The sequence below is a fragment of the Silene latifolia genome, chromosome Y (genome assembly GCF_048544455.1).
Source record: "Silene latifolia isolate original U9 population chromosome Y, ASM4854445v1, whole genome shotgun sequence".
NCBI lineage: Eukaryota > Viridiplantae > Streptophyta > Magnoliopsida > Caryophyllales > Caryophyllaceae > Silene > Silene latifolia.
The window spans coordinates 440,772,679-440,844,767 of NC_133538.1; the positions used below are offsets into that span (position 1 = coordinate 440,772,679).

The following is a 72,089-nucleotide window of genomic DNA, read 5'->3' on the forward strand; positions in this document are numbered from 1 at the left end:
GTCGACTTGAAGTACCGAGAGGTTGGCAAGGCCAACCGTTCCTTCTTTGAGGAGTATGTTAATGGAGTTAGCCCGGATGTGATGAGACCACCGAAGAGGAGGAGTTCGGGTCCCAAGAGTATGGTGAGCCGTGCATTGGCTTGTTTTGGGTCGAACATGGGGTCTTGTGCTAGACCGGAGGCCGTCGCCGTCTTAGATCCGTTGAGGATCCGTTCCGAGGAGGAAGTCCATGCTAGGCGGGCCAACAAGAAGAACAAGGGGAAGATGTACCCCGAGGGAAAAGGCAAAGGTAGAATGGAAGAGTGAAGACCTCCATTACCCGCTTTATTATTATGTTGTATTATTGTTGTGAGTTTTTATTATGTTGTACTAGCTAGTTATTGTGTGTTTTGTGCTAGTTTTATTATGTGAGGTGTTTTAGTCGACACCTTAGCTTTGATAAGTTGTAGACTCGTCGAGCTCTATTTGTTGTTGAAAATGTAATCTCTCCCATTATTAATTAAATAAGAGGATTCCCCGTGTTGAAAATTGTGAACGCTCGTTTCTTCCATCCATTTTGTAAAAGCAATTCAATTTGAATCGTCCTAAACATTTGCACTTGGGAAAGTGGTATTTTGTGAGGAAGGGAGAAAGGCTTATTTTTGTATTTTGTGGGAAAGGGGAGTGGTTTCCCTTTCTTTTTTGATGGGGATGTAGTTTTGTATGTGGGTGATGTGTTTTTTTTTTTATTATGGGGATGGTTTTTTTTATTGTGGGAATGGTTGTATCCTTCTTGTGTAAGAAAGGACTGCCTACGTATTCCCCTGAAGAGGTGAAATCAAACCATGATCGTAGTTCGAAATGTTTTGTAAATTTGATTGGGTTTTGTGGTTGTATCCCTCATGCATAAGAGGGACTGCCTACGTATCCACCTGAAGAGGTGAAATCAAACCATGCTCGTAGTTCAGGGTTTTTTTTGTTTTAGTGCAAATGGATGTTGCCTTTGACAGATCAAAGGACCTTTTAAATGGGCAAGGTGCCGCAGCTTAGACTCAATAAAACATGCAATTTAAAATCAGAACATGTTGAGGAACTTGACTTGAAAAGGGGTTGATGTGTTTGCTAGTTGTAAAACTAGGCTAGGTCGTTGGTTCCTACGGTTCAAGGGTAGTATTTCTTGAGTTGGTCTAGGTTGGCCGGGTTTGTAAAATCCTCCCCATCTAGGTCACTCAGTCTCACTGCGCCCCCCGAAAGTATTTTCTTGACCAGGTATGGCCCGGCCCAGTTGGGTTTGAATTTCCCCCTCGGATCGACGGGTAGCGGTGCTCGAACTGATTTGAGGACCAAGTCGCCCTCCTGGATATTCCTGGGTTTAACCTTCTTGTTGAATGCATGTTGTATACGTTGTTGGTATAGCTGGACGTTGTGCAAGGCGTTGAGTCGTCGTTCGTCTAGAAGAGTGAGTTGCTCGTACCTTTGACGGGTCCATTCCGCCTCAGGGACTTGACTCTCCAATAGGATGCGTAGAGAAGGGACCTCTAACTCGACAAGTGTGCGCCACCAATTCTCTTGTCCTATTACTATCTCCCACTCAATGCAAGGTGTCTTTCGGGTCGTACTTGCAAGTGATCATATCGAGAGTGGTTTCCTCGATCTGGAGAATAACTGATTTGACAGGAATTATCTACCATAGATACCTTCCGAGCGTGGCCACGCATTTCCAGTTCGTTACTCCTACAGTGACCCTGAGATATTGTTTTAACCCTGACAAGGGGGTGGACAATTCCTATCGCACTTATTCCCTTCGACTAGCCACAGCCATCATAACCCAAAATATGCCCATTTGACCCCATTTACGAAGGTCGTAGTAACATAAATCAAAGCTAATCTGAAACTGTGCCATCTTAGGTGAACAGTCTTTAGTCAAAATAATCGACTCATTAGAATACTAGATTAGCTCTCGCCACGACCAGGCTATATAAATTTGCCAGAACTCTATAAGCGGTCACCGCCCGACAAAGTGTTCCTAACAGTCTGCCTATGTGATCAACTAGTCATCTCACATGACTGTATGGCGACATCATTTAATTGAGGTGTTCCAGGTGGAGTTAACTGTAGAGCGATTCCACGGTCTTTAAGGTGTTGATCAAACTCATTTGAAAGATATTCGCCACCCCGATCTGAACGGAGTGCTTTAATCTTGCTACCCAGTTGGTTCTGTACCCTATTCTGGTATTCCTTGAATTTGTCAAAGGACTCACTTTTATGCTTCATTAAGTAGACATATCCGTATCTACTCAAATCGTCCGTGAAAGTGATAAAATATCTATAGCCATCTCTAGCGGTAATTGACATAGGTCCACATACGTCCGTTTGTATGAGTCCTAATAGGTCACTAGCGCGCATTCCAACACCTTTGAAGGAAATTCGAGTCATCTTGCCAATGAGACATGATACACACGTGCCATATGCAGAAAATCCGAATGAGGGAATAGTCCCATTATCGGCGAGTTTCTTTACGCGTTTCTCATTTATGTGTCCCATGTCGACAATGCCATAGATAGGTTTGATCTTTGTCACCAACCTTTAATTTCTTATTATTCATGTGTAATACTTCCGTGGTTTGATCTAAGACATAAATTCCATTCATGGAAACTGCTTTGCCATAAATCATTTCATTAAAAGAGAAAATACAACTATTATCCTTTATTGAAAATGTAAAACCGTCTTTAGCAAGTACGGAAACAGAAATAATATTCTTAGATAAATCTGGGTACATAGTAATTTATTTAAAGATAACTCAAAACCACTAGGGAGTTGGATTACATATGTTCCCTTCGAGGCAGCAGCAACTCGTGCTCCATTCCCGACTCGCAGGTCCACATCACCTTTTTCGAGAGGTGTGATGTTCTTTAGGCCCTGCAAATGATTACACAGATGAGAACCACAACCAGTAACTAGTACCCAAGTTCCGAAGCTTGCATGGTTAATCTCAATCATATGAATATAAGATGACATACCAACAGGAACGACGCGGCCTGCCTTGATGTCCTCACGGTAGACGGGACAGTTCCTCCTCCAATGTCCAGTCTTGTGCCAAAGGTGGCACTCTATGTCACCGCCCTTGCTCTTTGTCTTGCCCTGTGAGCCACTAGTCTCACCAGGCGCACTCTTACCGTTTCCTGGCTTCTTAAACTTTAGCTTACCTACAGCTAGGTCGCCATGAGCCTTGCCCTTACCTTTACCTTTGTTGTAAATTGTGAGAACATCCTGCTTCATGCTCCCACTCAATTTCATATCCTTCTCGGTCTGTATGAGAAAGGAGTGTAGCTCATGAGGACTCTTTTTCAAGTCATTCATGTATTAGTTCGCCCTAATAAGGGCAAAACCATCGTGAAGAGAATGAAGCATTCGGTCAATGACAATGCTCTCACTGATTTTACAATTCAGTGCCTCCAGCTTCTCGACATTCTCAATCATGTGAAGAATGTGTGGGCTAACCGGTTGCCCTTCTGGAGTTTCGCATCAAAGAAGCGACAGGTATGTTCATATGTGATGATTCTCGGTGCCTTTGAGAACTCATTAGTGAGCGTGGTGAAAATCTTGTTTGCACCTTGGGCAATGAAGCGTCTCTGCAAATTGGTTTCCATTGCAAAGTTGAGTACGTTCTTTATCGCACCCGCTTCCATAACGAAATCACTATAAGCGAGTGATTCATTGACTCATGCATTTGGGCCTGGGTTGACCGGTATTGGCTCAGTTAAATACCTGAGCTTACCGTCAGCAATGGCAAGATTCCGTAGTGCCGCCTCCCAGGTCCGCAAAATTGGACCCATCATTCTTCAGTCGAGTGGACTGATTCATTTGGTCCATAAACATTTTTAGCCAGGACGAACGATCTAGTGTGGCACTAGGCATTGGGATTGCGTTATTTCCAGCCATTTGTTGTAACAGTATTATTGATAATAAACGTGTTCTACACTTTGAAAGAAGAATAAAATAATAAGCAGGTGCATCGTTTTGATTTTAAGTCTAATGAACTAATGTCATAACGCGAAGACTCAAAACATTTATACAATTGACCTCCCTCAAGAATTATATAAATGACCCCAAGACTCAATTCTCTGCAAATTGATAAGCTAACCTTTTAGCTAATTCTACCGTTAGAATTCTTGGTCGATAAATTTCTGTAAATTCTATCTTTAGTCCATCATAATCACGAGAAACTCTTCGGACTATGATGTTGAGGTAAACTAAGTCAACACAACTACTTACCCAACGTAGAAAGGGTCATATTAGGCCTACCGTCGAAGAAGGGACTCATAGATGTTTGCCCTTATAAAGACTAATATCAATTTCCGTTTTAGAGGAAGATCCCATCAACTATTTTTAATTCATTTTAAGTGAACTATAATCTAGCATGCGAGATGATTTAAACTAAAGTGATGGCTTATAGACTGTGACATCTGCATGTCCATGAAAACTAACATACAACTATATGAGTTAATTTTCATGCATTTTAGTAGTAGGTGGTTTGGTTTTAGGCGGAATATGATGCAATTACTAGCAAGTGAATGAAAAGCAATAAAATGAAAAACGTAAAAAAAAACAGTAAAAGTCGTAGTGTGGCCTATCCTATCAAAATGAACAATAAATACAAGTTTGGAATCCATCCTTGGACCCGAGAAGCTTGTCTTGATGTTCCATCTTGATCCATGTAGCGGGAGTGAGCTTGAATCTTCATCTTTAGTCTTCATTGAAATTACAATAAATAAAATTACATAATTGACCTATTAATTACATTCTAATTTCAAAACCCAAAACTAAAATAAAGGAGATTCGAGATCTCATAATTAAATAAAAATCATGTTTCCTTCATTACGAAAACATAATTGACTAAGGCCACACTAAGTATTACAAATTACAACCGATTGCAAAATTAAATACGTAAATAAAATTCATTCATTCGATTCATTCAACATAATTAAAAGCATCAACTAAAATAAATTAAACATACATAATACAATACATTAATTATGTTGATTAATTTATCCAAACCACCTATTTAAATTAAATTAAGTGACAATTCCGCAATTTAATCACATTAATTTCATTTCAATCCATATTAAACTTGTAATATGAATTCTATCCGTCAAAATTTTAAACCGCTTTAAAATAACTCGGTATCTTTAAATTGTGAACCGATTCACAATAACTAATTGGCCAAAAATAAAAAAAAAAATAAAAACCAATTAAAATTGGTTCGGCTGAAAAAAATAAACAAATTTTTTTTTTTTAACAGCTACTACACGGCTGATCATAAAAAAAAAACAGCCCCTTCCCCTTTTTTTATTCGGCAATTAAGAAAGAAAAAAAAAACTTCCATAATTTTTTTTCCGGAAAAAAAACTTTCCTTCTTTTCTTTTTTTTCTGATTCGGTAATAGAGAAAAAAAATAACCTAAAAACGTTTTTTTTTTTCACGGCATACCTAAAAAAAATGAGCCGTCAAAATTATTTTTCTTTTGCGGCAAAAAACCCTAATACAAAAATTGATGAAGAACAAAGTTTATAGTTGCTAATAGAACATGGTTTAGCAAATGAATTAACAATCATGATTAATCTTATATGCTAAAATTATATAGCAAAAACAAGTTCTTGTATCAATGACATGATGATACTATATTTATTTTAACTTAATCTGCATTAAATCAAAATCTACCAATTCTCATATGATAATTTTAACCGATTAAAACAATGATATGATCTAAAGAAATTGGATATAAATCATCAAACAAAAGGAAAAACGAAAGAAGAAAAAAAACAGGTCGAAAGATAAAAAACTCGGCCAAATTTTGTTTTTTTTTTTGTTTTTTTTTTTTTTAGCCGAAAAAAAAAACGAAACCCTAATTTTTTTTGAAAATAAGGTTATTGTTTACATAAAATTTTTATGAAAATCATCAAAATCAAAAACGTGGCCTAGTGCTCTGATACCACTTGTGGGAAATAAGTCTGTATACTTCCCTTAAACTAGAAGGATTATAACGATTTAATAAAGATGATCAATGGTCATAAAATAAAATACATAAACAAGAGTAAAGGATTCAGAAATAACCTTTGGTCCTAGCAAATATGGCCTAAGAACAATATCAAAATTGATATTCGCCTATTAGTTGCACCCAAGACGATCTGAGATATGCCCTTTGATTATGCTAGAAATCAATCTAAAATTTTCTGTAAAATTTAATTGTCTTTGTGTTCTTGTGATGAGAAAGATGAGGCAAGGTCAAGAAAAAGCATTAGGTTAGAAATAATTCTCTACCTTTCTCTTATATAGACCGAATAACCAAATTAATTAGGAAAGATATTACTCTCCTAATTTTCGGCCAATGTTGACCGAAATAAGGAATAAAATTTCCTTATTTTTGGTCTTTCCAAAAAAATATAAAGTGTGTTAAATTGTCATCTAGTGAGGATCGAACCCATGACCTCTTGGCTTGTGTACCCTCACTATTACCACTATGACACATTCAATTTGTTGATATTAAATACAACTGATTATATTTAATTACGAATTAACAGATTAATTCGTCCAAACTAACCTTATATATATTTAATTAAATATAACTTATTATATTTAATTTACGAATTGACAGTTAATTCGTCTCAACTTAATATTATTTAATTTTCATTAAATAATTATCTCATCAACACATTGACTAACTTTTTAGTCATTTTGGGCATCAATGTAATTATATTTCTATAACCACATTTCTCAAATACGTCCTATAGGTGTGACCTTTAGGGACCAGTTAATCACCGCCATCAGTATGATAATAACGTCAAACTTTCTAGCAAGCCAACCGTTATTAGGTAAACGTTAATCAACTGATTAAATATACGAAGTATACCCTTGTGAACCTGTAAGAGATTTACAAATGTTATCACACTAATTTGTGGAGGACACCAGCTCCAACAGATCCATCATCTACGAGGACCATGGGTACATTTTTCTTGAGGCATTATACGGTGATGTACAGGGCCAGCTTATGATTGGCTCCGAATGGAGGGATATCCTCGTCAGAGAAGACGACTGGGTTGTTCAGATCAGGGGCGTCCCTCGTCATATGTGCCACTATTTCTTTTGGGGAAGAGGTGGAGGGCACGGTTAAATTTCCCAAGGCCTGTAGCAAAGCATGTCGATGCTCAAAAGATGTTGCGATTAGTTGCCAGATTGAGATTTCGGCTTTTGCCTTCTGAAGTTGTTTGAGGATCAAATTTTCAGGAGCCTTTGATTGAGTGTCTACTTCCGGGACGACTTGGTCATTCGTTGTTGGAACGACCGTTGGATTGTTCGGGTTCTGATAGGGGCGTCCGGACCGGGTGAGGTGTCCGATCTCTTTCGCCCGTTTCTCTTTCCCCGAGACGATATAGACGTCTTCAACATCATATCTCCAGATGCCATTAATTTCAGAGTCTCGAGGGTACCTTGGAGGGGTATTCCTCGGTGGGCAGTTCTTATGAGGGATATTTTTTGTGGGGGTGATTTTTGTGAGGGTGATTTTTATGAGGGTAGTTATTGTGAGGGTGATTTTCGTGAGGTGCATGCCAGAATGGTCGCGGGAGCAATCCATCCTGGTGTGGGTAGTTTTGCGCGCTCGGGGGACTCTCCCTTGGGCGCGGTGTTGGAGGATTGAAGATAAGTCGACGGTAGGCATCGTCAAGTCGGGTGATCCTTTCGGAAAGACTGGCTATGGCTTCCTCGACCTGCTGGAACATGGTGAGCATAGTGGCGGCACTGAACACAAATACCCCGTCCGAGGGATCTTTTTCCAACGCATTCACCTCATCATCGACTGGCAGGATGAGGTGAGAGCAGTTCAGGGTCGGCTCATCGTCAGAGATGGCGTGGATTCCCAGACGGTTCGTTTTGTTGTTTGGCTTAGTTGGCGGGGGTAGAGGCAAATCTCCTTTTTCAATCATGTCTTGGATGATGTGTTTGAGTTTAAAGCAGGTTTCGGTATCATGCCCTTTCCCTTGATGGTACTGGCAGTAGGTGTTGGGGTTTCAGAAACGGAATTTCTTAGCATCGGTCGGATCCGGGGTGGGTCCGATCGGTTGTAGTTTCCCCTGGTCCATGAGCCTCTTCAGAGCACTTGCATAAGTTGACCCTATATTAGTGAACACTCTCTGGGGGCGCTCAGCTCTCTTAGTGGATGGTTCGACGAGTTTGACCTCATCGATCTTGTTCGTTTGGCCGTAAGGGCGAGATCCGGTTGACGTGGATCCTTGGTAGCCTCTGCCAGCGGTCCTGGCCAAGACACCCTTCCGGAGGTCATCTTCAATACATGTCCCCGGAATTTACAGGTCTTGGAAGGTCTTGATATTTTGGTACCTTAGCAAGTTGGCATAAACTGGGCGGAGATTGTTGACGAACTTTTCTACCAAAGTTGATTCACTCGGCTTACTGACTAATTGAGTACTCACCCTCCTCCAACGGGTTAAGAACTCGGTGAACCCCTCCTTGTCGTTCTGGGTTAGAACTTCGAGAGTATGGGTATTGGCCTGGATTTCGACATTGTCGGCATATGGTTTGGCAAATTCAAATGCGACCTCATCCTAAGTAGTAAGGTTTTTCGGATCAAGGGAGTAGTACCATTGTCGAGGGATTGGTTCCAAGGAGGATGGGAAGATCCGGGTAAAAAGCTCCTGTTTGACCCCTTTAATGGCCATGTAGTCTTTGAAAGTATGGATATGATTGAGGGGGTCCTCCACTCCTTTGAACTTAGGTACATCAGTTAGGGTAAAGTTGTCAGGTAATTGATCCCCAACAGGTTCGAACCTTCGGTTGTTCTCAAGATGGATATTGTTACCCCGGGCTAGGTGCTGTCCTCTTCTCAGTTTCAGTCAGAGGTGGGGTATTATTTTCCCCAGTTTCCTTGTTCTCCAGGGCATCGATACGGGTCTCGACGCGATCCAGGGTGACCTTATGAGCGGTGAGCAGGCTGGCTAGCTGATCAGTCGTAACATCTCTGTTGTTATCATTGTTATTGTGGTTGACAGACGAAGTTGAAGACGGGGCCATGGCTCTGAGGCATAAAAACGGCTCACATTAAAACTCAATCCGACACGGTTCAAAGACTGAACACAGACAACACAAAGGACGAGACAGAGATCAGACTCGACAAGACGAGGGTGACCGTGTGTGGTTCCTCGGTGCTGACTCGATTTATCACGTGACGGTGTTGACCGAACCTTTGACACGAGTCCAACATGACGGCGCGAAGCCATTGGACGGGTCTCGTGGTGAGACGAATCATAAGTAAAGACCCATAAGTACGTTTGCTTCGACTCGATAGACACGAGGCGGAATCGGAATAGTGGACTGAAGTTTTCGAAAATAGAAATTTTCAAAAAGATTCATTTGTCTCTTTAATGGACGGCTTCGGAAGATAGAGATCTCCGCAAGTCGATTAATTGAAAGAGTTGTCTTAAGTTTATTTTCAAAAGACGGTTTTGAGTTTGAATCGGCTCAGAAAACAGTGTATTGTCTCCCAAGACGGTTTTTGAAATTCAAAATTGTATGTTTTGAAAATCGGGTTTGAAATGTTTGAAAGGTCTCGGGGATGGTATATGGTCCTCGGGATCTCGAAAGTGTCTCGAGAAAAGGGTGTGCGCTTTTCTTGGGTTTTGAAAGAGCCATTGTCGGCGCGAAACAGGTTAAAATCCGTGTCTAGACGCGGCGATTATTACGGCGTAAAAAGGTGATTTGAAATGGTTGTAGAAAACCAAGTTTTAAAATTGTCATTACGACGGCCTAGAAAGGCGTGTTGAAATGGTTATAAAAAACCGAGTTTGAAAATCGTCATTACGACGGCCTAGAAAGGCGTGTCAAAAATGGTTATAAAAACCGAGTTTGAAAATCGTCATTACGACGGCCTAGAAAGGCGTGTCAAAAATGGTTATAAAAACGGAGTTTGAAAATCGTCATTATGATGGCCTAGAAAGGCGTGCAACGGTCGGCGAAAGACCGAGGTTTGAAACGGCCATTATAACGGCGCAAAAATGTGATTTTGAAAGTTTGAAAATGACACGGAAGGACTTATGATCAAGTAGCACATAAGCACTCACAGTTCATTATATTATGCATTATGCTAACACGAGTTTTGGCTTAAAAGGGTGGGTTACACACCAAGCAATCAAACCCCGATTTGCGAGAGGGATACCAATCCAAACAAAATATCTAAGGAGGGTGCCTTAGCCTCGTGCTCGAAGGTGATGAAAGCTCTTTGACGAAACAGAAATATGTAACGTCAGTGGTATGCTTGACAAAATCGGGATTGGAAACGCGGGGATGAGAAAATTCACGCCGACGAGACGAGCCAATTGGTCGAAAAGGGTTAGGTTATGGGCCCGGACAAGGAACCCGACCGTGACCGTAATATCAATTAATGTATTCCAACCAAGACCTCGTTCGAGTCTCACCATCTAGGGATCACAAACACGTAAGTGTCCTAGTTTTCCCCAGCGGAGTCGCCAATCTGTGGACGTGGCCCCACCTACGTATGCCCAGCTCGATCTGTGGATAATGGCAGCGGTCTTTTGAAAGCCACACTCGGCGGCGTAAAAATGCTTTCGACCGGATCGTTTTAGATCGGTCGGTTTCGTCTCGGTAAGGGTCTCGAAACGATTAGAGATGTTCGGAGTCGCCACCAAGCATTTGTGGGATGCTTGGAACCCGTTCGAATCCACTTTATACCTCGGTCAAACGAAGCACAAAGTAGGGTTTGACATAGGTACTAAAGATAAGGAATCGTCCCTCTTTAGTATCTTATCTCTAGAATGACTCTCGTACGCCCTGGATAAGGCCGTCCACTATCCAAAGTTTCTGAGTAAGAGGTGAAGGTAGGTATTGGGAAGCCCTTTAATCAGACACCCAATCCCGCCCGCGGTGGCGGCCTCTACTGATCGATCTTGGTTGGTTGAATGTAAAAGTTGATAAAACGGTTTAAATGCATGAATGCGCATCCAATAATTTAAACCTAACATGTGAGAGCTTTCTAAGTCGGTTGATTTAATCCAAGTATCAAGTATAAGATGTCGAGTTGGATTAATGGTTGATTTGCATGCAAGATGGAAATTAAACATCCATTTACCGTATTAGGTTTATGGTGCATAACGTGATCCATTTAATAAGGCATTTTGCAAATATGATTTTGAATGAGTAAATAGTCATCTGATCCGTCCTATATCAGGGCTAACCGGAGCCGGGATCGTCCTAGACTAATGCTGGAAGGGAACACGCCCTGTACCAGACGGCTACATGAGGCGCGAGCCAGCCGGCGGTGTAAGGGGCCTCTCCCTAGTTTTGAAAATGAAGAATGAAGGGCCTGTTTAGGCGCGAGTCAACCAACGGTTGTATGCCGTGTTCTGATTATTCGAAAAACGTTATAAAACGTGTAAAAAAAATGGGTATTTGAACCCGAATTGATTTGAAAGGGTCGTTTAGACCGTATTTGTTGATTTGAAGAACTAGACTCGAATAATCATCATGATTTAGATAATATTCGGCATTAGGTTCGATTTGACACACTTGACATGAATAATTTTGCAAATAATTATGAACTAATTGTTTTAAGTTTATTTGGATGTAATTAGTCGATACTCATCATCGTACCCGGGTTAAAATCCGGCATGGTATGTAGAACCAAGGATGACTTTTGTTGGTGACTAATATATTTATTTTGGAAATGTAAAGAAATGAAATAAAAGGTTTTAAAATACCTTTTAAATGTCATTAACCAAATATTATCACCTAAACACAGATTTAACCGTCATGGTATGAGGAACCAAGGGTGAAAAATGTTTTATGGTTAAAAACAATAAAATGAAATAAAAAGGGTTTGAAAATATTTGAAATGGTAAAAACCGATTACAAATATGAAAATGAATTAAAGGGGAAAGACGAGAACAAACACGGTTGATCTCTGACCTGGACACCCCATTTAGGCGCGGGCAAACCGGCGAACCAAGGGGCTTCTGTCTCAGGCCAAAAATCAGTTTTGGCTCGTTTATCCCATGTTTTGGTTCATTTTATGCACGTTTTAGCATGTTATAGTCATGAAACAAATGAAAACATAATAAAAGAGGATTTTTACACCCTCATACTTACATGTTTGGTTATGGCGAGTGGCCGACGTAAGTGTAACAACTCGTTTGGTCGGAAAAAACTCGGTTTAAAACCGTTTTGGTAAGTAAAAAGAGTGTTTTAAGATTAGTGACGGTGTAGTGGTCGAAGTGGTCGGTCAAGTGATTTAATGCACGATGACGGTACCAAACAATGTGTAAGGCTTGTATTTACGATCGGTAGGTCGTAAACACGCGTCGGATTGTGACTTAAGAAGTCGAGTCGGGAATTTTAAGGGAGAAAAGACGGGGCGGACACTCGCGTAAGTCTCAAATGGGGGGCATTTGAGGGGTATTTATAGGAGAATTAGTGGTTGTGTGAGTTTTGAGCGACGTGGCCACTTGGGCTGCTCAAAGAGGCGCGAGCCACGTCGCGGTTCTTCGAGTTGTCTTGTCACTTTCACAACAAACGCAATCATGATTTGTTCTATCCTAGGTTTTGTAGTCATATGTTTGGTACTTGACCAAACATAAATCCGGGAAAACTTAAGGTAGAAGGTTTGAAATGCTTTGTTTTTGGTGGTTGACTCGGTTTGACTCGTTGTTGGAGTCGGGATTTGAATTTTTGAGTCGGTTTTTGGTCTGGTGTCGGTTTTGACTCTAGTTAGTGTCATTGCGACCCCGTCGTCGTGCATTAAACACTCCAGGTATTTTTGAAATGTTTTGAAATGTTTTATTTTCAAAATCGTTTTAAGTTTTCCGACGTAAAGTTGTACACAAACAGTCGATCAAACGCCGCGATTCCAAAACATTTAATAGTCCGATAACCATCGGGTGTTTGTTGGAGTCTCAGCAGATACTGGGTATCTACAACTACTATCCATCCTATTAATCAAGTAAATCCTAAAATTAGAGAACAATACAACCCCAAGACGATTTTCCCTAAATTTCGAAAAAAATCGAAACCCTAATTGCACAAATAAGGCTTAAAAATGCAATTAAACCATTAAAGATTAGGGGGAGGAACTTACTTGATGAGATACCTAAGAAAAACAAGCAATTAGACCTACAAATTAAGCACAAATTAATCGAAAACACGAAAATTGAAGGGCGAAGTAGGGGCTTTGGTCGAGATTATTGCAAAGAATAAATTGTGGGTAATTAATTTGGTAAAATGGGAAGAAAAATGGGGATTTGGGGGACTTGGGGGATTTTTTGGGTGTTTATCGCAAAAACAAGGAAGAAGGAAGAGGAAGAAATGAAATAGAATAAAGGAAATAAAAACTCCCTTGCGTATTATCAATATTTTCACTCGATCGAGTGATTTGAAACCACTCGATCGAGTCATTTCTTCACCTTTATGCTCGATCGAGAGCTTGAGATTTACTCGATCGAAAGGTTAGTTCTCCTCCTTGGATTCTACTCGATCGAAAGCAGCAGAGATTCCGATCGAGGACTTTTGCTCCGCAGTTCTTCTCGATCCAGTACAGGATAACTCGATCGAGGAACCTTTATTTTGGGCATTTCGATCTAGTACTCTAGTTTACTTGATCGAATGCTTTGGCTGGGCATTCTGCTCGATCGAGTACAAAAAGTGCTTGAGCGAGGTCTTTTTCGTTTGGCACGCATCCCAGTGCATTATATCTTCCCCAAACCTGCATAAAAGCACAGCAAAATACTTTCTTAAACTAACGAATTCAAAAGTACGCAGTCAATATTCGGTCTTACGCTAACAACTAACTACGTTATTGTCTAAAGTCTAAACGCAATGGAAAATGTCTAACAGAAATTCAAATTACAAAGGTTTTACAACGAGACATTTCCCGTTTATCTTCCGAAGCACTTTAACAGCCCATAGGAGGGCTTCTGACTGGAGGAGGTCCCTTCAGCGTCGCGGACCGTCCTCTTGGATCGCCATGAGCTTGAACTTGTACTGGTTGAAGAAGAATAGTTCGCGTCCACGTACGCCTTCAATTTCTTCTTCCCTTTGTCATTCTTTTTGGCATCGTCTTTCGCATCATTCCCATCATTGAGCTTGGTTTTCACTGTACCTCTATCGACGGGATCTCCAATATCCACTCTGTCTATACCTGCAACAATGGAAACAACAGAATGGTCCTCCATATTGCTCTTAGTCTGAGGCGGAGGTGTTAATATAGCAGCACAAAACTCAATATTATCAACTGGAGAATCTGTGTCGGGGTCTATAGACCTGAAAAGTAAAAGTCTTCCCCCCAACATCTATCACTGCACGAGCAGTAAATAAAAATGGTCGTCCTAATATAATAGGAGTGTAAGAATCCTCGGGGATGTCTAAGACCACAAAGTCAACGGGAATAAAGAATTTCCCGATCTTTACAGGTATGTCCTCTAAGACACCTAGGGGCCGTGATATTGTACTGTCGGCCATCTGCACAGTCATATTGGTACAGTGAAATTTTGTCAAACCAAGTTTCTTAGCGAGAGACAATGGTAAGACACTCATGTTTGCTCCTAAATCACATAGCGCATTATCAATCAAGTGGGTCCCTATATGGCATGGAATAGAAAAGCTACCTGGGTCAGGCTGTTTGGGTTGTGTCTTATTCTGAATTAGGGCAGTGCCCACTTCAGTCAAAGCTACCATTTCATGATCATTTATATGCCTCTTACGCGTTAATATTTCTTTCATAAATTTCATGTAAGAGGGTACCTGAGTTAGCAATTCGGCGAATGGAACGTTGACGTGAAGGCTCTTTAAAATATCAGCAAATTTTCCGAACTGTTGTTCAGCCTTTCTGTTCTGCAATCGCCTTGGGAAAGGGACCGTAATGGGAATTTCCAAGCCTTTATTTCTTTCTGCCAAAGTTTGAACACTATTTCCCTTCGATCGACCACTTTTTCCCTTCGATCGAGCACTTTCATCAACAAGTTCACTCGATCGAGGACTATCATCCACTCAATCGAAATCTTCAATTTCAACAGTACTCGATCGAACATCAGAACCATTCGATCGAGCACTTCCCACAGCAATTGTCCTCGATCGACCTCCAAAAATAAGTCGATCGAGTACTTTCTTCGGATTCAGCATATTTTCATCTAAGGACGACTGTTCACTCTCAGCAACATTGATTTCCGGGTCTGATTTATCATCATTAGTCGACATTTTAGGTCCCTCGTAGGAAAGACTGCTTCTCAAATTAATTAAATTAACCGTCCCATGATGTTTCTTATTTGGTTGGGACGGTAAATGACCCGGCTGCCTCGAAGCTTGATTAGTGGCTTGTTCAGCTATTTGAGACTCAAGTGACTTAATTGATGCATATTTTTGTTGGTCACTATTTTGCAATTGAATAGTCAACGATTGAATCATTAACTTCAACTCGGCCATTTCACTTTCACCACTAGAAAAGGCACCTTGTTGCGGTGGTGGAAAAGATGGAGGCTTTTTAAAGCCTTGTTGAGTTTTATGAGGTGGAACATAGGGTTGTTGCTGCTGCGGTGGAGGTGTAGGATTTAGTACGTTCTGACTTGTCCATCTCAAGTTAGGATGGACTCCACTCTAATTATTGTAATAGGATCCCCTTTGCATATATTGTTGAAAGGCAAGAACCTGCTCCTTCTCAGTTAGACAGTCAATAGCAGTGTGACCACCATTGCTTCCACATCTTTCACATGAAACGGTTTCTTGTCTAGTCAACAGGTGAACCGTCTATTGGTCTCCCGCATTCTGCAACTCCAACTTGTCAAACCTAGCATTCATGGCTTCCAGCTGAGCCACAACTGCACTATCAACAGAAGAAACTTTTCTAATTCCTCCTCTTGGGTTCCCATATTCAGCACAATGGATAGCCATCTCCTCTATAATGCCCCATCCCTTGTCATCATCAATATTCTTTTGGAATCGCCCATTTGATGAAGCATCCAAAATAGCTCGGTGATCTTCATACAACCCATTATAAAACTGGTTGCATAAGAACTACTGATCGAAACCGTGATGAGGAAGAGACCGCATCAATTTCTTAAACCGGCTCCACGCTTCATAAAAGTTCTCGTCTGGCGTTTGCTTGAAACTTGTGATCTTTCCTCTCAGCTGATTAGTTCATTGTGGAGGAAAGTACCTTTTATAGAAGGCTAGGGCCAGGGTCTCCTAGTTAGTGATCCCAGCGGCAGTTCTGTCAAGATCAGTGAGCCATTCTCGGGCTCCATCGGTCAGAGAAAAAGGAAATAGGACCTCCTTAATCTTGTCCTATGTCACTCCCTTAGTAGTGGGAATGGTAGAACAATAGTTAGTGAAAGCCTCCATATGTTTTAGCGGATCCTCTCCAGCTACTCCACGATACAAATTTCTTTCAACCAAGTTGATATAAGACGGTCTGATATCAAATGTGCTCCCATCTTCTGTCGCAAGGTTGAACCTTTTGGGAATAGAAGCAGCTGTAGGCTCAGAGTGACTCGCGATATTAGGCATCTTCACAGAACTAGCAGCAGAAATAGAATTGTCTTCTTTGAAAGACTGGTCTTCTGCAAATAAGAAGTGTTCAAGATCGGGCTCAAAAGTACTCAAGACTTCCTTTTGATTCTTTCTCAGCAGTCTTTGTCTATAGCGAAAGGTCCGCTCTGGTCAGCTGGCACTAACTCTGGCCTGTTAAACCTAGGTATAAAAAAAGACTAGAGAAAATAAATAAGAACTGTCTCAAGGAATTAAAAATTCCCTGAGACGAAGACAAACGAAAATAAGACAAATAAATAGGCTAATTGTCTCCCCGGCAACGGCGCCAAAATTTGATACTGTCGTTTTAGTACCAAAAATATTTTTTTTTTTTTGGTGAAATGTGAAAATTATATTAATAATTAAGAAAGTGTCATACATTCACCAATAGAGGCCTACCATAGCACCCCTACAACACAGCTACAAAAATAGAAAGTTACATCCAAGGGAACCATCTCATACAATGATACTTAGAAGACCACTGCCAATTTTGAGCTCTACTCTGCACAATATCCTGCACCTTCTTGACAACAGCTGAAAGGAACGGAAGGAATCCATCCACCCTGCACACATTGCGTACCAGCCACAACTGATAAATCAAGGCCAATATGGTAGCATTGACAATCCTTTTCTTCATTAAGGATCTACATCTCCATGAAGAGCACCATTCAAGAATCCCACTGTCAGGCATATCAACACCCAACCAGTCAGTGATCAATGCCCAACAATGCTTGCTGAAACTGCAATGGTAAAACAAATGAGACTGGTCCTCAGGTTGCACCATACACATGTCACAGGTGCTGTCCTGAATAACCCCAAAACGCACTAGTCTATCCTTAGTCATGAGTCTGCCTTGGATAGCCAGCCAACCAATAAACGAATGCTTGGGCACATTAAATCGATTCCAAATAATAGGATGCCAAGGAACCATAGCCTTGACACCTTGCAGGCAAGAGTAGCCCTCAGAAATAGTATACCTCCCTGCATTAGTCCTCCACTGACCATTACAGTAAGCATGTTTAAATTGATCCTTTACCTGACAAAGCTTTCTCCATGTCCAGCTAGAACTAGATGTAGGTACATAATCCAACCAGTTCTTGTCTTTAATGTACATATGATTTACCCATCGAATCCATAGATGGTCTGCCTTCAATGCGAGCCACCATACATATTTGCCCAGCATTGCTACATTCCAGAGTTTACAATTTATAATACCAAGACCTCCAGCTTTCTTAGCAGTGCAAACTTTAGACCAAGCAACAGGGGACGTTTTCAAAAAATCCTCAGACCCACTCCACAAATAATTCCTACAAATAAGCTCAATCCTATCCATCACAGTTAAAGGAATAATAAAGATACGAGACCAAAAACTGTGCAACTGGGAAAGAACAGACTGAACCAGAACAAGCCGCCCAGCATAGCTGAGTTTTCTAGCTCCCCATCCACGTATTCTCATAACCACCCTCTCCACAAGCCTGGAACAATCCCCAATAGCCATTCTGTTATAAGAAATGGGAATCCCAAGATACCTGAAGGGAAAAGTACCTTCTCTGAATCCTGACACTCTCATCACATACAACCTATCCTCATTGCTAATCCCATTAAAGTAAATATCTGATTTCTCTCTATTCATAACCAGCACAGAAGCCCGAGAAAAGGTAGCAAAAGCTCTCAGAATAGTGCAAATAGATTGTTTATCCCCTCTGCAAAACATTAGGAGATCATCTGCAAAGCACATATGAGTCAACCTAAGTGCTCTACACATGGGATGGTAATTAAACTCCAAGGTGCTGGTCACATGATTCAAAACCCTACTAAAATATTCCATGCTAAGAGTAAAGAGAAGAGGAGACATGGGATCTTCTTGTCTAATCCCCCTTTTTCCTTGAAAGTACCCAAAGTTGGAACCATTGAGAGACAAAGTGAACCAAGGAGTAGAGATGCACTCCATAATCCACTGAATCATCTTCTGAGGGAACTCCAAAGCAACTAACATCTGTCTAATGAACTCCCATTCCACAGAGTCATAAGCCTTCTTGAGATCCACCTTTATGAATCACCTAGGTGAGCAAGCTTTCCTCTTGTATAGCCTTACCAGATCATGACAAATCAGAATGTTATCAACAATGTCCCTCCCCTTTAAAAACGCACTCTGATTCTCACTAACTATATCAGGTAGTACAGCTGCTAATCTGGCACAGATTACTTTAGAAATTATCTTATAGACCACATTGCAACATGCAATTGGTCTGAAATCAGCCACTGTCAATGGTCTGTCCTTCTTAGGAATTAAAGTCAGGGTGGTAGAGTTGACTTGTTTAAGCATTCTTCCAGCAGAAAAAAATTCTTTCACAGCACAACATAAATCATCTCCAGTAATATCAAATGAATCTTTAAAGAATTGAGAAGTGTACCCGTCTGGTCCAGGTGCTTTATCAGCAGGTATGGAGAACAATGCCTCTTTGATCTCTTTATCAGTCACATCCCCAATTAACCTCAGTTTATGCTCAGTAGTTACCAATTTGCCAGCCTGAATTATGCCCCTATGCACCTTAGTCACTTTACTCTGGGTACCCAACAGATTCTTATAATATTGTATAAAAGCCTCCTCAATACCTGCAGGATTAGTATGGTTATTCCCATCCATGTCACGAATGCCAAGTATCTTATTCTGCATCCTACGAGCCTTGATGACACTGTGAAAGTAGTGAGAATTGTCATCTCCATCACTTAACCATTGAGTTTTAGCCTTTTGTGCCAGAAAACTTCTCATAGCTAGCTCACGTTCTTTATAGAGAATGTCAGCATCCTTAACAGCCTGCTGCAGTCCTCTATTAGTAGGGTCATCCTGTAACTGCCTCTGCATGCTGTGGAGATACTTCAAAGCAACCTTAGTAGTAGTCTCAATGTTGGCATATCCAGCTCTGTTAAGCTCTTTCAGAGGCTGTTTCAAAAGTTTAAGCTTCTTAACGAACTGAAACATTTTATACCCATACAAAGGAACCCTCCAACCTAGCCTCGAAAACAGTATCAAGGAAATCAGGATCCCTTCCCCACATGTTGAAGTATTTAAAACAGCTTCTTTGTGGTCTTACTTCGAGGAGAGCTGCACAAAGTGCACGGCAAAGTGATCAAAAACTCCCTCAGGGTGATAGGTTGTAATAGCATTAGGATACTCAATTAGCCAGTTATCATTGACAAGAGTTCTATCAATTCTACTGAACTTCAAGTCCCCAATCTCATGTTTATTTGTCCATGTGAAGAAAGCTCCATGAGCAGGTATATCACACAACCCACAGAAATCAACACACTCCTGAAAATCCCTTATCTCAGCCTCAGTGACCTCTGACCCAATTCTCTCGTTCATAGCCAACACATTATTAAAATCACCCATCACAACCCAAGGACCTCTAATGGAATTCTTCATACATTTAAGAGACTGCCATAAAGTAACACGATCAGCCAATCTATTATACCCATACACCATAGACAACCACCACACATTCCCAGTAGATAGAAATGTAACTTTGGTATGCACTACCTGAGCCTCACTTCTCAAAACCTCCAGATCATAATTACTTGAATCCCATATGATCCAAATCCTGCCCCTTCATGGCTGTCATTATTATGAACCAAAGCCCAATGAGAACCAATCCCTTGATGTACTTTATTGATTGCAGAAAATTTAACTCTAGTTTCTAATAACCCACAAACTCCTAAATTATTGGAATGCAAAAACCACCTAATATCTTTATGTTTATTTACACTATTCATACCACGTACGTTCCAAAATCCTATACTACCCATTTTCAATGACAAGGCCTTGCTCCCCTGGTTCCTCCTCAATCACTTGATACTGCACCGAATGCTCAAGCACCTCCAAAAATGTTCTCCTGCCATTACCCATGCTCATACCCCTCTACCTAGTAAATTTAGTTAAAACTCTTGCTGGCGAAAAAGGAGTAAATGACACAGGTATTGGAGTAACAAACCCCCTGGACAGGCCAATAGTGTCCCTAGGTTGAATCCTTAGAGAGCTAGCAGGTGGTGGTATTACCACGGGCTCAGGCACAACAACAGGGTGTTGTTGAACCCTCCCCTTAGGGACCCATTTTTGTCTGACCTGCTGTTGTCCCTTCTGCTGCTTTGTCCTGCAATCTCGTGCCAAATGACCCACACCCTTACACTCCGTACATATGACAGGCTTCCACTCATAGTGCACTATCTGCCTATGCACAACATCCAATTCATCCGTGAATTCTATCACATCAGGCAACTCTGCACCCATTTTGACCTCAACCATCACCCTCGCATGCCCTATGAAGGTTTTCAGTTGTGTATTGCTATCACACCTCACAGGGACCCTAACCAGACCTGCAATCTTGTTCAATGCATTTCCCCAGAATTTGAGAGGTAACCCATAGAACCTGATCCAGATTGGCACCATATCAACAGCCTCTCGAATCAACTTAGCAGTCAGCGTCCATTCTTTGACAACCACAGGTTTGTTATAAAAAAAGACAGGCCCAGACTGTAAGACACGTAGCTTCATAGCCTCAGTTTTGAAGCGAACTAGAAATATACCATTGGAATGAAAAGAAATCTGATCATATTCAGTATATCCCCAAACCCGCTTAACAAAACCATCAATGATCTTAAACGGGGGATTCGCTCCAAGCACGTAACAGTAGACAGCAGTCGACCAAAACGCTAACTCAGATTTAGTATCATCAGAAGTCAAACGAAGAGGACTTACCCTTTCTGTATCGGACCCAGATCGCGAATTAACCTCCGTCCAATTACTCCCATCATCAGAATCTTCTTCAGCGATTGAATCCATACCATTACTAAAATTAAAAGGCCTGATTTCCCCATCCTCGTCAAGAACGCAATCCTCAACCTGAATATCAACTTGAGAATCGTCAATTTCCTGATCGAGATGTTGAAACCTAGACCCAGATTTATTATTATGTGAATTACTATTACTAATCTGTGTTTTTTGAGGAGTTTTTTTATTATTATTATGATTTACTACTTTAATTATTCTACTAGATTTAGATTGATTTCGTTTTTGACGAGCCATTGCTAATCAAAGATGAAGTTAACCTAAATCGTTTCTCTCTCTAGATTTTACCATCAGGTAGTTTTTGTACCAAAAATAAATACCTAAGACTACTAACAGAAGTTAGCGGAAGTAGGGTCGATCTCCACAGGGAGGCTATTATATCTATCTGCTAATCTAAGTCTGCCCGGTAACAAATGGGGGTTTTAAACTTGATTTCTAAACTAAAAGTGATTAAGGCAAGAGAATAAGAGAAAAGAGCAGTAAAAGCAAAGATGAGCAAAGTATGTGATCAGATAAAGAGAAGTATGCTAGGAATTCGGTTCATCATGGAAATTAATCAACTCAATCGTAAATAGTTCAGACGATCTAACGTGAGAAGGGCAAGGAAAAGGTCCTTCTGGTCCGCTATCCACCCTAGATTACAACTAACTTCACTTCCGTACATCCTCATTAGGGTAGTCTACTGTTCATAACAGGTCTGTTCATTCCAATCTTCCGATCTAGGATTGAATTTAACCAATTTAACGGGTTTAGAAGCGTGCACTCAACTAAACGATTACAATTATATTGTGAATGAAACAGTTCTCACAATTTAATCAACTAACCTATTCACACAATCGTCAACTCACTACCATGGCTCCCCTAATCCTAACATAGGGGAATTTAGCTACTCATGCTATTAATGACACTAACAATAACAACGATGAATAAACTAAAGAAAGACATAATGGATGAGTAATAAAGATGAAGCATAAATTAATAAAGACAATAAATAAGTAGAGATTAAGGAACAAGAATTAAGAACAAACAAAGAGGAATTAAATTAAGAGTAAAGAGTGAAGAAAGATTACAAAGATAAGATCCGGAATTAAGAAGCAAAGCAACGTAGCAAAGAGAAAGGAGCGGCAGTAATTAGGAGTAGTAATGTATGATAAAAGATGATAAAGCGTCTGTTTAACCTAATGACGTCTTCCTTATATAAGGAAAAGTGTCTGTGAAATAAACTAAGATAATCACGGAATAAAAATCCCGTGTAATTAAGCAAAATACTCGATCGAGGCATTTGACACCTCTCGATCGAGTAACTTCCCAGCAAATCCTCTCGATCGAACAAGTTAGGACTTCGATCGAGGACTTCCAATTCAGCCAACTTCGATCGAGCTCAGCAGGGTCTCGATCGAACACCTTGAACCATTAAAAACACTCGATCGACCAAGAAAGCACTCAATCGAGCAGTTGGCCACTGAAAACAGCTTGCACACGTTTGGTCAGCTTACAAGGACTTCTTTTACGCTTCCCGAGGCATGGAACTTCTGCTCCAAATTCTCCATCTCCATAAATGCATGCTAAGAGGACTGAATAAGGCACAATTTTGCCACTTTGAGATCCATTCCTGCAAATGAGACAGAACAAACCAAAGTAGCCTATTCGGGGTATTTTGCAATACAAAACTATGAAATCGACATGGAAATGCGTGCAATAAGAGACTAAAAAGACTATATAAATTGCACGTATCAGTCACACTCAGCAATTAGATCCAATCGAGTCACAGATTTTCGCGACGGAACCTCCTGCCAGTCCTAAGGATCATCCGAGAGAACTAGTCCATTGACCAATTCAGTATCAATCTCGACATCCTCTTGTAACATCTAATCCACTTCTCGTCTCGCTTCCTCAATTTCCTCGTCAATTGTTTCTACATGAACATCTGCTACGATCTATTTTTGGTACTAGAAGAATTGTGTTTTTAATTATTACAATTATTAGTACTATTATTATTAATCGATGAACTAATATTATTTTGTGAATTTGTTTGAGAATTATTATTTAGAGTATGAGATTTAGGAGGAGAATTGTTATTACGTTTCTTAGCCATTGCTGCGAAATCAAGGAAAGCCTAAAAATCAGATAATTTTCTCTCTCTTCCATTCTCATTCTACCATATTATGTTAATATGAGTAAAAGTGACTCATTTTGCAACTGTGTCATTTTGTCTCTATTTGAACTATCACCATAAACATTTAAATTCTTGTGAATATGTGACCACTTGGGTTATGAAAAATGGCAAGTTCCCATGATATCCCTTAATTTTGTCAGATTTCCCATGGTACCCCTACTTTTAAGAATTTGCCTATGATACCCTTGAGGTTCCATTTTTGTGCCCATGGTAGCTCCTAATATAACGACCGTTAAATGGACGTTAAGTTTTGATGATGTGACAATGAATTAGTAATTAAAAATTATTAATAAATATGAAATAAAAATGGAAAGCATGGGTACCATAGGAAACCTGACAAAATTAAAGGATAACATGGGAAATTTCCTTAGTTGTTAGTTACTAATTTATTGTCACATCATCAAAACTTAACCTCCATTTAACGACCGTTACATTAGGGGGTACCATAGACACAGAAATGGAACCTCAAGGATACCATAGGCAGACTCTTAAAAGTAGGAGTACCATGAAAAATATGACAAAATTAAGTGGTACCGTGGGAAATTTCCGTATAAAAAACATACAATCATCTCTAAATTCATATGACCATACGAGAGTACAATGTTACCATTTAACAATCTATATGTTTTCATTTTAAGACTAAAGTAGCCAGATTGAAAGCTATTACATTTCCAAACTAAGGTGGTCACATTTTTCTTGACCATAAGAGAGTACAAATGTACGATTTGTATTCATTCATATATGTTATCATTTTAAGACTAAGGTGATCACATTAAAAGTTACTGCATTTCCATATTAAGATGGTCACATTTTTATGACCATAATAGAGCATATAATGTTAACATATTAGAGCAAATTATTAGCATTTGAGAATGTATATCTACTGATGGAAACACTGAGTATAATAGAGTACCTTCTGTTGGGTGGCATAAAGTCTGTGTACCTAAGAGGGAGGGGGGCCTAGGATTGCATCAAAGTTACTATTGGAATGTGGCAATGATTGGTAAACTTGTTTGGTGGTTATGTTGTAAGCCTGACAGATTGTGGGTTCAATGGGTGAACCACATCTACATTAAGAATGCTGAATGTTTGGATTATACTCCTTCTACTGATGTCACTTGGTACTGGAAGAAAGTGTGCAGAGTGAAGGAGATCATCAAAGAGGGTTTTGTGAATGGTCAGTGGAGTGTTGGTGTGGGAGATTATTCTGTCAGGAGGTGTTATGAATGGGTGCGAGAGAGGAGGGCTCATATGGACTGGTATAATGCTGTCTGGTGCCCTATGGCTCTTCCTAAGCACTCTTTTGTGGCCTGGATTATTACTCATCAGGGGCTCATGTTGAAGGACAGGCTGAAGTATTTCCAAGTTAGTGCTGATGATTTATGTTGCATCTGTATGCGTGCTAAAACCCAGAACACCTTTTTCGTAGTGTGTTTTTCAAAGAAAGTCATTTTTTTGCGCGAGTGGGTTCTTGGCTCTCGGTTGATCTCAGTCAGCATAATATGTTGGCAGCTATTCCTAGAAGAAGATGGAGCAAACTGAAGAAGACTATGGCTACAGCAGCTTTACTTGCTTGTTGGTATGCTATATGGTTTCAACGTAATTCTGCTCGTCTGAAATTTGTTGTTGACAAACCTGAGTATGTTGCTACCCAGGTCAAAGTTTGTCTTAAAGCTAAGTTTTCTCATTGTATGCCATCTGGAATTAAGCAAGCTGATTCCAGATGGTTGGCCACTGTTTGTTAAGCTTATGTTTTAGGGGCACAAATTTGTATTAGTTTGAAAAATGTAATGTCTGGCAAAAACGGTTGTAAAATTTGCTTAATTAATGAAATGCTTACATTTTAGCAAAAAAAAAAAAAAAAAGAGAATGTATATCTAGTTTTAATTAGATGTTAACAATCTAAGTTTAAATGGTAACATAACATAATGTTAACAAATGAGACTAATATGTGACCATTCAGTAGTAAATTACTACAAACTATTTTTAAGCCAACTTGCACAGTATCCAGCCCATTTTATTGTCAAATGGTACTATCCGACCCGTCTTCTATGACGGATAGTGCATGTCTTCAATGAGAATTTGTGATATGAGTCTTAGAGTTTTTAGATAATACTCCCTCCATTCAACTCTATATGGTACTTTTGTGTTTTTACGTTTGGTAACGCATGTTTTACATCGTAAATATCTATAGGTACACATTTGTAAAACTTGTAGAAGTTTGATATTTTTATTTTACTCCTAAAGACGAACAAAACAAGATTACACATGAATATATTTTATCTTATATATTGGGAGAAAATGGGAAGATTCTTCTTACTTGTGAATAGTGTACAAATGAAAAAGGTACCATTTGGAACTGAACTAGTTTTGTGACTTTGCAAACTCTAGCGGGCAACTTTGCCACTTTGCAAACTCTAGCGGGCAACTTTATAATAATATAAGAGAATGTTGTATACTTGTATCAAGTCATCACTGAAAGAAATACCAGTCAACTTTTTTTTAGCAAACAATATATAGTAAATAACTATGTATGTATTGTATTCAAAGTAGTCAATAAATTCTAAAAAAACCTTTGGTCGGTGAATAGAAAATCTAAAGACGACTTAAGTAGAGAGGTTAAAATAACAAATGAATTAAGGAAATGGGTAAGAAAATTTCTCATGCGTAGAGACGTAAAGTGCGTCTACCTTACAACAACCATACAAAGGATAATGTAAAACAGATAACCCATAATCTTAACAATAGAAATACTCCACCAGTCCACCATTTATATTGATCAAACAGTACGGACGCTACAATATTCATAACATGATCATAAGATTGTAAGGAAATATCAGCAATATCACTTTGTGGTTCATTTTAAACTATTAGATTCCAAAAACTCTCACATTCCAAATTTTTGTTTCAAACATGTTTTGTCTGTATTTGTACATCTTGCTTTCGGAACCCATCCACCTTCCTATTTTGCCCCTCGTCGAAGAAGCTACACATGTCTGCTCTTCTACCAAGTGAATATGATAACAAAGTAATTATTTTTATTCAAAAATAAATTGATACATGTAAAATATTCAATATATATACATTACGTAGCTGTTTTAAAGGATACTTGTGAGGAGTTCAATTAAAAATAAAATTAATTCTACAAATGGCTAATAATCACTAAGTATTATGCACAACAAAACCAACATAGATAAAGAATAGCTTACATGGTGATATAAGGATTCTATAATAAACCTTCCAACTCTAACTCTCCTACTGCAATCATTATTATAAAGTTAATTAACAATTAAAATTATCATTGAGGGGGTTAATTGTAACACCCCGGCCCAAACCGGGTCGGGAGCGGTTACTTATGATAGCTCATCAGGCTGTGTACATGGCCCACATATCAACACGGGTCCTTTATAGCACATTTTGTCCTCACTCATGCTCATCCCGGGAACCTTCCCAGGAGGTCACCCATCCTAAGACTACACTCAGCCAAGCACGCTTAACTATGGAGTTCTTTTGCATTGATGACCATAAAAGAAAGTGCACTTTGTTGATATGAGTAGTACTTCCAATCCCTTTAAGCACTAGTCATTTAAGCCGATCACTAGACCTCTTCAATTAACGTGGGGTATTACAATCACCCCCACTTGAAGAACGCAACATCCTCGTTGCGCCTAGGAGCATAACCGCTAACCCAGAATCCTCCCCCACTAGGTGGGTGATCACAATGGAGCGTATAAAAATGGCCTCCCATCACCACAAGGTCGCAGGGTTGCTCTGATACCACTTGTAACACCTCGGCCCAAACCAGGTCGGGAACGGTTACTTATGATAGCTCACCAGGCTGTGTACATGCCCACAGATCAACACGGGTCCCTTATAGCGCATTTTGTCCTCACTCATGCTCATCCCGGGAACCTTCCCAGGAGGTCATCCATCCTAATACTACTCCCAGCCAAGCACGCTTAACTGTGGAGTTCTTTTGCATGGATGACCATAAAAGAAAGTGCACTTTGTTGATATAAGTAGTAGTTCCAATCCCTTTAAGCACTAGTCATTTAAGCCTATCACTGAACCTCTTCAATTAACGTGGGGTGTTACATTAATACTATCAGTCCATCACCAATTATATACAATAAGGAATTGAAATAAAGAAAATTAAAATGAAAATAGAAAATAATAATGAATTGAATTATAAACTACAAAATATATAAGAAATAAGGTCGAAAATGTAAGTAATATTATCAAGTACTCTGTTAAATAAAAGAATAAGGAAGAGATCATATCTTCAGTAGTTCAACGGAGGGTGCAAATTTCTGCGTAATTTCTTATACGCCCCCTATACAATTATGTAAAAGGAATCTATATAAATACAAATAATATTCCATTACTCATTATAAAACAAATAATTACTTGCAAGATTCATTTTTCAAATTTCACGTGAAAAACCGCCTTATGCAAAAATCTCAAAAAAAAAAATCTTATGAAAATAGTTACCTCTCACCTCTTTAATTTTGTTAGTATTTTACTATGATAAGTATTTATAAGGTACCTAATAATGAAAGGATATTAGTATGACGAGTATTTGAAGAGTCGGAAAATGGTTGTTAATGACCACATTCAATGTGTTTACAAAGGTTAAAAGTTACTACTATAATAACATAAATCAAAATATAATAAGGGTTTTGATATATACAACCCAATGGGTTGTATTTAAGGAACTAATTAAAATATGCATTAATTGCATTGGGTTGTGTATAATTTAGTCTTAAATTCCTAACTTAATACCAAATATGGAAAATATTAAATGCTTAAATACAACCCAATGGGTTGTATATATCAAAACCCATATAATAATGGTGAGTGAAAATAAAAAGGTAATCCCAATAAATAAAAGAATTATTGGTTAAATAAATAGGATTAATTGATAACCAAAATAAATAGGGGTTAAGGAAGAGGAGGGCGTGGGAATGGGGCTGGTGTGCCGGGACGAGAGGGGATGTGTCTTGTGGGGTGCCTCGATTGTGCAGGTGCAAAGTTGGGACCCAAGGGTTGCTGAGGCGGCTGCTGTTCTCGAAAGCGTAAAGGAAGCGGTACGTTTTGGCCATACGAAGATTATCTTGGAAAGCGATTACCTACCTGTCATTGATGCGCTGAAGCGGAAGGCTGTGGGAAGAAGTATTTTCTCGCTTGTTATAGCTGATATTTTAGCTCTTTGCAATTCTTTTAGTTCTATTATTTGGTCTTTTGTTAGTCGAGCAAACAATTGTGTGGCTCATGAGTTAGCTCATCCTTTTCCTAGAGTAGCTAGTAGTTTTGTTGGATCGGAGACTCTAACTCCGTCTGTGAACAATGCTGTACTGTTTGATTTATCGGTAATTCAATAGAACCTTCGGGTTTCCCCTCAAAAAAAAAAATTATGAAAGGAAAATAAAAAGTTTGTACTAATTTATTTCTTGTATTTGAAACTACAATTTTTTTAAAATTTTTTCTATTTATAAGCATATGACATATTGCATAGTTAGATATATAGATTATTAATCATGTGTATTTAATTATAAGGGTAAATATGACTTAATCATGTGAGATGTACCACATATTATTTGGAGAATAGGAGGAGATTAGCTCATTAATCCATTGATTTTAGCATTTAATAACTTTAGTTATTTATTTCTTAGTTTTTTTTATAAGTATTCTTATAAGAGATTTTATGATGATATAATATAAGTAGATGTGTATTTAAAATAGTGCCATGTCATAATAAACTATTACCATATCATATAACTATTACCATGTCATACATTAAACTATTGCCATTTCATATTAATTTCTGACATGTTACATTAAATAGATGTTTTTTTTTTGAGGGAAACATTAAATAGATGTTTTAGCCAACCCTTTTAATTATATTGTATAGATAGATGTAGGGGGTATGAGGTATTAAAATTTTGAAGACAAAAAAAGAGCCTAGGTTTTGAAATCCAAGCTTATATATTGACATAATGGGCTATCCTAATCAAACACTCCGCCAAAAACCCATGAAAAACTAGTCTCGCTGAAACACGGATAATTGACTCGATCGAGTGCCAGCAATTCACTGATCGAGTCCCACCTACACTCGATCGAGTGCAACGCCTAAGTAGCTGGCTTCAAACCCTCACGAAAGTTACTCGATCAAGAATCCATACCTCACTAGGTCGAGTACCCCCTAACTCGAACGACGGGTATTACAAGTCAACGGTGAGCAAAGCAAGCAACACAAAAAGCATCCAACTATTTATCATTAGGGTTTGTAAGTTACTCGATCAAGCAATATCCTAACTTGATATTTATCGGAAACAGTAACATATATAAGCAATGGTGAAATCAGGCCCTCTTAACTTTCAATTGTAGCAATCAAGCCCCGTAACTTTAGTTAAAAGTGAAATTAAACTCTATATTGTTTGACCAAAATTCATTTTATAATCTTATTAATAAATTACAAAATTTAATTTTTGTAAACTTACAACTTTTATACAATATATAAAAATGTAATAGCGAGTGATTTTCTTATAATTTTACAATTGTTAGACAATTTATTATGAATATAAGAATAGTTCATAAAATTTTATCATTTTTTTATTTTTTTTAGGGATATTCTACATGGTACCCCTCAATTTTTCGACTTTCTACATGGTACCCCTACACTTTTTAAAACATACATGGTATCCCTAATTGCTGTTATTATCACTAAGTGTACTCCTAAATTTTATTTTCCATCAATTAAACTCAGTTTTATGCGTTAAGTGATTACTTGGACGCGTAACCAAGCTTGTCATTTATCATCCCATGACATAAGAACTCTATTAGGCTCAATATCTATCTTTGGACGTGATAATTTGGCAGGGGATTAATAAAATTTCCGTCAAAATTTTTTAGCCCATATGTATCAATAAATATTAGGATCGAGATGGATATTGAGTCTAATAGAGTCCTTATGTCATGAGATAATAAATTACAAGCTTGGTTACGCGTCCAAGTCATCACTTAACGCCTAAAACTGGGTTTAATTGACGGAAAATAAAGTTTAGGGGTATACTTAGTGATAATGACAACAATTAGGGATATCATGTATATTTTAAAAAGTGTAGGGGTACTATGTAGAAAGTCAAAAAATTGAGGGGTACTATAAAATTTATTATGAATATAAGAATAGTTCATAAAATTTTATCATATTTTTATTTTTTTATTATAGATGAATGTAAAATTATTATTTAGGTGGAAAATTAAAATTAATTTTATATAAATTAATAAATTTAAAATTAGCCATTTTTATGTGATATTAGTTGTATAATATAAATATAAAATGAATTTTTGTTGAGATTTAAGTGAAAATTAAAAATTAGGGTTGAATTTCACTTTTTGTTTTAGTTAAGGAGTTTGATTGTTACAATTGAATGTTAAATGACCTGATTCACTATTGAACAAAGTTAAAAAGGGCAAATTATTAGTTTTGCGCATATATAAGTGAAAGAATATTAACCTGTAAATCATCAAACCCGTACTCCGAGTTGGAGGAATTTTTTTTTATAATAATGCTTAAAAATAAAATATTTATCAATTCGGAATTAAATTTATTTGTCTACATAGGACGGAAAAATCACAAACCTAAACCACGGGTGGAAAATGGCGTGTTTAGGGCCAGTTTGAAATTGGGAAAACACGCCATTGTGAATGGCGGGTCTATTAAACACGCCATTAAAGGTGGCGGTGTGTCTTCAATTAGCGCAATAAAATCTGATGCAAACAAAGTCACCAACACATTTTCTTCAATTCATCAACATTATCATCAACAAGCTATTTTAATATCATCTTCAACCCTTCTATTATCATCGACATTTCACCTTGCTTCATCATATCTTCTTCAATTCATTTTCTACTCTAGATCCATCACATATTTACATAATCTTCATCATAACCTGGGCAAGAGGTGCGAGATGTATTATCGGAGGCGGCAGCGCTGACGAGAACGAAAACCTATCCAGCTAATGGAGGTGACATTGAGTCGTCAACGGTAATCGAACGATTGGGCGGGAGAGAAGAAGCTCCTTGGTTAAGTGAGGACCGTCTGTGATGGTGCGATGGAATGGCCAAGGCTATGGACCTATGGCGAGTCTAACTGTTGGTTGAGACCTGAGCCAACTTAATTGAAGTACTCATGACGATCTGAGACGAACGAAGTAATGGTGATCGGGGGAGTAATATGAGCTCGGTTGGTGTGGGTGTAAGGTAGGAGTGGTGGTCAAAGAATGATGATGGGGAATTGGGATAGTGCGTTTTTATTGGGAAGACATTTCAGAGGCGTTAAACTGATGAATGTAAAGAGTGAATACACGCCACTCTTAATGGCGTTTTTACTCCAATAGACACGCCGTTCACTATGGCGTGTTTAAGTTTAAAATTTTTTACACTAAATAAATACGCCATTATCAATGGCGTGTTTCTTCTGTGATTTAGGTTCGTAATTTTTCTGTCCTATGTGGATACCATTTTGACAATTAAATTTAATTCCGAATTAAGACGATAAATATTTTATTTTTAAGCATTATTTTAAAGAAAGATTGGAGTTGGAGACGGGGTTTGACATGTTGGGATCCTGGACACATGAATATAATAAAATTTGAGAGTTGATCCGAGTAGTTGTAGGCTTGTAGGTTGTAGCTTATAGGTGGTGATATCCAGTCTCGTCTCCACGGCATTGAGACAGTCCCATAAGGAGAAGAAGAAGAAGAAGTAATTCAGTAAGAGTTCCATGCATGGTGTGCCCCCATCAACAACATTCAACAATGCTCAACATGAATCACTCTCTAATTATGGATAAACTCAACAATACTCTTCTTGATTTACTTCATTCTAACCCTAATTACCCTTTCAGTCTTTCTCAATTTTCCATCCTTCAAAACGCTCTTCTTCGGAATTTATCTGACTCCGAAAAAACTCCCACTCATCTTCCTTATTCTGCGGTAATTACTCCCTTCGTTTTTTTTTTTTTTTGAATTAGTGTTATTGAATGTTTATTCTTTTGAGTTTTCCTGTTTTTTTGTTTTCTTATTTTCTCCCTCCGTCACAATCATTTGTTTACTTTTTTTTTTTATTAGGTAAACAAATGATTGAGACGGGGGAGTATTTACCTATTTGTTGGTATTAATGTATTATTGATGGGGATGTATTATGTGTAGATGATACAGGCATCAATTGTGAAATTGGATGAGGAATGTAGTTTGACTACTGAAAAGATGATTTCTGAGCACATACTTAAAAATTATCAGGGTTTGCCCTGGGCTCATACCACAATTTTGAAACATCATTTGGATAAGCTTTGCCAAGGCGGCGAGCTTATTTTTGATGATCATGATGATGATAAGACTTATAATGTTCCGGGCAAAAAAAGGCATATAAGTTTGAGGAGGAAACTCTTGAAACTAAAACTGTCTAGTAAAACCAAAGAGAATGAGGTTGTTGAGGAGGGAAATGTAGCGCCAGATGAAGTTACTGAGTTGAGTGATAGTCAGATTGGCATTCAGGAGGACGAGTCTAAAAAACTTGGGAGGAGGAAAAGGAGACGTAGGCATAGTTTTATATCTGATGAAGAAGAAGATGAGGATTTTGAGAAAATGATTGTTGATGGAGAAGGGAATAGGGACAACGAGAGTGGTAAAGAGATGGTCCTAGTCGAGACAGTAAATGAGATGTTACTGCTCAAAGGTGGAGATGTTAAATGCGAAAGCAACGAGTTAGAGCAGCTTCACCCTAGAAATCCTGAGGAGGATCATGGGATTGTAGATATCGTATGCTCCAAAGAAGTGAAAAATCAAGTGCACGAAGTGGATCGTGATCTTTCTCAAGTGATGAATTTGAGTGACAGCCGTGGGGGTGATATGATGTGTGTCTCTTCCGAGAGTGCCATTGAAGCTAACTTGGTGGGGGATCGTCATGATAATTATACGAGTGATTTAATACTTTCCCCTGTCGTAGTGAACCCCCTGGCTTCAGTATCGAATATTGAGAGTGATGTTATTGGGGGCATAATAGAAAAGTCTGATTTGAAGGAAGCAAAACCAAATCCTTCAGCTAGTGACCTCATGATTGTGCCTTACGTGGACAATTCAGTGAATCTTGCCACAGGAAAACTAACGATTTCTTTATTGAATAGCGAAAAACGCGTTATTGTCTGTGGTTTGTACAATGTAGAACTCGAGCAACCAAAAAAGAAAACTCAAGTGTATCGCACAAGGAAGAAGTCAAAACCTTCCCAGGAGAAAACTGAAAGCCTAGGACAAGAGCCAATGCCAGCTTCCTTCGATTTATCTTTGCAGAGAAGCAGCAGAACCAAGGTATCAATCCAGAAATTTTTAACATCCAGTTAGTCACTTATGTTACTGATTAATGTCAAGCAGAGCTGCATAGCCTGTACTGGTACTGGCGCACACTTTGGTGTAGTAGATAGGTATATTTCTGTTATTAGTGGTTTTGCTTTGCGGCTTCCTATTATTCTCAAATTCCATACATTGACATCTTAGGATGGTAACTATAAAAGTCCACAGCCTCAGCATAACTGCTTGTCGGTATAACAGCCACGATCTTGGTACCTGTATTTTGGGCAAATTAGACATAGAATTCTCAAAATGCTGCGAAATGATTTATAGAGAGATCTGGATGCAAGAGGTTGGGTGTTGTTGCTATAGGAGAAGAGAGGGAAAAGGCTTGGCTAGTTGATGAAATCATCAGTCGACATATCCAATTGAGCTGTTTTTTTAACCATTCATGGCAAGTAAAAAACCCTTATATAATATGGGATATACTATTCATTCAGATTGGTATCATCATAACTAAAAAAAAACAAAGATTGGTATCAACAATCCTAGACTCCCTGGTATGTAATTTGATTTAATGGTGATAGTTACCTCTAGTTAACTGTAATATTTTCCTGCTGCTACAGACTACAGTATCACGATTCACGATTACATCACCATCTCGCTGACTAACAAACTTAAGCGTACCTGAATATCCATAAAAAGGCATAGGAGACATTTTTTTATGACTTTCATTACAAACTGAGCAAGATTTTGGTAGAGGTATAGGATCTTTATTGCTTTCACTCAATTCTAATCACTTTTCTAATGTAATGAACTTGATAAGATTTGAACTTTGAAACGGTGCGATGGGTTGCAAAGCTTACTCATCAGAACTGTGCAAATAAATATTTGTGCTTGTAATATTTTGATGACCATGATGCATGACATAGCATTGGTGATTGGTCTGCTTGCGCTTGTTATTGTGCATTTATGCAAAATTCCTCTAAACTGAGTGTCTGAATAAGACCTTTAAGAAAGAAAAGTACTAATCTTTATAGGGGAATAGTCAAAGAGGAAAGATGAAGGTGACTACATTGTGGTGTTAATTCTGGAATATAGTGGATAGACGAAATATCAATTCTGATTCCACAGATCCGTCTATTAAAATTGCTGTAATCTGGATTATATTTTGTTCCAGTAGTGATAATGTTACTGACCTGTTAATGTCTGTCAGGATCTAAGTGTTAAAACCTATTGTAATGTTGGTAAAGGAATGCTATCCACTTTCTCTAAGATTCTCTTCAATCTTCTCTTCTCACATTGCAATAAAATGCTCCAAAGTCCAATGTATAATGTTCCCTTTTGTTTGACTTTTAGACAACAAAATTGAATGATATTTGATTGAGTTATTAGTGGAAGGTCTGAAAGAGAAAATAGATATCATTGCTCACTTCGGATAGTATTTTTGTCTCGACTTTGTTATTAATACATAATGCTTGATTGCTGTAAGCTGAATCATTCTTAGAGTACATGTCAGTAATACTGAATCGTGAATCATCCCTTGAGTACATGTTTTCAATAATACTGAATATAAGTTGTCGTCTTATTATGCTTTATTCATTCAGTCCTTACAAGTTTGCAATACCTCATTTTAGATATCCATGTAGCGGGAATCTTTTAGGCGTGGGGTCAGTATATTTTGAACCTATACTAGTTTCCGCTTGTCTAAGAAAAAGATTGGGATTGCATAAGATATTAAGAAAGTTTGTGGTATAAAATGCGTAAATTGCTTAACTTCCCACCCATCGTTCCTGGCCTCCCCTGCCCCTCAGATTAAATAATGAGCTACACTCTTGTAATTGTATCTAGAGATCTTAGAGCGTTACTCTTACAGCTGCTTTTTTTCCTCTTGTTTTGCTTGTATTTCACCCCCGCAATGCTCCATACTCAGGTTAAACGGAAATTGCATTCTCCCAAGTTAAAGGGACCAACTCTTCTTAAAGATGGTTCTGTTAAGCAGTTGGAAAAACCAATGAGTTCGCATCCTATCAGCCTTGAAAAGATTTTCATGGAGGATGAGGAACCCCTTTGTGAGGTATATGAGAAGTGTGGTAATCTGAAAAAGCATGACATGCAAAGAGCAAAAGCAGGTGCAGAATTTCCCAAAGAGCTACCGAGTTCAGAAAGTTTTGTGGAAGTGTCACCGACTGTGGAGAAAAACTTAGCCTCGTTAAAAAAAACAGAGAACCAATTATCTATGCAACTTAGGTCACAAGACCCATATTGTGATAATGTCGACGATACTATCAGGAAGTCATCATCAAGTTTCTTAGAGGAAAGTGGAACAAAGGATTCAGAAAGGACTGAGAATCAATGGCCCGTGATGACAAAGTCAAATGGGGTTGAATTATACAGTCAGCCTTTTGAACATCCAATCGACAATAAAACGGGAAGTCAACATGAAGGTGACCAACATCGGGAGCAGCAAAACAAAGATGATCAAGAGAGGCTTCCCGTGCTAATAGAAGGAACACCAGAAAAACCTTATTTGTCAGATTCACATAATCAGCTATTGGAACATACTTCTCATAAGCATTCACAGCGGCTAAATGAACAGCCGGAAAACAGTCAGCAGAAGAAACGTCGTGGAAGACCACCAAACTTAAACAAATCAACCACGAAAGAGGCATCTGATCCATCAAGTTCACTACAGAAAAACAAGTCATCGATGCAAGATGGTGGAGTGAGGACTCGGAAACGAAGAGCAACCAAGAAAGAGACAGTTATTCTGTTGGAACCACATCTGAACGAGCAAGAAAGGCTGTTTAAGCAAAACAAGCAGCTGGGAGAAGTTGGCCGACGGAGGCTTGGAAAATCAAAAGCAACCACTGAAAATGCAACTCTTACTCGAGGACGATCCAAGAAAACGGATAAATTAACTGAGGAACTTTTGGCATCTCCGTTAAATTTGGATTCTCAGCAAGAAGTTGAGCTGGGTGAATCAGGGAATCATCAGCAATCCCAGCACCAAAATAAAGAACTCGAAAGAGGAGTGGCTAAGATACAAAAACAAGGGGACAAAGTTGATGAAGCTCTCACTAGCTTATCTTACGAGGAGCAAGATGGGATGTGTGGACAAGCAAGTGACCATCATTCAGTGTCTCAAAACAGTCAGCCAAGGAACAATAGTTGGGCACAGTCTCCTGTGAAAGGAGCAAGCCGATTAACAGATAATCCAAAACACGGGGATGTTGTAGAAGCATCGCATGTTACTCCAGAAGCTTTATCGGCACAAGGTCAAGTTGATCTGAAGGATCAGACTCAAGCAAGACGGCGGAGCATTCGTAATCTCGAACCAGCAAAACCTTTGTTGGACTCCCAAAGTGAGAAACTACATGATCTAGAGCTGAGTGATCAAAAGACGTTTGCACGGTCCACTCCTGCTTTAATGCCCTCAGATAATCATTGTCTTGAGAAAGTTTCTGTGTATCTAGAAAATGAAGTTCATGGTAAATCTGTTGAAATAGAGCAAGAGAAGTGGCCACTTGATAATAAGACTCATACACCGCTCTCAAACAATTCAAATGACCGGGAACACCCAGATGAAAGTTATGATCATGATCAGGCACCGGAGAAAATGGAAGTTCAAGTGAAGGATCCTAAAGAATTGACAGCTAAAAGTGTTCCCATACATGTTCCGCTTGCCTCAAGAGATCAGTTGCGCTCACGGATAAAACACTAATCTCAAGATAGTGCTTGAAGTGGACTCAACCCCTGCACAACCTTGGTAATGCAACCTTAATTTCCCTTGGTTTTTGGATTTTTATTGTAGCTACTGCTTAAGATATTGAAGTGTGTTTGAACTCATATTTTCCCTCCCTTTCCGTTTCCTCCCCTTCCTCTATCCAAGTAAGCTACAAGTCTCTGGTCCCTGGGACTAAGTAATAAAGGTATAAAACCTTACCAATAGGGATAAGCACATTTTGAGAGAGTAATTTTAAAGCTAGACATTGCTTCAAGTGACACCGAAACACATCTCAAAAACCCATGTGCTCCTTTTCAAAAGAATTCAGCAATTCCATAACCAATATAGATCGTGGAGGCGAAAGTAAATCACCTTGATGGGATCCTCTAGAGCTAGCAAAGAAATTGGGAGGTTCCCCATCAACAAGCACCGTGAAACAAGGTGTAGAGAACCAGAAATGCAGCCACTTTCTGCCTTTGCCCACACAGCTCATCTTCTCAAGAGTGAACATTGTTAAAACGCCACAAAATTTGTTGAAAGCTTTCTCGATATTGATTTTGCCAAAAGACACCTGGATGGTGTTGGGCCTTTGGAAGGACTCGTTCCTTAGCTGGAAGAATTGCGCATCTAAAATTGACCAAGGCATCTGTGTATTGATAAGTAGCTACAAGCTTACTAAGCACTTGCCGCAACCCCAAGGCTATTACTTTTGCCAGAATTTAACTTGTGAGACTATTGACATTGCGATAACCTCAAAAGTCAAAAATCATGATGCCGCAATCGTTTGAGATAAGGTTTTATTAAAGCTGGATGAATCTCTGATGTGCTATTATATTGTCCCAATGACCGCCATTGTTGCTTTTACTGATAGATAGACTCTGTGCTACGAGTTCCTAGATTTTTATGGGTAGACATTGATGAGATTTAGCTGGAATGTGTTCCTGAGTCCCGAGCTGTAGTAGCACAAAGTGCGTGATCATGACGAAGTAGAATATCATAGTTACCGGATTCGCTATGAATTTGTGCTTACCGATTCGTGATTCGCCCTTACAGAACGTGTTTTATATGTATTATCCGTAAGGGATGGTATGAGAATATATGTATCACTAACTTACAATGTAACTAACTAAGTTGTTACAGTAGTTAATCTGTTAGAGTGGTTAATTATCCACGTCAGCAGGGGTTGTTAGAGCTATACATTAGCCTATATATATATGAACACTCCATCTAATGTATGATCACAAGTTTTACATGAATAACAAATGATCAATTACTTATCTCTCTAATCTTTCTTCTTTTTCTTCTCTTCATGTTTTTCTCTCTACAATCTTCATCATTACTGAAGATTTCACATGGTATCATCCGCCATTGTTGAACGATCCTTATAAATCACAAAAGCTTCCTCATTAATCTTCATCTTTTACACAAATTTCCTTCTTTTTCATTTCTTTTCATCAAATTCTTCAAATTTTCTCATCAAAACATGCCCGAGATTACTGAAACACCTTCTATTGTCCTTTGGATGATCCACTTTTCTTGTCGCCAAATGATCAGCCTAATCTTCAACTTACTGCTTATCTCTTTTATGGTACTAATTTCCATCAATGGCAGAGGGATGTGATTCAAGCGTTGGTCTCAAAGAACAAGGTGGGGTTCATAACTGGAAATTGCAATGTTCTTGATCCATCTGACAAGAAGTTTAACCAGTGGGTCGGATGTGATCTCTTGGTTCTTTGATGGATTCTTAATTCTGTTTCTAAGAATCTCAGAGATAATTTGCTGATTCTTCCAAAGCTTTATGGGTTGAAATTGTTGAACGTTTTGGTCAGCTTATTCTTGAGCTCTATGATCTGAAGAAGACTCTTAGCAATTTGGTTCAAGAAAATATTTCTTTGCTTGAGTACTACAGCAAGATCAAAGATCTCTCTGTAAGGGCATTGATAACATGGATCCCATGCCTAATTGCACTTGTGGGATTATGTCTAAGTGCACCTGCAATATCATGAAATGGCTTCTTGATCGAGAAACTCAAGCAAAGCTGATTCAACTGTTGATGGGCTTGATGGGCTTGAACTCTAGTTATGAACAGGTTCAGACCACATTGCTGTCCATGGAGCCATTGCCTCCTATCAATCGTGCTTTGGGTATGTTGCAGAAGATAGAGAAGCAGAAGATTATCAATGACAATGCCTCTGAATCTATGGTTGAACGAACACCATATAATGTCAAAAAAAGGTTTTTTGATAATTCTAATGCTGATGAGTCCCTGCAGAAGAAGTTCAAAGATACATCATCTGAGTATTGCACACATTGTGAGAAAAAGGGTCATGATATTGCTGATTGCTATAGACTCAAGACTTGCACTTTTTGCAACATTAAAGGTCATATTCAGGAGCGTTTTTACAAGTTCAAGGCTTTCAATGCTAGAAAGAACAAGGGAAAAGGAAAGGTGACTGGTCTTCCCAGAACTGCTAACAATGCATACACATCCTGTGCTGATCAAGATGATGAATATATTGATGCTACACCTCTTGATGATCATTCTGCTCTGGTTCCTCATGCTACTGGAAAGTCTAATGCTGATCAAGATCATCCAGAATTGGTACAGAACATTGTGGATTCAGTCATGGCAAAGGTTCTCAAGGCAATTTCTGATAAGTCAATTCTGATAAGTCAGTAGTTGAAGTTACTCCTCTGCAGTCTTTTGTTCATTTTGCAGGTATGGCTTCTACTAAATCTATTCAGGTTAATTCAGATTGGATAATTGATACATGAGCGTCAGATCATATGGTTTCTAATATTTGTTTACTATCTGATGTAAATAATTTGTTTAAGCATGTTCATGTGTCTTTACCTGATGGTTATGTTAAGGTAGTTAACAAAGCAGGTAGAGTCAGATTGACATCCAAAATTACTTTGAGTAATGTTTTGTTCATTCCAGATTTTAGGCAAAATTTGCTTTCGGTTGGTAAATCATCAATATTCTATATTATTAAAGGAAGCATTTTTCGAGCGATTACAGAGAGTCCAATTATTCTGAAACACTTACATCAGTTTGACTATGATATGGAAAGTACTTAGAGACCCACCATTTAAGTCAAAAACTACTTATCATGATGAGATAAAATTTGATTTTTAGTTACTATAAAAGTACGCAATGACAAGTAATTAATCAAGATGGGATTTTATTCTCATATGCATATTTTTCATATGCATATTTTAGATCTTCTATATATGTTTTTGTTTTATATTGTTTATTTGGAGTCTATTCTATTTATTTAATTTTGTGACATGCATAGTTTATTTAGCAATCTAATATACGAAGTTATGATTACTCTTCATTGGCTATTAATCTCAAACAAGTTTGTATGTTTGATTACAGGAGGATTTGAGTTGATGCCTACATGCATGCTACAACGATAAAACCATTAAGGTTGGTTTTCTTATTTATGAATATTAACACTTTTTCAATTTGCTAATAATATATCCTAATATATTATGATATACAGTATACTAGTTTTAGTCCCGTGCAAAAAATGCACGGTTATACTATCAAAATTTTAGACAGACGGATATAATTATAGAGAGTTGAATAGAGAGTCGTATTTTTAATGACTTGATAAATGAATTAATTTCTATGTTATTATGATAATCTAAACCCATGTTAATTTGTACAGTATGATGTTTAAAACATTAGCTGTAACTAAAAGTATACAAAAAATGATTACATTCTCTGTCAAGTCATATATAACATTTTAAATTTGAAATATTAATTAGGTACATAAGATATTAATTAAGATATTGTACATATGCTGAACCCGCGACATTTCATATAACCTACACTAGTTTTAGCCCGTGCAAAATTGCACGGATTGCTTTTAAAGCATTCATTATCATTGAAAATGTATGGAAAAAATGAATAATTAACTTTTGGAATTTGAATGCATTTTTATATTTATAAGGACACCAATCAATCAGTATAAGTTATGCACATTATTATAATATAAAAATCTCAATCCAGCCAACAAAAAAGTCACCATGTATAATGAGAACTAATCCAATGAGATTACAAATTTTACGGCTTCTCACTACGTGAAATAGTTAATATATCTGAATAATTTTGACATTACAAAAACATGGGAATAGACAATGGGCTTACAAACTTAGAGTAACTTGGTTAGTTGCACCAAATTGCATTGTTAGACTATTAGTTCAGTATACCACATAATAGTCGTCAGGTAGACTCATGGAATACTATTCATCAAGAATACCGCATAATAGTCGTCGATTTCAACTTTTACTTTTAGACGGATTTGAAAAACTTAACGGGCCTGATAAGGCTGATCCGAGACTCGGAAATGACACAAAAGGTGTAACTATAACGTGACATGATATGACCCCACCCGAAAATGACTCGACTTGAAGTGGTACGAATTGACTCTAATATATCAAAATGACGCCAAATGTTATTTAAGGCAAAATCTTGACCCAAAATAACGTAACTTGAAAATTACTCGTCTTATTGATCCAAAATGACCCGACTCAACTGACCTGACTCAACCGACCGAGTCAAATATCATATATCATATGAGACGGTTACATTAATAGCTAATGTTAAGTTTACAATATAATTTATGAGTGTCATTCGTATGGGCCAAACAAACAGGTATACTCAGAATATGGGCGAACAATTAAATATATTAGAATGAGACCCACACAAGGTAAATAAACCCTAGCCACAAACTCGCATCATATATATAACACTCCCTCCTCCTCACACCTTAACACTCACTCAGTCAATTCGTCATTCCGTCTCACTCATTGCAAACCCTCATCGTCTTTACAAACTCTCATCCTCTCGCTCTCAATCTCCACCTACCTCATCCTCTCGTTTATCGAATACATGCATGTTGATCCATTTTCACATAAAAAAAGGCAAATTTAACAAAAATAATCCAACCTTTGTTAAGTCTTCTAAAAATAACCCAACCTTTTAACTTAAACAATAATAATCCAAGCTTTACATTTTCGTTACTAAAGTATCCCATTATTTAATTAAATTACATTTTTAGCAAATCAATAAATGTTATTTTGTAAAATACTTTAATAAATCTGATATTTTACAACAAAAAAAACAAACAAAATCAAAATTTTTATATTTTTTGATATTTTCTGAAGGAAAAGAAAAAAGGTTTTCTCTTTAAAGCTTTTTTCTAGAGATTCTCTTACTTCCACAAATTCTCTCTGGAGTTCATTTTGGTAATGTAATCTTTATATGGTCCGTCGAGTGGATGAATGTTCATTACTTGCCGGCTTTTTCATCAATTGAGTTAGTTAAAAATTATGAGTGTCAAGTTATGGTGAGTTTTACTTTTACTTTTTTCTTTTACAGAAATAAAAAAAAAATTACTCTTAATTAAACTTTTTTTTACTTAACATCAGATTTTAAGGATTGATAAAGTTTTTTTTTCTTTTTACAAAATATCATTATTTAACAAAAATCCAATTTAGTTGAGTAATGGGATATTTTTGTGACGAAAATATAAAGGTTGGATTATTATTGTTTAAGCTGAAAGGTTGGGTTATTTTTAGAAGACGTGACAAAGGTTGGGTTATTTTCGTTAAATTTGCCTAAAAAAATCATCTTATTTCAAATACTAAAGTAATAATAAAATAAACGAAGATGAAGAAATGAGATATGCAAGAAAATAGAGATGAAGACGACAGTACAATCATATATTCACCCTATTTTTATTAGCATGCAAAGTGATTTTGTCGGATTTTCTTGCTATTTTTAAAATTTTGATGGTGATTGTTACATTAAAATAATCAAATTTAAGTAATTATTGTTGATTATTTATATCTTCAGTTTTCATTTTCATATCATTTTAATATAACAATTTACTTCAATATATCATATCATTTTTGAGTTTTTAAATAATTTATTTAAATATATTTCGTATAATTTTCGTTTATACGTTTTTATCCCGACATAACATCATTAAAATAACGTCCTATTTTCGTCGTATAAATAGGTTCCTATCATCAATAATAGTCAGATGTGTCTCTTACATGTGTTAAAAAAATTTGGTATAATTTTTGTTATTAATTATACAGCTTATTCTATGAATAAATACTTGGGTATATGATTTAACATTTTTGTACTGTTTTTAACAAATTAAAAATTTACAATTATGAATTTTTAAAATTTTATGTGGCAAATCTATCCAGAATAATATTGATTGAGAAAGTTTTCTAATTGTTTATTTAATCTGGGTTTTTTTATTAGAAAAACAAAGATGTAGGAATTTCTAGAAAATTTATTAATTAAGTAAAATAATTTGAAAGATTGTGGTTTTATTTACGTATATAAATAGTACGTACAAACTATCGTTACTTTTTTAATATTTACGTACAGTTTACGTACAAAACATAAATATCGACGGTTATTCGTTAATTAATTTCTTAATTTTTCCGTGGGTCCTGCATTTAAAGGAAAAAGTTGGATGTGAATGACGTGGACGCATAGAATTGCACTAAATGTTTCTGTATTTATAAAGATAAGATTTTAATATAATAAAGTGTAGATTAGCATTTCATTTTTTTTAGCCTCTATGTACGTTTTTTAGTCTTTATTTAAGCTTCTTTTACGCTTTATATTTTCCCTTAAAAGATACTTTAATCTATCAACAAAGAAAAAATTGTATTGAGAGAAAATTAAATAAATCAAATGCAAGTTTGTGGTAGGACCCACCTATAGAACATGCAATTCTTTACCTTAATTTTAAGGAACCAATGAAAAGGCTAGAAATAACCTAGCTTTTATACTAGGTAGATAAGTTGCTAAAGAAAGATGATATTGGCGAGAGCACTTTCAGCATCGAACTTTTGTTGTGAAAAATTTATTTACTTTTATGTATCATGCATAAAAGACTCCTAATTTATCATGAACAATTTAATATGAACATTGGTTCAAGGGTCATGATGAGAAGGAGCACATCCACAACCAAGAATGAAGTTATCATTGCAAAATAGAATACATACCCAACATAGTTGACAAGGACTTATAAATTATCTTAGTTGTAAATTTGTATATAAATCGTGTTTACTTTGTTTCAGATTGTAGCTTTTAAAGTTAATCTTATGCTTTTGGTCATTCCCGAATTATTATAAGCTACAGCTTAATGAATTTGATTGGACTAACGGTATACATATTATATTAGTATGGAATAGAATATTATATGTGATCATAATATCATAGTGATAAAGTGGGAATAAGATGAGAAATTGAGAATGTAGATAAAATTTTGTTTTATAGGAATATTAGATCTAGAAAATAGTCAAGTCAAGACAAAAACTGTATACGGGTTGATTATTGAAAATAATGGGACAACTTGAGAACCGGTATCATAATAATAACATGCCTTTATAGCCTAGGTTTAATGAAGTGAAAACTGACCCAACTGTATATAATCACGAGAGGGCTTAGGGCTTATATCATCATTAGACAAAGATTTTACAATATTAAAGTGTCAAATTGTTATTTAAAAAAACATATTATTTCGTTATCCCGTTATCGCAACAATGTTAAAATTTAAAATTAATGGTTAATAGTGACTGTCTTTTACTCACAATCAAATTGGCGCAATAAATTTGTGATAACGAAAGAATGTCATAATGTCGTACAACTTTCTAACAACTACTTATTTTTCACATATGTTTTAAATAATAAGATTGATAATTAAAAGTTTGATGATTTTAGAATTACTACTACATTTAAAATCCTAATGATCCTAATACTCCTAGGCACAAGTTTTAGACATCTTCTACCTCTATGATACTATTGCTATACGGGTTCTACTGGTGTTATGCTGCTGCTCGGCTGTTGCTATGTCATTGCTAATTATTTGTGTATTTGTTTATAAAATCAAAACTAATTAACGCATAACTTCAAGAGTTCAGGGTATTGTGTTTATTTAGGGTTATTTGCATGTAAAGTTTTACTCAAGAGGCCGAGTGTGAACCCTCGCAATAAAGCTAAGACAAAACAATAAGAAAATGCGGAAGTTTAGAAAATTTTTGAAACTTTTAAGGGGGTATTTGGTTGGAGCTTTTGGAATGGATTGGAATGGATTCGGGCCATTCCAATGTTTGGTTGGAGCATTTTGGAATGGAGTTAGATACCTGATGGATTCTAACTCCATTCCAACCCCTTGGAATCCCATACTCATCCCTCTCCCCAAGTTTCCAACTCCATTCCACCCAACGCATTATTATTCCCATACCCGAATTGAACCAAACAAGTTTAAACATGTATGGGGTTCTAACTCCATATCTCCTTGGAGTTAGAATCCATTCCATTCCATACCGAATGTTTGAACCAAACGTCCCCTAAAAGTTTAAAGCGCGGATTCATTAAAACTTAAAACATAAATGAAGTATGCGGAAATAAAGTTAAGATTATACAAACGTGATAGTCAAAGGTGATGGAAAATATATCCCTCGAATGACAAAATGATAAAAGGTGAGTCTAAACAATCCTAATAACTAGTCCAAGGTGCTCGCTAGCTCACACGTCTAAACCCCACAAATGCATCTTCACAAACCTGTCATTCATGTAAATATGAAAGCCACAATCAGTGGGGAGTAATTCAAGGTTCTCCCAGCCACAAATTGTCAAAATGAACATAACAAAGAACTCAATTAAGTAATCATGTAAGACACTTACAAAAGACATAAACATCAAGTTTATATTTAAACATGGCAATTAAATGAGATGGAACAAGATAGATCAATATTAGCATAATCAAGACTCGACTATTCATGTGAGATAATTAAGTGATATGAAAGGCAAGAATACGGTCATTTAGACAAAAGCACGCATTTCAAGGAAATATAACATGGGTGTGAGATTAGAAATCGAATCATGTGAAATAGATAAATAAGGGATCAATCGATACAAAATATACGAATGGAAATCATAGCCATTACTTTGAAAACCTCTTAACAAACATTGCACGGGACGTGGCTACTAATGTCACATTCATACTTATGGCTTGCATCTCACCATAAGAACGGATGGGAACATCAATCCCGGCGATCATATCGCAACTAGAAGGCTTGTATCTCACCTAGTATCCGATAGGACCAAGACTCTCACAATCAACCATATAAGACGTAAACTCTCGTGTAGAAAGACATGCAAATGACCATAACCAAGCAAGACATTTACTACTCTTAGACTATAATTTTCCTCGGGTAGGACTACGATAATAATACGGTCCTAGTCTAAACCTGGTCAGACTCTCGGAATGTACATTTCCGATTCGACATGCGGCAGAATCAGCCCGCATCCAAGACTCGATGACAAAATGAAAATCGAGTACCCCAATCGCCAGATCAGCACGAAAGTGGCGGAAAGACTAAGATAAAACTCACCTGCCAGATCAGCACAAGTGGCCAAACCCGTACTTGCCAGAATCAGCACAAGCAGGGCGTAAATGTAAGTCAAGCAAGAAGGCATAACATTATGACATTTTTCACAAGAATACGACTCTTCACAAGTAATTATTTATAATGATTCTTCCATACTTGTAACATATAAATAAATATTTCATTTCATAATTAAACATGCCGGTTAAATAAAATATAACAAGCGGTAATGAATAATGTACGTTATGTGAAATTTACGGAATAAAATGTGACCAAGCCCAAGTAACTCATTTATGAGCCCAATAAACAAACTATAAGAAGCACAATAATTGAATCACATTAAGCCCAACAAACAAGACATGTGAAACCCAACATATTACTCATGTAAAATCAAACCATTAAATCACGTGAAGCCCAACAATTTGATCATGTAAAACCCAACCATTTGATCATGAAAAACTCAATAGCTTGATCATGTAAGGCCCAATGATTTAGTAACTATAAATCACCAAAAATAAGGGAGAAGGGAAATAAGGGGTGTGAACCCGCCCCTTTACCTGTGACCAAGCCACAATCACCAGGCCATGACTGCACCACCAACTCACGGCCGACCCTCGGCCAGCCACCGCCCATGGCCAGCTACACCGTGACCAACACCACCGAAGACGGGCTAATATACTACAATAATAACTCATCCAAAACAACCAAAACAAGTAAACCATGAGACGGAATTATGAGCATGCTTAAGACGGATCTTTACACAAATTTTACTATACATATCAACCATCCTTTCCACCCAAAACCAGCCCGAATCACCTGCAAAAAAACTCAACCACACGTTCGTCCACGGTTGCCAAACAACCGTGAACAGTGACCTGAAAACCGCAACAAATGGGTTCAAGGCAAAGCATTTTAAAGCGAGAATTTCGAGTATACATAAGACAACATTAATGTGAGGAAAACAAGCAAGAAAACAAATCCGAGGGTCTGTTTTATCCGTCCCAAAACAGAGACCAAGGCAACCCAGCCACGGTACAAAACAGAATCCTAGCAGACCGTAAAACTCAGTTTCAGACGGAAATTAAAAGGGGGAAGTTGAGACGGAACAAGCATGACAAGAACGAGACTAGTCACTACAATATTCAGCCTAATAATGCTCAAGAAAAACAGAAAGAGTAGCCATAGCAGCCCGCAAAAAGGAGTACAACAGACATTCGAACAAACAATGGCCGAATCCTCTTAAGGAAATTAAGCTATGAAAACAGCCAAACAAACATGTAAAATGCCTACTAAACTCACATAATCAACCATACACATGAGAAAGGCATAAAGGTTTAGACTTTACGACGAAAACGAGTGAAAAACCGAGTAAAAGGCGAAATATCGACACTTTGTCGAGTAACCTATCACCGTTACCTCGAAAGCTCTCTAATCTTCAAATAAACGGTCCACAAAGCTCGAGTCTTCCTCCGGGTCTTCAAATCCTTCACCTAGCAACCATAATACACGAAATTGGCTACCATAAACGCAACACCTTTAAGACGGGTCAAGATGAAAACTCAACAAAAACGGAACTTTCTTACCTAGAAAGTTGAAGGACGGAAAGAGGAAGAGAATGGCGCAAAAATCAAAGGAAACGGTTGGGAAACGGGGACGGAATCTAGGTTTGAATGTGGCGTAAGAATGGAGTTTATGGTTCTGTTTGTTTTTTGTTGTTTGTTGCAGGATATTTTCGAAAAACAAGGTGAGTTGAATTAGTCTGATTTCTTTTGTGTGAGGGTGAGAGAGCAGTAAGAGGATTATACATCTGATGTACTACCTCCAATTCTATAGTTTCTGAGCATTATAATAAAGTTTTTGAGTTTTGTTTTAAAGTTTCTGAGTTTTACTATGAAGTTTCTGAGTTTATTCACTTAAACATTAATGTAACACCCGCGAATTTTCCATTTTGGCAATTATAATTTAATTAGCCGTTCTATTATCTCATTTATATTTTAAATTATTTAATTTAATTAATTTCATTACTAAACATGATTTTTATAAATATTATATTTTTAAAGCTTAAGTTATATAAAATAAATATTTTGGTCGGATAATAATGATAATAATAATAATATTTTCCGTCTGGAGTTGTAGTGTGGGCTCGAGACGTAAATTCTAGTGTATATCGACTCAATTTTGCTTGTTGGGCCTAGTATGACCAATGGACTCACCTTCTACTCCTTCCTCCTCATAAAAAAAAAAGAGGGAAACCCTAACTACACCTCCCTCCTCAATTTTTCAGCATTCATCCTTAACAACAAACACCATTTTTACACTTTCCTCTTACAAATCTTCAAAACACCATAACTTGCTCAATTATTGTCCGAATCAAGTGTTTTTTGCGTCTATCTCTCCCTCTCATCACCCTCCATCTTTCTAGGTAAGAAAGGAACCGACTTTCATCCATTCATGGGGCTGTCGACCCATATTACACACGGTACCCTTTTCTAGTTTCGATTCTTAGTCTTAATTTGTGTTTTCTTATGTTTAGGAGAAGGTTTAGTTGACCCGGAAGTGGATCCTTGAAAGGTAGACGAGTGTTTTGTGGATTTAAGTGCAAAAAGGTAACAGTGATGGGTTACTTGACATTATGTCAATTTGGGTGTTATATATGTTATAGTTTGTTCACATGTGTGTTAAAGTTAGATTCTTTATATGTTTTTACTTGTTTGTTGTTGATTGAGTTTTGTGTGGAATCTCTCTTGGTGGTTTGAAGAAGTTTCTAGTCTTTTGTATACATGGATGAATTAGTAAAGAATCCGTCTTATTCATGCTTAATAATTGTGTTTAATTATGTCATGAAGTTGTTAGTTTGGAATTGTTTGAATTTGAATCGAACCTTGTGTTTTAATCTCTCTTTTATGCTTTGATTTCACCCTTAATACTTGTATAAAGTTACTTGGGTAATATATGATGCAATTGGGATGGTAATGGCATGATAAAAAAATGATTTGGGGATGAAGATGAATTGTTGTGTCGTGCAAATCAGTGAATTTGCGCAGGCTGCGCCATAGCCTGTACCAGTTTTGGTAAAATGGCCATAACTTCTTCGTTACTTGTTTGTTTGAGGATTTTGACCTACCGTTAGAACCGTAAGAGTAAGATATCACCTCCAACGGGTTTCACTTCATTATCATGTATAGAACTCAAGTTATGACCGTTTGAAGTTGACCCTTGTTGTAGTCGAGTACTAAACTTGTTGTTATAGATTGGGTTTTGAGTTTCTTGTTGGGTATGCATCTTAACCTTGGTTCTAATGCTTGTGTATGGTGTTTTGAGACTCTTTTATCATGGGAGTACTTGATATTTGTTATACTCTCGTGCTTATGCATGCTTCACATGAATTGTTTACGTTGTGTTTATATAATCATTTTTACTCGTATTAGTGACCTCGTGTCATATGACATTCTATCGTGTTTATATTCACATGATCGTTCTTATTCTTTTTGTGACCCAAGTGTGACGTTTTACATTGTGTGACTACTCGACATTCCTTATTTATTTTGCCCTCGGACCTTGGGTCACGATTAGGTGCCATCGTTTCCGAGTTGGGCTATCTTCCTTCCGCCTCTTCGGACCTTGGGGTACGGCTAGGTACCATTGTTCCGATTTGGGGTTACTCGACCTTGGGGCACGGCTATATGTCATGGATCGAGTCTTGGATGCGGATAGGTCACCGCATGTCGAATCGGGTGACGTCCATCCCGAGAGTCTGACTAGATTTAGACTAGGACCGTATTATGATCGTCGTCCTACCAGGAGGTTGGAGTCTAGAGGTTTGTCTTGTTTTGAGTCAATCCTTTGTAAATGTCTTGCTTGTTACGGTCATTGGCGTGTTCTTATATACGGTGCACGTCTTCTATGATTGTTTGTGAGAGTCTTGGTCCTATCGGATACTAGTGGTGAGATGCAAGCCCCTAGTTGCGATATGATCGCCGGGATTGATGTTCCCATCCGTTCTTATGGTGAGATGCAAGCCATAAGTATGAATGTGACATTAGTAGCCACGTCCCGTGCTATGGTTGTTAAGAGGTTTTCAAGTAATGGCTATTGGTTTCCATCCATGTATTTTCTATTCAATTGATCTGTTGTTTACCTTCTTCATATGATTCGATGCCTAATCTCATATCCATGTTTGGTTACCTTGAATGCATGTTTAATATAATGTACCATGCATAACTCATTATGAACGCACTATGTCTATCTCATTATGATTATCGTTTATATCCCCTTGTTCATTATTATTCAAGTATGATGTATGATCAATATGTTTAAATAAGTTCTTGCTTACGTGTATTTTGACATATTGTGGCTGGGAGAACCTTGAGTTACTCCCCACTGACTGTGGCGTTCATGTTTACATGAATGACAGGTTTGTGATGCAGATTATGGGGAAGACGTGTGAGCTAGCGAGAACGTTGACCCTTGGACTTTAGTTATTGTTTTCTTAGACTCACCTATCTTTAGACTTGTGCCTATTCGTGGGATATCTTTTCCCCAACGCACTTTGTTTTTAATTGTAAAACTTATTCATCTTACTTTTCATTTTCATTTGATCACTTATGGTGGATTTCACACTTTAAACTCTAAAGGTTTTAAAAATCCCGTATTTTCCGCATAGATTTAATAGTTCTTTTGATGCCTCATCGAGGGGTGTCACAGTTGGTATCAGAGCATATGTTGCTCCCGACGCACACACGTGTACCTCGAATTTAACCTTGAACTTCACCTTGAATAATGAATGAGAGATGGGTATAATTAAGGACCTAAGTTGGTAGTCTCTTTGTGCATGCTATTTGTTAGGTGCTAACATGATTGATTTTTTTTGGAGTCTTGAGAAGATGGTACGACCAACCAAGGTGGAGAATACTATCATGGAAGCCCTTACTCTAATTCTTCGGAATCAACGGAATGCCGATACTCAAGTTAATCCTCGCCCTAACCGCCGTGGCAAGAGGCCATTTGTGTCCTCATCTTCGTCATCTTCTAGCAAGAAGAGGTGGGTGTCGAGAGTCCAAGGACAAAGAGTACAAGACCATGGAGGACTAGAGCCAAGAGTGCAAGAGCCGAAAGGACAGGTCCCTACATCTACTAATAGGCTTAAGAAGAACCGCAGTGCTTCAAAGTGGGCAAGCTTATCACCCCGGGATTGGATGCTATGATGTGCCCTTGAAGTGTTACCATTGCAAGAAGCCCGGACATCTCATGAATGATTGCCCCGAGAAGAAGATTACTCCTCCTCTCCCTCATGCTCCGGAAGCCGAGCCAAGAAGAGTCATTCTTGTCGAGAATCAAGTCGGAACCACCGTTCCTCCCGACATCGCTATGGGTGTGTTTTCTATCCTTGATCCACCTTTCCTTACTTTTATCCTGTGATGCTCATCCTTCCTTTCTAAACTCTCTTTTGCTCTACCTTGGAAGCTAGTTTGGTACCCACCCGACCTATCATTCGTTTTTGTTTCTCCTTACATAACATCTTGCATATGGATCTCTTTCTCTTGAAGGATTTCTTTACCGTCTCGAAGATACCCTCTTCTCTTTGAGTGCTTTGTCATATTCCCTTGTCTTGCGCTTCTATACCTTTCCCAACTCTTATCACATATCTTGGGGGTTGTCTTTGTACCTTTTCTCCTTATAATGCCCCTCATGTACACCTTCATCTTTGCCTTATGGAATGTTAACTTTGGTCGGAAAATTTGACTTTTGTGGAGTTTGTTTGTGTTTGACCCTAGACCCTAGTTTTGAGAGGTTGTGATGTTAGAAAGGCTTAGGTAGTGTGATGAGACATGCTTAGTGATTCTTATACCTAGTTCCTTGATAAAGTAAGTATATTTGATTGGTGGAATTCCTTGTGTAAGTGTGAGTTGTATATGTTACTTAAGTCATAGAACTTGGCTTTGTTGTTTATGTTTGGGATTTGAAAGCTTAGTAGGCTGAGCGTTGTTACCTTAAGAGTAATCATGGAGTAAGGCTCATGATATGAGCTTGGAAGAAAACCCATTTTTAGATGTTAATGATCCCGTATAGATTGGGGATGTGATTTGATATTAGTTGTCCCTTGAGAATTTTGTGGAGGAGTCTTTGTTAATTCATTCATTGGTTTTTAAAACATCGAGGTTGTGTCGAGAACTTGAGATACAGAGATGTTGCTATACTTGAGTGGTAGACTTACTTTAGGGAAATCCTAATATGTGATAGGATAGGTGAACAATGAATCTAACCAATTTATCAACCCTTAAGCGAGCGTTTATTTTTTTCCTTGATCAGTCATAGAGGTGTAATCCTTTAAGAGAGACTTGCATATAAGGAATGAGATGAATTGCCTTGACCCTCGTTTTGGAATTTGGTCGTTTTGTTATGATGGTACAATATCCTAATAGGCGTGACCTTGTTAGAGAGAACCTTAAGTCTTAGAAAGCGTATGGTTTAAGCCTTAAAATCCCCCTTCGTACCTTTAATCATCTTCCTTCCCTTCGTTCATACCTTGATTAGATTTATTTCTTAAGTATAAAAGTTTACTTGTCATTTCCTTGCCTTGAATACCTCTCTAATTCTAATATCTCTTACTGGTGTTAACTAGCTACCTTTATTATTTGACTCCTTTAATCTCACACCTTGTCATGTTCACGTATCCCTTTGAAATTTCCTATCATTTCCTGACCTGGTTATTACTCCTTGTTTCCTTGTTTCCTTAGTGGAGTGTTGGCGTTGTTGGCTACGTTGTAGAGTGAGTGAGATGCTCTTTGAGGATTCTTTGTGAACCTCGATTTCGTCGAAATTGGATTAGTGGAACTTGAGTTAAGTTGAGTGGGAAAAATTGTATGATAAACCTATTTACTTTTGGTTGGTGGTCTTTATGATTTGGGGAATGTGATCATCTATGCTTTTGAATTTGGGTGTAAATAAGATTTTGCTTGGAGTGTTAGAAAGTATAAAGACCTTGAGATTTTGACCTTTGATTAAGGATTTTACCATAGTGAGAACTCCTAGTGGTCGAAAGTTGGTTATGTGCGTAACTCTTTTAGTAGTTTTGATCTTTCGTGGAAATCATTTATAGATGATTTATATTTGAGAGTTATGGAATCACAATTGTGGTGTAGTGACTTGACCCACGGGATAGCATAGGAGTAAAGTGTGCAAGTATTTTGAGGAAATTCTTGGGAGTTATGTGGTTATGAGTTTCGTGGTTAGGAAGTTTTCGGAACCGTTCAGGATGACCTTGTTGTTCGAGATTTAAGTATTTGGCGTTTCCTTGTTGTCTTTTTCCCGTCCTCTTTGACCATAAGTGTTACCGTTCATACCTCTCTTCCTCGTTTCTGCTTGCTCCTCCTTTAAAATTTGATGTTAACCTATGAAATTCAATCTTTGATATCCTTGTAGATCCGATTTCAACTCTTCTCCTTGGAAGTTCATCATAGCTCTTTTGTTGGTTAAGTTTGAACCCTCTTAGCGTACCTTGTTTTCATGATGTTTAAGTTCTCTTCATTTCGTACAATTTCTAAACATTTCAAGCTACCAGTTTTGACCCATTGTTAAAAGTTTATGTTAATTTTACAAAACCCTACCTATTTTAAAGGTTTGAAAATGGAAATTTGATTTAGTTCTCCTTTGTTCTATGAGTATAACTTCTTTTTATTGATTTTTAATTGCTAAATCCGAGTGACTTTAACTTTGCTCAATTTCTAACTAACTTTGATCTACTTATGATTTCTTTGTTAGAGTTTAATATTATGTTTTCAGGAATTTGATTTCCTTTTGAATTTAGAAATGAAACCTTTATTTCTATTTTGACCTTTGCAAAAGAAAATTTGAGTGAATTGCCTTTTCTTTTGACTTTGACGTTGATCGGATGTTAGAACTCGTTATTTGAAACGTTTAATAACTTGTTCTACGCTTGTCGACGAGTGACTTTTGTCTTAGATTTGTCTTTGACTTGGAGAGTTAGCGTTCTTGTGTGCACGACAAGAGCAATTTCGTTCCATGAATGAGACTTATACTATTGAAAACTCTTCATTAATGTTTTTGAAAGTATTTTGATTTTCGATTTATACAAATAATTTGCTTTTGACCTTATCTTGGATTTGGAATGTGATGTTCTTGAATGCGCAACGCGAGCATTTTCGTTCCTTTGATGAGAATCTGGTTCTGTCGGAAGATTTTATCTAAGACTTTTGAAAGGATTTTGATTCTTACGATAAGTAACCTTTTAATGTTTTGGTTACCGATTTCAAAACTCCGGTTTTATTTTTATATGACTTTTCATTTCTATTTTCAAGTTTCGAGGACGAAACTTTTTAAAAGATGGGGTGATTGTAACACCCGCGAATTTTCCATTTTGGCAATTATAATTTAATTAATCGTTCTATTGTCTCATTTATATTTTAAATTATTTAATTTAATTAATTTTATTACTAAACATGATTTTTATAAATATTATATTTTTAAAGCTTAAGTTATACAAAATAAATATTTTGGTCGGATAATAATGATAATAATAATAATAATATTTTCCGTCTGGAGTTGTAGTGGGCTCGAGACGTAAATTCTAGTGTATATCGACTCAATTTTGCTTGTTGGGCCTAGCATGACCAATGGACTCACCTTCTACTCCTTCCTCCTCATAAAATAAATGAGGGAAACCCTAACTACACCTCCCTTCTCAATTTTTCAGCATTCATCCTCAACAACAAACACCATTTTTACACTTTCCTCTTACAAATCTTCAAAACACCATAACTTGCTCAATTCTTGTCCGAATCAAGTGTTTTTCGCGTCTATCTCTCCCTCTCATCGCCCTCCATCTTTCTAGGTAAGAAAGGAACCGACTTTCATCCATTCATGGGCCTGTCGACCCATATTACACACGGTACCCTTTTCTAGTTTCGATTCTTAGTCTTAATTTGTGTTTTCTTATGTTTAGGAGAAGGTTTAGTTGACCCGAAAGTGGATCCTTGAAAGGTAGACGAGTCTTTTGTGGATTTAAGTGCAAAAAGGTAACGGTGATGGGTTACTCGACATTATGTCAATTTGGGTGTTTATATATGTTATAGTTTGTTCACATGTGTGTTAAAGTTAGATTCTGTACATGTTTTTACTTGTTTGTTGTTGATTGAGTTTTGTGTGGAATCTCTCTTGGTGGTTTGAAGAAGTTTCTAGTCTTTTGTATACATGGATGAATTAGTAAATAATCCGTCTTATTCATGCTTAATAATTGTGCTTAATTATGTCATGAAGTTGTTAGTTTGGAATTGTTTGAATTTGAATCGAACCTTGTGTTTTAATCTCTCTTTTATGCTTTGATTTCACCCTTAATACTTGTATAAAGTTACTTGGGTAATATATGATGCAATTGGGATGGTAATGGCATGATAAAAAAATGATTTCGGGATGAAGATGAATTGTTGTGTCGTGCAAATCAGTGAATTTGCGCAGGCTGCGCCACAGCCTGTACCAGTTTTGGTAAAATGGCCATAACTTCTTCGTTACTTGTTTGTTTGAGGCTTATGACCTACCGTTAGAACCGTAAGAGGATAAGCTATCACCTCCAACTGGTTTCACCTCATTATCATGTATAGAACTCAAGTTATGACCGTTTGAAGTTGACCCTTGTTGTAGTCGAGTACTAAACTTGTTGTTATAGATTGGGTTTTGAGTTTCTTGTTGGGTATGCATCTTAACCTTGGTTCTAATGCTTGTGTATGGTGTGTTGAGACTCTTTTATCATGGGAGTACTTGATATTTGTTATACTCTCGTACTTATGCATGCTTCACATGAATTGTTTACGTTGTGTTTATATAATCATTTTTACTCGTATTAGTGACCCCGTGTCATATGACATTCTATCGTGTTTATATTCACATGATCGTTCTTATTCTTTTTGTGACCCGAGTGTGACGTTTTACATTGTGTGACTACTCGACATTCCTTATTTATTTTGCCCTCGGACCTTGGGTCACGATTAGGTGCCATTGTTTCCGAGTTGGGCTATCTTCCTTCCGCCTCTTCGGACCTTGGGGTACGGCTAGGTACCATTGTTCCGATTTGGGGTTACTCGACCTTGGGGCACGGCTAGGTGTCATGGATCGAGTCTTGGATGCGGATAGGTCACCGCATGTCGAATCGGGTGACGTCCATCCCGAGAGTCTGACCAGATTTAGACTAGGACCGTATTATGATCGTCGTCCTACCAGGAGGTTGGAGTCTAGGGGTTTGTCTTGTTTTGAGTCAATCCTTTGTAAATGTCTTGCTTGTTACGGTCATTGGCGTGTTCTTATATACGGTGCACGTCTTCTATGATTGTTTGTGAGAGTCTTGGTCCTATCGGATACTAGTGGTGAGATGCAAGCCCCTAGTTGCGATATGATCGCCGGGATTGATGTTCCCATCCGTTCTTATGGTGAGATTCAAGCCATAAGTATGAATGTGACATTAGTATCCACGTCCCGTGCTATGGTTGTTAAGAGGTTTTCAAGTAATGGCTATTGGTTTCCATCCATGTATTTTCTATTCAATTGATCCGTTGTTTACCGTCTTCATATGATTCGATGCCTAATCTCATGTCCATATTTGGTTACCTTGAATGCATGTTTAATATAATGTACCATGCCTAACTCATTATGAACGCACTATGCCTATCTCATTATGATTATCGTTTATATCCCCTTGTTCATTATTATTCAAGTATGATGTATGATCAATATGTTTAAATAAGTTCTTGCTTACGTGTATTTTGACATATTGTGGGCCGGGAGAACTCCCCGAGTTACTCCCCACTCGATCGTATGCGTTCATGTTTACATGAATAACAGGTTTGTGATGCAGATTATGGGGAAGACGTGTGAGCTAGCGAGAACGTTGACCCTTGGACTTTAGTTATTGTTTTCTTAGACTCACCTATCTTTAGACTTGTGCCTATTCGTGGGATATCTTTTCCCCAACGCACTTTGATTTTAATTGTAAAACTTATTCATCTTACTTTTCATTTTCATTTGATCACTTATGGTGGATTTTACACTTTAAACTCTAAAGGTTTTAAAAATCCCGTATTTTCCGCTTAGATTTAATAGTTCTTTTGATGCCTCATCGAGGGGTGTCACATCTGGAGCATCACAATCTGGCACTCAAGCTTGGTCTTTCTTTCAATCTATAGCCTAGCTTGAGGGGAGGCTATGAAAATATATGTATCACTAACTGACTTACAATGTAACTAACTAAGTTGTTACAGTTAGTTAGTCTGTTAAAGTGGTTAATTATCCACGTCAGTAGTGGTTGTTAGGGGTTGTTAGAGCTATACCTTAGCCTATATATATGAACACTCCATCTAATGTATGATCACAAGTTTTACATGAATAGCAAATGATCAATTACTTATCTCTCTAATCTTTCTTCTCTTGATTCTCTTCATGTTTTTCTCTCTACAATCTTCATCATTACTGAAGATTTCACAGATGGGATAAGTCAGCTCTTAATGATTCGCAATTCGTAAAGTACCCTAGCGAATCTGGATTAAAATTGAATGGGAACGAAATTTAGGCTCACCCGATTTTACACCAGTCCAAGTAAATCCGAACCAGAACCTTGTTATTTCCTTGCTCACGTCTAGTATGAGAGAATGGTTTCAGTTTTGATCTGTTAGTTTTGTGACTTTATTTCGTTGTCGAGCTAGAAGAAGGGATACCGTCTCAAATTGTGGTGATCTTTACAACTTGCACAATCTCCTCCCTTATTTACTACCATAGTTTGATGTTCATTTTGTGCGGAAAAGGTCATAAAGCTATAAAATGGCTTCCTTTTTGGTTTTTGGCATGGAAAGTGTTTTTAACATGAATGTATAACCTCATTGATTTTTGTTTGAAGGATGATGTGGGGCGAGAGTGGAATGAATATCAATGATGTGATGAAGGCGAGACTAGCGTAATCTATCTGAGGTCGAACCATGCCAGCATTTGTATTTAGTACTCCGTATGTTGTTAACTGTATGAACAAATGTTCCCCAGATATTCTAAAGTATGTTAACTATATCTTTGAGGGTCTTGTATGGTAAGAGTCTGAATTTGCTCTTTCTTCAGGTTTTGATCAATTGTATTTGCTTTCACTATCGTTTGTTGTCTGCCTAGGGAAGGGTAGGAAAGGCGTCAACAACAGAATAATAATCAAGTACGAGGTATAGGTTGAAATGAGCAAAACTCATAATTCACGTTTGTTTACAAAAATTTATGGGTTTGTCATACCCAAGCCCTCGGGATCGGCTCGGTCAAAGCTCGGCTCGAGATCGGTCAAACTGAGCTCGAACTCGGGCTCGAACTAAGCTGAGCCCAAACCGAGCTGAGCTCGAGCAAACTAAGGCTCGGCTCGAAGCTCGTTTGAGCTTGTTATTTTTAAAATTACTTAATGTTTTTCAATATATTTACTTAAATTCTATCAATTTTAAAATAAATAAATTAAAATATTAGTTTATAAGATATAATTACATAATAATTGTTATTATAAGCTAACAAAAAGATAATACTCTAGTTTGAATTTGAATTTTTAAATCAAAAATTATGTTATAATTAAAATAATTCTCGAAAAAATGGTACGCAAACAAAGCTCGGGCTTAGGTTCGGGCTCGTAAAATATTATATGAGCCGATCCCGAGCCTTGATTTCAAGAGCTCAGGTTCGGACTCGCACTCGATTTTACAATATGAGCCGAGCTCGATCATAGGTAAGCTCGAGCTCAGCTCGGCTCGGCTCGGTTACACCCCTACGTATGGAGGTAATAGTTCCTTCCTCGCCTCCTCTTTCCACCCTCCAGAACCACCGGTAGCCACCAATTTCCTCCCATTTCTTCTTATTTTAACCTCCATTACTCCGGTAATTATTACCCTCACCCTAAACGAGCCCTATAAATTCATTTATACCTTTATATGAAAGAAACATTCTGAATGTTAATTGAAAAACTATCAAGTAAGTGAAAAAAACAGAGAGGAAAGTATGGCTCTTGCTTCTTGAAGAGATTTGTATCAACGCATGTAACAATTTTGTGTTGCAATGAAGCCTGTCTATCGGCCCAAGACGTTTCGTGACGAGATCGTGTCCCTATGTTTGGCCCAACATTTCTTTCTCTCTTAGTCTTTTTATTCTCTTATCCTCTTCGTTTTCGTTCTGCTGTTTTATTCCTTTGTGTTTTATCATTCTTCTCTTGTTGGGTTCCTTTGATTGCTGATAACATGCCCATTTGATGTGTGCTATCTTAGTTTACCTTTTCAGGATTTATGATCAAATCAAGCATGGATTAAGAAGTGTTGAGTTGTTGATCATCCCTTTGTATTGAGTCTTAAGTGTCATCTAATGTACAAGTTAGAAAGTTAAGTATTTTAGAGTAATAGAAACAGTCAAGACGATCACATTTCTTTCACAAGTAATGCCTGCCTGGATCAAGCCTCAATTCGTAACAACTTGAACTCTTTCTTATCTTTCAACATGTCATTCACGTGTCTTGTACTTGGTAAAATAACTTTCAGATTTTTTAAAAAGGGATTTGGCCTTCAAGAAATGGTAGTTGGAGTAATTATCTTTTTCAAAATGTTTCCTCTTTGTGCTATTTTGACCCTTTGGTCTTTCTTAAAGAAAGGTTTGGCTTTTGCCATTTTTGTGCAAGTTTGTCATCATGTGACTTGTTTCACATCCTTTGTTTTCTGAAAACTTGTGGTCACTTTTGGGATAATTTCAAACACTCTTTCTACCTTTTGCCTTTTTATTAAGAACCTTCTTTGGTGCAAGTTTGGGAGGTTGTTGAGACTCATCACATGTGATGGACTTTGACCCTTCAAAACCCTAGCAACTCCCTTACTCTTTCCCTCTATAAAAGGCGTACCATTTCCTCTAAAAATCCCAAGACTTTTTCTGAAATTTATTTCAAGTTTGCAAATCGTTTTTCAAAGCTTAAAAACCGTGTTTACTTTGCAAAACTTTTAAGAGTCTTCAAGTTGTTACAATCTTGGCTACTGTTACTTTAATATACTAAAACTCTCTCACTTATGACTTGTTGATCTTGTAAAAGTTGTCCACCTCAATTCTTTGTTAAGAATAAGATTGTGGAAGCTTGATCCTTAAACATTCTTAGTGTGTGTGTGTAGAGTTTAGGACGGAGTAGTCTTCAACTCTTAGGCAACCGGAGTAGGTTGCGAGTTGGCTTGTCATAAGAACGGAGTAGTTCTTGGACTTGTATCACAACCGGAGTAGGTTGGTGTTTTTATTGTACGGCTCTTTTAGTAGTCGGAGTAGATCGCTAAAAGAAATCAATAAAAAGTAGATTGGACGTAGGCACTTGAGTTTCTTGCCGAACCAATTCAAAAATCTCGTGTTTATCCTTCTTATTTTATTCGCTGTTATTTATTTTGTTTGTCTTGCTTTGCTTAACTTTCGAAGTAACAGTTCATCATACTGTCACATTTGATCTGCAGTCCGTATTCCATAAACTGGGACAAATAGCTACAGTCAGAACAGTTGTTACTTTCATACTTTAGCAAACATTCATTTTAATACTCGTTTAATCTTGCAATATTATTCGAAGTATTCTCTCATCTCTTTTGTTCTTATAACTCACTTTAAATCAATAAAGTTGAAGTTAAATTTTTTAAATAGTACCTAATTCACCCCCTCCCTCTCTTAGGTACTTGAATCCATAAACTCAACAATTGGTATCAGAGCCTCGTGCTCTTGATCGAGGCTAATCGCCTTAGAGTTTGATTCGTAGGTAATGGATTCCGAGAAACACTCCAAGATTCCGGTCTTTACCGGTTCGAATTTTGGATGGTGGAAACTCAAAATGGAACATTACATCAAAAGTATCGATTATCAATGTTGGAACATCATCCAAAATGGACCTCTTGCCATTGAGGAAACCGATATCTTAAACGGTTTCACCAAGACAAAAGAGGAAAGAAATTACAATGAAAACGACTTTAAACTTGCCGAAAAGAATTCCAAAGCAATGTCGATTCTTCAACGTTGTGTTGGTGAGGGGGAATTTAGTCGAATCTCTGGATGTCCTACGGCAAAATCTATTTGGGATTCCCTTGTACTTGCCTATGAAGGGACGTCCCAAGTAAGAAAACACCGTGTTGACCCTCTCATGCAACAATATGCGATGTTTAGAATGTCAAAGGACGAGTCCATAAATAGTTTCTCTTCACGTTTTTCTTGTATTATTAATGAGCTTAAGAGTCTAGGAAGGAACTTCAAGTCCGAGGACATCATTCGAAAAATCCTTCGTAGTCTAACCTCTAAGTGGCAACCCAAGGTCACCGCCATAGAGGAAGCTAAATACTTGTCAACCCTATCTCTTCATGAACTAATGGGATCACTAATGGCTCACGAGTTTAATCTCGATAAGCATTCTAGTGAGTCCTCAAAGGGAAAGAGTCTCGCCCTCACATCCTCTCCAAGTGATGGAGAAGATGAGGAGGAAGACGAGTTTGCTATGTTCTCAAGAAACCTAGCCGGGTTATTCAATGGTCAAGGAAACAAAAGGTTCACTAATAATTACTCGAAAAAACGCTTTCCTAAGAGACGACCTAACTCCACCGTGGGATGCTTTAAATGTGGTGATAAAACTCACCAAATTAAAGAATGTCCCAAGTGGGATGATATCAAATCAAAGGAAAGAAGAGAAAAGGTTAAAAAGGACTACAAACATAGAGTCATGAGTGCTATTTGGGGAATGTCCGACTCCGAGGAAGATGAGGAACTCATCGAGGAGGAACTAGAGGCTACAATGTGTCTTACAAATCATTCTAAAGAAAAAGTCTCAAAAACCTCAAAATTTGAACACTTAAGATGCCTCATGGCTAATCCCGACGATTCCGACTCCGATTCCGACAATGAGGTAAACCATCTAGAAAGGCCAAGGCTAGAACTTACTCCAAAGAGAAAGTATGTAAGCTTCTTGACCAACTTTTTGAAAAGTGTCGGTTTCAAAATGATAAGCTTGAGGTAATCCAAAATGAGATTAAGGAAATTTCTCAAGAGAACTTCAACCTTAAAAATGAACTAAAAGCAACAGACAGCGTCACTGTCACCTCTGAAGCTTATGATGAAGTTAAAAGAGTCAACAAGTTAAACAAACATTTGACTAAAGAACTAGAGCGTCTTAAGATAACCCCCACGGACGTCTCTGACCTTGAAAACGTCAACACTACCTTGGTGATGCAAGTTTCCTCACTAATCAAGGAACGTGATGATCTTTTGAAGGACAAAGATGCTCTCGAAAATGAAGTCTATGACCTTGTGGTTGAGATTGTCGACCTAAGAGAAACAGTCTTTGAGACTGTTGCTTCTGACAAACACTTAGACAAGTCCAAAGAAAAGGTCGAATGCTTGGTCAATGAAAACAAGTGTCTAAAAGGTGAGATAGCTTGTCTAAAGAAAGAAATAGAAGTTCTTCATGAAAGGCTTACCTTTCTTCAAAAGGGTATGCTCGAATGTAGCACTTCTAGATCTACTTCTCATCATAGATCCGATGAATTCGTTGATCTAAACAAACGTCTTGATGAGATGACGTCTAAATATGAAGAGTCCAAAGAACGAATCATGTATCTCGTGTCTAAACTCAACAACCACACCCATGACTTCATAGTTGAGAAAAGGTTGTCTTTAGAAAGTGTTAACAATGATGAACTCAAGAGGGAAAAAGAAAACAATTTGCATCTCCTCTCACGAGTCAACGACTTGACCAATGAACTTGTGAGTGCTAAAAACATCACTGAAAAATGGGAAGGAAGTCAAACCGTGTTAAACTTCCTCACGAATCAAACCGATAGATGTAACAAAACTGCCGGTTTGGGGTTCAAATGGAACAGTCAGACAGACTGTTACATCCAGAAGCCTAAAACCGATTTTAGAAGGAGAAAGTACGTTGGTCTTCACGAATACATTATTTGCAATTATTGTGGTAAGAATGGTCATGTTCTCAACACTTGTAGAAAAATATTTCATGACATTAACAAGAACATCAAAATAATTAAGCAAATATGGATTAGGAAAGACACCGTAAGATATGTTGATCACAAAAGGGGACCCAAGTTTGTTTGGGTTCCTAAACTCAAAATCTAATCTTGTGTAGGGCTTGGTGAGAGGCGGCCGCAATTGGTACTTGGATAGTGGATGCTCTCGTCACATGACGGGTGATATAAGCCAATTCCTCTCACTTAAAGCATACAATGGTGGCACGGTAAGGTTTGGTGACAACAAGAAAGGTGAAGTAATTGGCATTGGAAAGGTTAGTAAGTCACCATTACTTTGTGTCGACAACGTGCGGCTTGTCAAAGGTTTGAAGCACAATCTCCTTAGTATCTCTCAACTTTGTGATAAGGGTAACATTGTAGAATTTAGTGCTAATATGTGTCGAATAATTGATGCCACTACTAATGAACTAATACTCAAAGGAAGACGTGTCAAAGACGTGTAATGAACAATGATCCTTGGTTATGGCATAAAAGGTTTGGTCATGTTAGTACTAAAACTCTTAATACTCTTAAAAGACTCAACTTAGTTGAAGGCATTCCTAATATGAAGTTTGATTTTGATAAAGTATGTGATGAATGTGCTAGAGGCAAACATGTTAGAAGTTCCTTTAAATCCAAAATAATTGTAAGTACATCTCAACCTTTGCAACTTTTACATATCGACTTGTGTGGACCAATGAGAACTAGAAGTAGAGGTGGTAGTCGTTATGTGTGTGTCATTGTTGATGATTACTCTAGGTTTGTTTGGGCACTCTTCTTAAGCTCTAAGGATGAGACATTTAATGAGTTTTTAATTTGGTTAAGAAAGATTCAAAATAAACTTGACTTAAAACTTGTTTCAATGAGAACCGATCACGGAACCGAATTCGAAAACTCATCATTTGGTGCTTATTGTGATGACAATGGTGTAGACCATAACTTCTCGGCTCCTAGAACCCCACAACAAAATGGTGTGGTTGAAAGGATGAATGGAACCCTTGAAGGAATGGCTAGAACAATGTTATTATGTAGTAAGTTGCCTAAGAACTTTTTGGCCAAAATGGTAAATACCGCTTGCTACATTCATAATTGTGTCATGATAAGGAGTATATTGAATAAAACTCCCTATGAATTGCTACGTGGAAGAAAACCCAATATTTCATATTTTAGATGTTTTGGAAGCAAATGTTTTGTTCATAACAATGGTAAAAACAACTTGGGTAAGTTCGATCCACGTAGTGATGAAGGAGTATTTATTGGCTACTCCGATCATAGCAAGGCCTATAAAGTTTACAATAAACGAACCTTGTTAATTGAAGAAAGCATCCATGTCATTTTTGATGAATCTAGTGTGCTTGGACAGGTACAAAACATGGATGATGAAGATGATGATGACGATGAGTTTGAGATTGGTCTTGTTCGAAAAGACTTCGTGTTCGAGAATGAAGAAGCTCCCAACGCTGACTTACAACAGACACCGAGACTGTCACCTTCAAAGGAGATCAGCAGCTCAGGGGGAACACGTAGCACACCTGCTGCTGTTTCCTCTATGGAAGCAACAGACCCAACGACTGTTGCCTCCACCTCCAGAACTGAATCTATCCAAAACAGTGATGATGAAGATCACTTCAGGCCAAAAGAAACAGTCATTGTGACTGATGCTGCTGAGGGGGAACAAGAAACCGTTGTTCCAAAGAAGTGGAAACACCAAAGTTCTCATCCACTCTCTAATCTCACAAGCGATCTCAACTCGGGAATTCGAACAAGATCATCCATCAACAATCTCGGTCATCTCAACGAATATTGTGCCCACAATGCCTTCCTTTCTCAAATTGAACTTTTAAATGTAACAGTCGCCTTGACTGATGCAGATTGGTTGCTTGATATGCAAGAAGAACTCAATCAATTCAAAAGAAACGAGGTATGGCACTTAGTCCCTAGACCACCTAATCGTACCGTCATTGGTACTAGGTGGGTCTTTCGCAACAAGCTTGATGACTCGGGAGAAATTTTAAGGAACAAGGCTAGGCTAGTGGTGCAAGGTTATAACCAACAAGAGGGTATTGATTACGATGAAACCTATGCACCGGTAGCTAGAGTTGAGGCCATACGATTGCTTATAGCTTTTGCGGCTCACAAAGGCATTAAAATCTTCCAAATGGATGTCAAAACCGCTTTCTTAAATGGATATTTGGAAGAAGATGTCTTTGTAGAGCAACCACTGGGTTTTGAGAACAATGACTTGCCTAACCATGTTTTCAAATTAGACAAAGCTCTTTATGATTTAAAACAAGCACCTAGGTGTTGGTATGATAGATTGTCTAAGTTTCTTATTGAAAATGGTTTTAAAAGAGGCTCCGTTAACAAAACATTATTCTTAAAGTCACAGTCAGACGAACTGTTGGTTGTACAAGTATATGTTGATGACATTATATTTGGTGCAACAAATGAACTCCTTTACTTATATTTTTCGGAACTAATGAAATCGGAGTTTGAAATGAGCATGATGGGTGAGCTAGGATTCTTCCTTGGGCTCCAAATTAAACAATCAAAGGAAGGAATCATGATCCATCAACAAAAGTACATTAAGGAAATGCTTAAGAAATTTGGGATGACAAATGGTAAGTCACACGATACACCCATGGTAGCCGGGTCCAAATTGGACAAAGATGAACTCGGTAAGAATGTTAGTGATAAGGTGTATAGAGGTATGATAGGCTCACTTCTCTACTTGACCGCAAGTCGTCCCGACATTCTCTTTAGTGTTTGTTTATGTGCTAGGTTCCAAGCAAATCCGAAAGAATCACATTTTAAAGCCGTTAAACGAATTCTTCGGTATTTGATTGGAACACAAAATCTATACTTATGGTATCCCTTACATTGTCCTTTTGATCTCATAGGCTTTTCGGATGCAGACTATGCGGGATGCACGGTTGATAAAAAGAGCACCTCCGGAATTGCAACATTCTTAGGTCCTTGTTTAATCTCTTGGGGCTCAAAGAAACAAAATACGGTAGCTCTTTCAACGGCTGAAAGTGAGTACGTTAGTGCCGCACATTGTTGTTCTCAATTACTTTGGGTAAGACAACAACTCTTGGATTTTGGTATTATTTTTGACTCCGTTCCCATAATGTGTGATAATACGAGTGCAATAAATATTTCCAAAAATCCTATTCAATACTCTAAAACCAAACATATTGATATTTGTCATCATTTTATTCGTGATCATGTGGAAAAAGGACATGTTAAACTTATCTTTTGCAAAACCGAAAATCAAATTGCCGATATTTTCACTAAGCCACTTGTAAGAGAACATTTTGAGAAATTTAGACTAGAAATTGGGTTAATTAATTGCTTGTGATTTTTAGTGTGAGTTTTGCAAATTTACTTAATTGATTAAACTAAAATGGACATATGTTATTAAGTGTTCTAAGTGCATTCATATCATTTTTAGACCAAAAATTGACACCGTATTCGTGAGTCGGTAATCACTCAACCTCATATCTAAATTTACGTTTATAATATGTTACCTTGCGTTTTATTTCGAGTGATAAAAATTAATTGGTTGGGCCAACTACCTCACTTACCTCATTTAATACTTGGGCCACTTTCTATCCATAACCCATCGTCCAAACAACCTCAACCCACAAACCTTTCACCTTCAACTCCCTCCATCTCACCTACCCATTAAACTCAACAATTACCCACCATGGTCAAAACATCCTTCAATACTACCATACCCATCAAACCCGTGAAAATGACCACCCACCTGTCACATCTGACCCACCAACGACATCTCAAACCATGCCTTCTCAAAAAATCTCCCATTCCTTTCCTCAACAAAACACAGCCACAACTTCTTCACCATCACCTAACCCAGAACCACCAAACCCTCATCCAACACCTCTCTCCACCGTCCCACCAACCTCTGTCCCATCTAACGACATCCCCATCTCTACCATGGTCGGGCGTCGTACACGAGGAGGTCGGAAAAAGGGTACTACTGTCTCAAGCTCCTCTACCGAGACCGTGACTATAAACATCGATGAAATTGAAGAAACTCCAATTGATTTGAATGAGGATCCGACTAAGTCTACTGAGTCAGATCCGATTCCGGCAAAGAAAGGTAACAAAAGAAAGGATAAAGCCTCTTCATCCCAATTACCTCCTATCTCTGAAAGTGTCGAGCAAAGTGACATTGAAACCCCCACAATCAATCCCCCTGTTGAAACACCCAGTGAACCTCCCTCGAAAAAACCGAAACCATCAAAGAAAAAATTAGTGTACCTTTCACCTTCTGATTCGGTATCCCTAATCTCTAAATGGGATGTGGCTCATGTTTGGGAACAACTAGAAAATTTGGATCTTTCCACCTCCATCTACAAAAATTGTGAGCCGTTGATGAACCCCAAAGCCATCCATTCTCCTCGGGTATACAAACAGTCCTGGTTCGAGTCTCCCGCCTTTCACAGTGTTCGGGATATGATTTTGGCTCAAGGATGGGAAAAGTTGTTGGAACTTCGTGAACCCGTGTTTGTTAGTGAAGTGGTTCAATTTTTTGCATCGGTCCGAGTGTATAAATCGGGTGATTTCCTCATGGCTAAGGTTAATGGTAAGCCCCTCAAATTATCTCAATCTGATTTTGCTACCGCTCTTAATATCCCAACCGGAGGTTATGATAATCTCCCCTCTGAAACTTGGGTTGCCTTACCTTACGCCTCACCCCTAGGTGTCGCTCAAGTTGTGTGTCCTAAAACCGTCACTTGTGGTCCTGTTAGCAACAGCTCCATACCCCCACCTCTCAGAATTATTTTTAACATGCTTTGTCGCTCCATCTACCCTTCGGGTGATCGGGGTAAGCTATCCATAGCCCAACAATACCTAATTTATCACATTGCAACTCATAAAAAGGTTAATTTGATTGGGTTAATGTTTAAGCGATTTCAACTCATTTCGACCAAACTCCGTAAACCCTCTTCTAGTGCACTTCACTTACCCTATGGAATGTGGTTGTCAATTGTGCTCAAGGCACACGGGGTGTTAGTGAGCTCTAGTTTGAGTTCATTAGACATGTGTGACATCATGAGTGATGGTCAAATGGGGAAAATGCTTATCAAAGTGGATAATGATGAACTGATTTATGTGAAAATTAAGACGGATCCAGAGGGTGGGTCGTCTAGTCAAGCTAGTACGGGTAATTTGAGGGAAGTTCTTCAAGCTGTGGCTGATTTGAGTGCTTGGATTAAGCACGATGCTAGTCAAAAGGACATGGCCATCTCGGCTCTTCCCTCCACCGTGGACCTGATTCGTGGTGAAGTGGACATCATCTCCACTCTCGTCTCAACAAAGGAACGTGGTGATGATGCTCATGTTAATCAATTGGATGAAGATCCCTTGGGTAGTGACTCAGATGGTGACCAAGCCTCCTCTCCTTAGCCTATCCTATCCATCTCAACCTCGTGCCTTTATCCTTGACTCTTTGTTTTGTCCCACCTTGTTGTGCCTTTCTAAGACTATTTTTCTTTCACTCGTCTTTTTATGCTTGGTGGTGTGTATTAAACTCTATTTAGCCGTGGTGAACTATGGTTAGACTATGTTTAATCCATATGTTTGTGTTGACTTTGTTATCTTGTCACGGTTATATGTGTCTTTTTGTGTTTTCTTATGGTTGTTTGCTCTTGAATGCCTTTGACATCCCTATCCTTTTTTATGATGTCAAGAGGGGGAAAAGGTAAACTCATGCTCTTAATCTCTTTGCATATTGATTAACTAATGTCTAGGCCTAACCTTCTTAGCTTTTACTCTTGTTTTGGGGCAATGTAAAATTGTCATGGTAAGTATGATCTAAGTTCTCGCTCCATAAGGTAATATAGTCCCTTCTCTCATATGATCTTGCTTGATTAAAATCTTGAATTATGGTGTTTACATTGCTTATACATTCGTTTGGGGCTTGTCATCATCAAAGGGGGAATTTGTTGGGTTACTTTGATTGATGATAACATGCCCATTTGATGTGTTCTATCTTAGTTTACCTTTTCATGATCTATGATCAAATCAAGCATGGATTAAGAAGTGTTGAGTTGTTGATCATCCCTTTGTATTGAGTCTTAAGTGTCATCTAATGTACAAGTTAGAAAGTTAAGTATTTTAGAGTAATAGAAACAGTCAAGACGATCACATTTACTTTCTAAACAGTGCCTGGACTGTTGCCTCAATTCGTAACAACTTGAACTCTTTCTTATCTTTCAAAATGTCATTCACGTGTCTTGTACTTGGTAAAATAACTTTCAGATTTTTTAAAAAGGGATTTGGCCTTCAAGAAATGGTAGTTGGAGTAATTATCTTTTTCAAAATGTTTCCTCTTTGTGCTATTTTGACCCTTTGGTCTTTCTTAAAGAAAGGTTTGGCTTTTGCCATTTTTGTGCAAGTTTGTCATCATGTGACTTGTTTCACATCCTTTGTTTTCTGAAAACTTGTGGTCACTTTTGGGATAATTTCAAACACACTTTCTACCTTTTGCCTTTTGATTAAGAACCTTCTTTGGTGCAAGTTTGGAAGGTTGTTGAGACTCATCACATGTGATGGTCTTTGACCCTTCAAAACCCTAGCAACTCCCTTACTCTTTCCCTCTATAAAAGGCGTGCCATTTCCTCTAAAAGTCCCAAGACTTTTTCTGAAATTTATTTCAAGTTTGCAAATCGTTTTTCAAAGCTTAAAAACCGTGTTTACTTTGCAAAACTTTTAAGATTCTTCAAGTTGTTACAATCTTGGCTACTGTTACTTTAATATACTAAAATTCTCTCACTTATGAATTGTTGATCTTGTAAAAGTTGTCCACCTCAATTCTTTGTTAAGAATAAGATTGTGGAAGCTTGATCCTTAAAACATTCTTAGTGTGTGTGTAGAGTTTAGGACGGAATAGTCTTCAACTCTTAGGCAACCGGAGTAGGTTGCGAGTTGGCTTGTCATAAGAACGGAGTAGTTCTTGGACTTGTATCACAACCGGAGTGGGTTGGTGTTTTTACTGTATGGGTCTTTTAGTAGTCGGAGTAGATCACTAAAAGAAATCAATAAAAAGTAGATTGGACGTAGGCACTTGAGTTTCTTGTCGAACCAATTCAAAAATCTCGTGTTTATCCTTCTTATTTTATTCCGCTGTTATTTATTTTGTTTGTCTTGCTTTGCTTAACTTTCGAAGTAACAGTTCATCATACTGTCACATTTGGTCTGCAGTCCGTATTCCAAAAACTGAGACAAATAGCTACAGTCAGAACAGTTGTTACTTTCATACTTCAGCAAACATTCATTTTAATACTCGTTTAATCTTGCAATATTATTCGAAGTATTCTCTCATCTCTTTTGTTCTTATAACTCACTTTAAATCAATAAAGTTGAAGTTAAATTTTTAAAATAGTACCTAATTCACCCCCTCCCCCTCTTAGGTACTTGAATCCATAAACTCAACATCTCTGCTTATTAATGGCGGGAATTATTGATTTAACGAGGTATACAATCGAAGACGGTGTTCATCAAATTGAGCCTGAAACGTTGTCATCTCCTTGATTAGGTTAGTTTTCCTCAATTAAGTTGATCAACATATTTATATTATCTCAAATATTTTGTGTTATTTCGTTTGTTATTTCAGTGATAAATATTTTGATTTAGTTTGAAATTTTAATGATGAATATGTTTCGGTTAATTTTTGTGTGTTTGTATAACCCGTTTCCATATTTGTGTGTCAATTTCTATCATATTAATTCTTTGCACAACTTCATTATTGTTTATTCAGTGTCGATTATGAGTTTTAAGTGTTCATTTGCCTATTCACTTTTCTGATCATGCTCCAATTATATTTGAGACCGACCAAGTCACTATCTGTGGTAGACAACAGATGACCATATATATATATATATATATATATATATTATAAGCTTGGAACTTCAAATATGAAGAGTGCA

General features: G+C 37.7%; 3 protein-coding genes across 13 annotated transcripts; 2 read left to right on the plus strand and 1 right to left on the minus strand.

Moving 5' to 3' along the window:
* Nucleotides 1–16,331: 16,331 nt before the first annotated feature.
* Nucleotides 16,332–18,570, minus strand: LOC141632670 (uncharacterized). The gene is made up of 3 exons (XM_074445194.1): nucleotides 17,037–18,570; nucleotides 16,722–16,736; nucleotides 16,332–16,606 (listed from the first exon to the last, which is right to left on the minus strand). The coding sequence occupies exons 1-3, from the start codon at nucleotides 18,568–18,570 to the stop codon at nucleotides 16,332–16,334; spliced, it is 1,824 nt and encodes a 607-aa protein (XP_074301295.1).
* Nucleotides 18,571–28,560: 9,990 nt separating this feature from the next.
* Nucleotides 28,561–28,977, plus strand: LOC141632671 (uncharacterized). The gene has a single exon (XM_074445195.1). The coding sequence runs from the start codon at nucleotides 28,561–28,563 to the stop codon at nucleotides 28,975–28,977; it is 417 nt and encodes a 138-aa protein (XP_074301296.1).
* Nucleotides 28,978–31,349: 2,372 nt separating this feature from the next.
* On the plus strand, nucleotides 31,350–51,761 carry LOC141633313 (uncharacterized). Of its 11 annotated transcripts, XR_012538086.1 has the most exons (7): nucleotides 31,359–32,592; nucleotides 32,809–33,963; nucleotides 35,876–37,711; nucleotides 39,281–40,388; nucleotides 41,052–41,102; nucleotides 49,635–49,707; nucleotides 51,516–51,761. XR_012538086.1 is itself a non-coding variant. In XM_074445800.1 (3 exons), exons 1-3 carry the CDS (start codon nucleotides 32,386–32,388, stop codon nucleotides 37,664–37,666), a joined length of 3,153 nt encoding a protein of 1,050 aa, XP_074301901.1. In that variant the 5' UTR covers nucleotides 31,359–32,385; the 3' UTR covers nucleotides 37,667–37,803. The 11 variants fall into 11 exon arrangements, 2 of the variants coding, with proteins under 2 accessions (XP_074301901.1, XP_074301902.1); XR_012538087.1 differs by lacking the exon at nucleotides 49,635–49,707; XR_012538088.1 differs by lacking the exon at nucleotides 39,281–40,388 and having other exon boundaries at nucleotides 51,516–51,678.
* Nucleotides 51,762–72,089: the final 20,328 nt, after the last annotated feature.

What these genes read in the sequence shown, in the direction of transcription:
- LOC141632670 (XM_074445194.1), bottom strand. Translation starts at nt 18,570, where the DNA reads ATGTTAGTTGCTTTGGAGTTCCCTCAGAAGATGATTCAGTGGATTATG.
- LOC141632671 (XM_074445195.1), top strand. Translation starts at nt 28,561, where the DNA reads ATGGGGCTGGTGTGCCGGGACGAGAGGGGATGTGTCTTGTGGGGTGCC.
- LOC141633313 (XM_074445800.1), top strand. Translation starts at nt 32,386, where the DNA reads ATGGTGTGCCCCCATCAACAACATTCAACAATGCTCAACATGAATCAC. An exon ending in CTCATCTTCCTTATTCTGCG is followed by an intron (nt 32,593 to 32,808) that starts GTAATTACTCCC and finishes TATTATGTGTAG; the next exon opens with ATGATACAGGCATCAATTGT. An exon ending in AGAGAAGCAGCAGAACCAAG is followed by an intron (nt 33,964 to 35,875) that starts GTATCAATCCAG and finishes CTCCATACTCAG; the next exon opens with GTTAAACGGAAATTGCATTC.